Raw genomic sequence first — 72,089 nt, forward strand, 5'->3', positions numbered from 1 at the left:
AAAGGCAGGCTGTTTCTTAGGAACCTACATTCATCTAGGAGAAGGAACTATAATCTGGAAGTGCTATTTGCCCTTAGACATCCTACTCTCTCAGAAAACTGGAGGACCAATTATAATCTATTAGGTATTGCCTATCTAAAAAAAAAAAATTCTTTACAGTTAAGGACTTGTAAAAACATCTTTGAAAAGTAGGAAAGAATACAAAGGTGCTATGGAAAAAAATCCAGGCTGCCTTCTTCTCTTGCATAGTTTTACTTATTCAAAGTTTCTCCCATAAATTCAACCAAAATAGGATGACTGTAAATTACAAGAGATCTATGAAGGCTTCTGCTGATGTTGATGAGATTTATGTTGTGTCCTTAAAATGAGCCTGAGGAGCTGTCCACAGCCTTGAGATCTCCTGCCTTAACATTTGTTTCGATAGAGCACAGTAGACTGGAACAAGATTGGGACTATTCAGCCTGGAGAGTAGAAGTCTCTGGGGAGACCTTTTAGCAGCATTACAGTACTTGAAGGAGCTGCAAGAAAGCTGGGGAGGGACCTTTTGCATGTTTCAAAGATGCAGAGATGTGATGCTGAGGGCCATGGTTTAGCATCAGACTTGCTAGAATTAGATAATGGTTTGACTTGATAATTTTAAAGGTCTTCTCCAACCAAAATGATTCTGTGATTCAGGGGGAAGAATAGAAAGCTGGACTGACACAGTACTAAATAGACAAGATCCAGACACTGCAGCAGTGGGGAGCACTTGGAGTCTTCTTGCAGAGAACAGGGAAGTCTTTGCAACTCAAAAGTACACCTGCAAAGAACAGGCAATGGCTCCATAAAAGCCCAGTGGACTGGCTGTGGGACCATGTTTAACAGGGTCCTATGTTCCTCCCTGAGATTGCCATGTACCTCTGGTGTCCTCCCTGGTCTGGGGAGAGATGGGAGAGATCTGTTCCTGCTGATAGTCAGAAATTCCTCTTCTCTTTGAGGCAGGGGAATTCATAGCTCCGTGAGACACGCTAAGGTGGAGCCCTCAGTCACTTATAAATGATTTCTGCCTCCTGAGGCCTGTGCTTCCCAGACCTCAATAATTTTTTTATTCCATCTGAGCAGGAGCTTTGTCTTGTTAAATTCAGGGAGTGCCACTGATGGTAGCAAGCTTTAATCCAGTCCTTCTCATTTGCTGCCAGACCCATAATGAATTATTAATGTCAGTGTGCTGCAAAGGGTGCAGCTACCTGTTTCCTCTGCCTGTGATAAAATATATGCCATTTGATCTGGTGGTACAGTGTCTGAATTTGGATTTTTTTTTTTTTTTTTTTTTGGCCACTTCGTCTGTTATATATTGTGAAGCCACTTAAATAACTGTATTGCAACTCTGGGAAATGTCATTTTTCCCCTGTTGTCCATCTTTATTTTTAATGAACTGATTTCACTATGTTGTGAAGACAGAATCAAATCCTTCCCCAGCTTCTTGTAGGATACCTGCAAGAAAGCAGGGAAGGGACTTTTTGCAAGGGCTTGCAGTGATAGGATGAGGGGCAATGGCTTTGAGCTGGAAGAGGGCAGATTTGGACTGGAGATTAGGAAAAATTTCTTCCCAGTGAGGGTGGTGAGACACTGGAACAGGTTCCTCAGGGAGGTTGTGGATGTCCCCTTCCTGGTGGTGTTCAGGGCCAGGTTGGATGAGGCCTTGAGCAACCTGGTCTAGTGGAAGGTGTCCCTGTCCATGTTTGGAAGTTGATAATCTGTAATGTCCCTTCCAAACCAAACCATTCTATGACTGCATGATGACTCTGTCTAATGCACATCTAATGCTTGCATGCTTTTACCACCTATCCTTGCTTAGACTCAAGTTCATTGATTCTAAATAGATCTTCCACAATTCTTGATGCTTATTGCCAAAAATTAAAGCAGCAAGATCAAAGATACATCTCTGGTCTCCACCAGAATCACAGAGTCAAGAGATTGCATCGGATGGGAAGGGATTCTCCTAGTTGCTTTGCTGTCTCACACAGCGGGTGACGCGGCCTGGCCTGAAGGCATTGCTTAACAGCACTGCAACAGCGCCACCGAGAGGCCAATCTGTGCACCGCACCCTGCGCAGCTCTGGGACCAGCGCCCGCGCCCCACAGGCGGGAATGGCTCCTTCCGAGGGGCCACCTGCGAGCAGCGCCACCGACGGCTGCGCACGGAAAGGCCGCACCGCTGCCCCTTAGTTCCGACTCCCTCGGCCGCTCCACATGACCCGTACGGCTCCCTCTGCCTGCACCGCTTTGCACCATCCGCACTGCTCTGTTCCCACCCCGGTTTCTTATTTGAGTGGTGCCCGGTGACAGGACAGGGCAATGGGCATGAACTTGAACACAGGACATTCCGCCAAGATGAGAAGGAGCTTCTTTACTGTGAGAGCAGCAGAGCGCTGGAATGGGCTGCCCGGGGAAATAAATGATGGAGTCTCCATCGCTGGAATCATTCAAAACCTGCCTGTATGCTGTTGTGTGCAACCTGTTCTGGCAGGGGGTTTGAACTAGATGATCTCCAGAGGTTCTTTCCAACACCCTGCATTTTATGGTTTTGATTTACTGTACCAGACACATTTTTAACTGACTTGCTACAATGTGGTGTGTCACAGATTATCTCTTCTGATAGTTGGAGTTCAGACTTTATAAATGGCTCTGGAAATCCTAATGACTATGTAAACATAATTCTGAAGCTCACTTGAATCGTCTTACCTTGAGGAAAGGTTACAAACCCAGAGTGATCACAATTTTCATACTTGCCAACAGTACAGTGGCTTGCCAGCACGGGTTTTGTTGTTGTTGTTGTTTGTGTGGCTTTTTTTGTTTTCTTTCCTTTTCTTCTCTGGTCTTACGAAAATGGTATTTTGTAAGCTTGTGGGTTTTCAAGCCGGGAAATGTATGAGGATCTTCTTAGTAGAGGTGGTGTGAACCTTTATGTATAGCAGTTCACCTACTCTCTGTGAAATGGCATTACTGGTGCTTTGTTAGGAATGTGCAGCTGATGAATTGCTAAGCTGATGCACAGTTTTCCATTACTTGTGTTCAGAGAGTATAGATGACCTCAGTGGTATCTACTCCTTTTATGGACACCCTACCTTTGAAGTCATTAGTGCTTAATTTTCACTGCTGCTTACACTCAACAGCATTAGTAGTGGCTTCATGAATTCCTAATGTAGTGTTTAAAGGTGAAAAGTAAAGACCTCATCAAATTCTGGATATTTGCATATACATTGCAGATAATTTAGTATCTGAGAGGCAGTGCTTTTTTTTTCTTCTCTCCCCCTTTGCTGTTAGGGGTATTCAAGATGAGAGTCCATTTAATATCTTCTGCTGCTGAGGATTAACCTTTGTTTAATGCTCTCTGGTCCTATATAAGATACCATGTGCTGCATTAACCTTCATTTGCAAAGCAGCTTCTTGGGTTTTGTTGTGTTTACACTGGCAAGCTCCAAGAGGTAATTACAGAACTCCTTCATTAGAAATTAAGTGCTGCAGACAAAGTCTTTCCAACTAAATCCCAAATCACGTGTACACTTTGATGTAAGAACTCGAGGAGTCCATCTTCCCAACCCCCCCCTCCCCCCCCACCTCCTCCCAAAATTCTTCTCTATCAAATCAAAAGGTCTGCAGAGCATTGAAGTGTGCACTTGGCATTCCACTCCTGAATTCAGTAAGACACTTGTGCCTTTTCCAAGGAGGCATGACTTTAAACAAAGCACCTAAGCACCTCTTAATTAGTTACTGAGACAAGAGGTGTGGTAGATCTGCTGCTCACCTTTTTGAAGCAGGCAGTGTGCTTCTAGATTGAGTAATGGCTTTTGTCTTCTTCAACATCATTTTAATTCAGTGTAGATAGAAGTGGGAAGTGATCATGCCTCCATGCTGGGCATTGGTGAGGCTACACCTTGAATGCTGGGTTCAGTTTTGGGCCTGTCACTCAGGAAAGACATTGAGGTGCTGGACTGTGTCCAGAGATGGGCAACAAAGCTGGTGAAGCGTCTGGAGAACAGGTCTGGTGAGAAGCAGCTGAGGGAACTTGGGGGTGTTTAGTCTGGAGAAAAGGAGGCCAAGGGGAGACCTTCTGACTCTCTACAACTCCCTGAAAGGAGGTTGGAATGAGGTGGGGCTTGGTCTCTTCTCCCTAGTATCAGGTGATAGAACAAGGGGTAATAACCAGAAACTGTGCCAGGGGATTGGAGGTTGGAGATTAGGAAAACTTTTTTTTTTTTTTTTTTTTTCCTGTAAGAGTGGTCAGGAATTGGAACAGGCTGCCCAGGGAGGTGGCGGAGTCACTATTCCTGGTGATCAAGAAATATGTGGACATTGCACTTGGGGACATGCTTTGATGGCTCTGGTGGTCTTAGGTTGGAGTCGATCTTGTAAGTCTCTTCAAACTGAAAGAGTTCTATGATTCTGTGATCTTTTAAGGAGTCAAAGGTTTAAATGCCTGTTTTGCCCACTCGCCTTTGAAACCCAGCTCAGGCATAGAGTTTCTTTGAAAGAAATAATTGTGTCAGAAGCTATCTTCATCAGGAAATTGGCTTGAGTGTCACCTGCATAAACTTCAGTCAAGGATGATTTTTGTCTGTTGACAGAAAGTTTCTACATTGCCTACTCTGCAGAATCACATGCCTGCCTGTAATTTAGTGCCTTATCCAGTAGAGAGTCACAGGGATTAGCTGCTTCTGCAATGTAGAAGTGATGAGAAGATTAAAAATTCACATACAATTCCCTGACATTTTTACAGAATGCTAAAAACATCTGAAAAAAAAAGTATTGTTATAATTCTGGTAACCAGATTCTAGGTATTTTTTCTGCCTTCTCTGTAGGGTATATTTTGTCATTTCTATATTTATTTAAACTAGACTAAATTAAATTAAGCTTTGGGTTATGTATTATTTTGGGGGGTTGAAGCTGATCTTTCTGTGTTGTACTGCATCCAGTTTTGCTGCATCCAGCACAAGAAGGATATGGAACTGTTGGAGCAGGTCCAGAGGAGGCCATGAAGATGATCAGAGGGCTGGAGAGCCTGCCCTATGGGGACAGGCTGAGAGAGCTGGGGCTGTTCAGCCTGGAGAAGAGAAGATTCTGGGGGGACCTTAGAGCATCCTTTCTTTATATGAAAGGGGTACAGGAGAGCTGAGGAGGGTCTTTTGCAAGGGCTTGTAGCAACAGAAGGAGGGGCAATGGCTTCAAGCTGGAAAAGGAAAGATTTAGACTAGGGAGATTAGGAAGGAATCCCTTACAGTGGGGATGGTGAGACACTGGAACATGTTGCCCAGGGAGTTGTGGATGCCCTTTCCTGGAGGTCACTGTCACAACTGATGCTGTGGCAGGAGTCCTAGACTGGTCTCAGCAGCAAATAGGAACCAGACACAGGAGCTGGATAGATTCTGAAACTGGTTCAGGAACTCATGAATTGGGATCAAAGGCAGAATGAGCAGAGGCCTTAAACACTGGCCATTGAAAAAGAGAAAAAAGAGCTTGACCCTCGTGATTCCTCAGGTTTGTACAGTATATGACATCCATGGAATGGAATCCCTGATTGGTCAGTTTAGATTCACCTGAACAGTTCACTCTTCCCTGCAGGTGTGGCATTTCACTGCCCAGAATCAGTTCTGCTCTAGCTCAGAACAGGATCCTGTTTTGGCAGCTGTAGCATACAACCCTCTGCAGCTTTTTCTGATGATGTTCTCTGCTGTCAGTGCTTTGGGTCATGGCCAAAGGCAGCCTGTGCCCTCTATCACCAGCACTCATACATGAGGTGAAGGATAGGTCTTCCGGTTGTGCAAAGGGAAGGTGAATTAACTCAGACACTGCAGCATCTGGAATAATCATGCTGAGGGCACTTCTGTTGGTTCTAAGTCCATTAACATTTCTGTAGTGTATTAATGAATGGATTTCATGAACATGCCCAGCATGTATTTGGGACCTAAGTTTAACTCACTTGGGAGAATCATGGAGCTTTAATTTGAGAGTCTGAAAGATGTGACGTTTTAAGAGAGCTGAGTGAATTCTTCCAAGCATTTGTTGCTTTGGTGATGTGGATAGGATGGTCACCACCTGCTGTTCTCTAGTATTTATTCCTAGAGCTGATTTTGAAGCTGTGGGTGGCTTTAGCACTGGATTATTTGGCTTGTGCAGTTTATTGCTTCTGGGTGTGGATTTAGAGGTGCTGCTTTGCTGTGGCCTGTGGAATGATACATTTTTCTAATTGCATAGATTTCTGATCTCTGTAGAATGATAGGGATTTCAGGATACCCTTGGGATGCTTACCTTGATTGTTAGGCTTCTTGAATGTTTTTTCAGTTCTAGGTCTTGCTTAGAGTAAAACACTGGTGCAGAGGTGGATACTGTGTAGTTGCCACAACCCTGCAAAAGGGTCCTGAAGCGATGTCAGCCTCCATAAAAAGCTCCTCAAACCCTAGTGAAGGGTGTCAGTCCTAACCTGGGTACTCAACAACTGGCAGCATTGGTTGACTCTGTAGAGAAAATTAAACACACACATGCACAAAATAAACTAAAAAAAAAAAGGAGCAGGTACTCCAGGGACATCCCAGGCAGAAGAATTGGAGGTGACCATTTGCTCACTAAGTGATTTGTGTGATATAATTGAAGATTACAGATGTCATGAAGGTGAACAACTCATTACGTGACTGTTCTGCTGCTGGAACAATGGAGCCAGTGAAAAAGGCTAAATGTAGACATATAGTCACCATTCATGAATTCGAATCACAGAATACGCCTGGTTGGAAGAGGCCTCAAAGATCATCCAGTCCAACCCTCGACCCAGCACTGAAAGGCCAACACTAAACCATGTCCCCAGGTGCTAGGTCTACACGCTGCTTAAACACCTCCAGGGATGGCAACTCCAGCACTGCCCTGGGCACACCATTCCAATGTTTGGGAACACTTTCAGTGAAGAAATATTTCCTAACATCCACCCCTGGCAGAGTTTGAAACCATTTCCTCTGGTTCTGTCTCCTAACCTCCCTTCAGGTAGTTGTAGAGAGCAATGAGGTTTCCCCTCAGCCTCCTCTTCTCCAGACTGAACACCCCCAGCTCCCTCAGATGCTCCTCCTAGGCCATGTGCTCCAGGCCCTTCACCAGCCTCACTGCCCTTCTCTGGACATGCTCCAGCACCTCAATGTCTTTCCTAAAGTGAGGGGCCCAGAACTGGACACAATACTTGAGGTGTGGCCTCACCAGTGCTGAGTACAGGGGGATGATCACCTCCCTGTCCCTGCTGGCCACCATGTTTCTCATTCAAGTCAGGATGCCATTGGCTTTCTTGGCCACCTGGGCACTGCTGACTCATGTTCAGTCCACTGTCAACCAACACCCCCAGGTCCCTCTCCACATTGCATCTCTCTAACTACATATCCCCAAGTCTGTAGTTTTCCATAGGGATGTTGTGACCCAGGTGCAGGACCTGGCACTTGGCCTTGTGGAACTTCACACAATTAGCCTTGGCCCATGGGTCTAACATGTCCAGATCCTGCTGTAAAGCTTCCCTACCCTCTAGCAGATCAACACAGTCACCCAGCTCAGTGTCATCTGCAAACTGACTGAGAGTGCACTCACTCCCCTCATCCAGATGAGCTTCAATTAAAAACTGGTCTTCACCTGCATTTATTTGCAAGAGATGCCAGAGAGAAAATTCTCATATGTGCTTGCCTGGCTGGAGTTGTTGATATAGAGACTGAATTATGTGGTCCTGAATCCATAACAGTGAAACTCAGACTTGGTCACAGAGAAATTTAGGGGCATTGATTGCTGGTGTTGAATGGACATCATGCTTCATTTGGACATGCTGCAGCCTCTAAGTCATCTAGCTGTGACTAAACTGAGTGAGAGCTGAAGAGGTCTTGAATGTTCTTTTTTTATCTAATTAAAAAGCTAGCCTGGTAATAAAACCTGCTACCGATCTTCTCCATCCACTTGTGGAGGAATAAATGGAATGACTCTCTCTGAATGTGTTGGAGCTTACACTGTGGGTATCATGTTTCTACATGGCTGCATGTCATGACTGATAGCAAACAGATAGGAAGGTCCATTGCTCTTACAAAGATACATGGGCATTTTTGCAGTAAGGCACACAAATACCAGTGTGCATTATAGACAAAAGATACTACTAAAAGTGGTAGTTGGCTGGAAGTACTTCATACTTGGGTAGAAGTTGTCAGAACTTCATAGTTAAAGAGATGCTTGGCTGGAAATTTTCCTCCTTCCCATCTACAGAAAAGTTCTAACCGAGCATCTGGTTTGCAGCAGAAGGAATGACATTTGAATTTATCTCCTATTCATATGGGGGTGTAGGTCTGTGTTTGGCAAGACTTTCTTTTGTGGTGCATAAAAATATCAAAGTGATTCAATCCTGCAAAAAGATTAGGTGTGGGAAATAGCAGTTGGCTGTGTTTTCCTTTCACGTTCTTATATCCCCCTGGTTTGCTCTTAATTGCAGGTGCAGAGATGATCTATCACTTCTTCATAGAAGGCTGCAAGATCTCCTGTCACCACGACATCTGTGCCTCTTGCAACATCTTTGGGGAGCAAAGGTATGCCTGCATCATTTGTTCAGTATCACAGGGAAGGTGAGTGGCTGAGCAGGGCTTGAACTCATGCCAGCACTCTGTGGGAGCTGGTAGTTAAAAGTTCTGAGTGCTTTGCACTAGTGTGCAAGCTACCTTCCTGTGCACAGCACTACAAAACTTGTAGTGTGCTTGACTGGAAGGTGTGGAGGTTGTAAGCCATGAAAACAGCTGACTGTAAGCATGTGCTCAGTGATAACCATGGTGTTTAAACGTATCCTTGCACAGCAGTGAGTGGTGGCAAAACCTACCAGCTTCTGGTGTTGTGCTTAGCAGAAAGAAATTCAAATACCAAGAGGTAAAACTAGCTTCATAGAATTAGAGGATTGTTTTGGTTGGAAAAGACCTCCAAGATCAAGTCCAACTGTCAACTTAGCAGCACTATAGCCATAAAACCATGTCCCACAGTGCCCTGAGCCACACGTTTTTTGAACACCTCTATGTATGGTGACTCCACCACCTCCCTGGCCTGCCTGTTCCAATGCCTGAACACTCTCGAAGGAAAGAAATTTTTCCTAATCTCCAAGCTAAACTTCCCATGGTGCAATTTCAGGCCATTTCCTCTTGTTGTATCACCTGATACTAGACAGAAGAGACCGATCCCCATCTCACTCCAACCTCCTTTCAGGGAATCATAGAGCGCCAGAAGTCTCCTCTCAGCCTTCTTTGTTCTTGTTTGTAGATGTGGCTGTGTTGTGCTATCAGGAATGTGTTGAGAAGCTACTTTCATCAAGCTATCCAGTTCCTAGTTATACGCTTTGCTGTCATCATGAACTCAAAATTTCAGTCTCAGGAGGTTTAAGTTTGTACCTTTAACATGAAGTTCACTTAAACTTTTGTGGACAGTGGTGGATAGGGAGGAAGAGGGAAGATTTGAAGGGGATCAACAAGAAAGCTGGGGAAGGACTTTTTACAAGGGCTTGTAGTCATGGGACTAAGGGCAATGGCTGTAAGCTGGAAGAGAGGAGATATAAACTGGAGAGCCCTCCTGTTTCTAGGCTTTTGAGAGGTACCTACACATCAGCAGAATGCTACAGAGGAAGGGAAGAGTAGAGTAACTGCCCCATCAAACATCTTATCCTTGTCCCGGCCTTATCTAAACAGATTCAGGCTACTCAAAATTGCGTAACCTGTGCAAACCCTTCCAAGCCAGCCATAAAGCAACTGCTCTCTGTGCTTAACAGCCAGCAAAGGTGTGTAGGTAAGGATGTACAGAAGCAAAAGAGAGAATAAATAGGCCTCTTCTGCTGCATTCACCTTTAAGAGGAGGAGGCCAAAGAGCTTCATCTTTCTTTTTTCACAAAGATTTACCAGAACAAGTGGCACTAAGCCTTTAATCCTGTGGCTTTACATATACAATTTTTTTTTTCTGTTTTCAGTCAGATTTTTAAAATGACTGTTAAATAGCAGTCTCATTTGGGAACTATCTTTCTGAGACTTCAAGCAGTACTGATCATATCAACTGAGTACATTGATTTATGTTTTGGTTTTTTTTCCTTCCTATTTGCCCTCTATAGACAGTAAGCACAATATTTGATGTGATTTATTTTGGTTGTCTGATTAATCTCCAGTCTCAGAATTGCATTGAAACCAGCATCAGAACTTCACTGTGACAAATCTCCTCTGCTTGTTCCGTCTTAGCCTGGAGAAAAGGAAGCTGAGGGGAGACCTTCACACTCTTTACAACCTGGAAGGGGATGGGAGCAAGGTGGGGGTTGGTGTCTTCTTCCTAGGAACAAGTGATGGGAGGAGAGGAAATGGCCTCAAGTTGTACCAGGTGAGGTTTAGGCTGAATATTAGAAAAAAAATGTTGACTGAAAATGTTCTTAAAGACTGGAAGAGCCTCCCCCAGGGAGGTGGTTGAACCCCATTCCTGGGGGGGTTTCATAGAGGCAAAGAAGTGGTGCTGAGGGCCATGGATTAGCACCTTGTTTGGAGAGAATGGTTGGACTAAATCTTAAAGATCTTTTCCAACAGAAGCAATTCTAGGACAATGCAAAATCTACCACATGGAACTTAGAAGCCATTGCTAACCTCACACCTTCTCCTCTAGCCTGTGGTTGAACAATAGTTGATGATGTTCTACAAGTTCTGAGTTTTGGAGGTGAGGCACAGCCCGTGTAAGCAACTTGCCTTACCTTTTGGTACTGGCACAGGACTACAGTAGGGCAAGGAAAGTTGACCAGAGGGTGGGACAGAGCCACCCTGGGTTTGTGTTGTTGCTTTGCTGTGTGATGAGAGCAGTCACTGTAGACATAAAGTGAAGAAATCTGCTATATAATGTAATTATTAACTCTTACAGTGGTCTGCTGTGGTCTTGTTTGGTGTATGTTACTATGATCTATTGATTTTTAATCAGAAGATGGCAGCTTACGTTGTACAGATACCAGCATGATGAAACTTGAGTCTTAAAGCCAGTTTTCTAGAACTGTTACATGTCTTGCGAGGTCTGCTGAAACCCAGCAGCTTCCATCCTGACCAGAACTGCTATTTCTGACACAAGCACATCAGAACATGTTTTATTCTAGGATAGTATGCCTGACTTCTTGTCTTTTGGACTATATAAATTCAGGTTATAATTTTAATTTGCCTGTTTTTATTTGGTTTTGTTTTTTTTTTTTTAATGGGGAGAAAAAAAACACCCATGACACAAAAAAATGAATTAATTGGTCCTTCAGTGCACAGAGAGAATGATTAATCCCCCATATACAGGAGCATCTGTCTACTACTCCTGCTTGAATTCCTCTAAAGGCTAAGAGTGCTTCTAATGGTCATTTAAATAATAAATGCCTCCATGCTCATTAGGGGGGTATCAGTCGTTCTTTGTTCTGCTCTGCTGCTTGTTGTATTCTATTAATATTTATTGAACTCAAGAAAATTCATCCTGAGCTAGTGGTCTGCGTTTCTCTTCAAGGTCACCAAATATAAATATTTTATTTATCTAATTTAGAAAAATGGCATGAGATGTGATGCAGCAAACATGACAAGAGTAGGAATTAGTGGAAAGCTTCCCTTGGGAGATGTATCCAGGTAGCAGTAATGGGTAATTATAAGTCCAATACCTTTTCTCCTGTCGTAAAGATGCATAATGACAATACAAACCCCTGTATGCAGGTGGCAACAGCAGTGAGTAGCAAACAGACTATTTGCCATGAGGGCAGTGGAAGCCTGCAAATCACACTCAGGTAGCTGGAGCCCTAAGTAGGCTTATTAGAGCTTCAGCTTCAAAGTTTTTTATGGATGTGTATGTGAGCTGCATGGCAGATTTGTGGTAGCCCTTTGGGAATGAATGTAGCTAAATCTATTAGACACTAGGTGATGTGCCCTATGTAGAATCAAAGTTGCTGGCTAAAAGACACTGAGGTGCTGGAGCAGGTCCAGAGAAGGGCAACAAAGCTGGTGAAGGGTCTGGAGAACAGGTCTGGTGAGGAGCAGCTGAGGGAACTGGGGGTGTTTTGTCTGGAGAAGAGGATGCTGAGAAGAGACCTCATTGCTCTCTACAACTCCCTGAAAGGAGGTTGGAATGAGGTGAGAGTTGGTCTCTTCTCCATAGTATTAGGTGATAGGATGAGACCTGGTGGAGAACAGGTCTCTTTCACCACTTTTGTCCTTCCCTGGACACACTCTAGCATCTCAGAATCTTTGTTGTGAGACCACAAAAACTGAACCCACAACTCAAACTGTGACCTCATCAGGGCCCAGTACAAAGGGACAATCACCTCCCTGGTCCTGCTGGTCATGCTATTCCTGATACAGGCCAGGATGCTGTTGGCCTATTCATGTGTGACCCAAGTGGAGGACCCAACACCTGACTGTGTTCCATCTTGTACAGTTGGCCTGGTCCAGTCATCCAGCCTGTCTAGATCCTTCTGCAGAACCTTCCGACCCTCAAGCAGATCAACACCCCCACCCAATTTAGTGTTATCTGCAAACTTACTGAGAGTGCCTCAATCCCCTTGTTCAGATCATTGATAAAAACATTAAGGAGAACTGGCCCCAGCACTGAGCCCTGGGGAACACCACTGGTGAGTGGCCAGCTACATGAACTCCATTCCCCACCAGTCTCTGAGACTCACAATCCAGGCAGATTATTATCCAGCAAAGTGTCCACCCATCCAAGCCATGAACAGCCAGATAAAGAGAAATCCTGATGAAACGCAGTGTTCTGAATGTTCCTGTGGATTATGACTTCCATGCCTTTTTCTGCTACATAGTCAACTTCTGTGTACTTGAAGACTGCTGCCTTTACACTGCTGGAAGTGTAGAAATTCCTTTATAATTATTTAATTTTGAGCAAGCACCATTTTTTCTTTACGTTGATCCTCTCCATCTTAGACATCAGTAACTTCATCCTTGCAAGTGCTGCCTGTAAGAAAACAATGCTTTGAAAAGGAAAAAGCCAGTACATTGTATTTACCTCTTCAAAACATTCGCCCAGAAACCCAAATTGAGTTCTGAGCTGTCAAGACTCAAAAGAAAACTAATGAAGTGGCACTTAATTTAATTGAAAATGCTGCTGGTGGGGGGTTTATCTGCATTTGATTTTTAGCATATTGTGGGGTTTTTGCTGTTGCCAAGGTTGAAATTAAAATTGTTTATTGCTGTTGTCAGGAAATTCAGAGACAAAGCAGAGGCTTCTGAAGGAGTAGGTGGTGGGCAACTTGTGTCTTGGTAGCAATTCTGGTTGTAAAGAATACACACAGAGTATCTAAAGGAAGGTCTTTTGCAGGTGGCACCAAGCTTTTAGTAATATTTTTCTCATTCCTGTGCAGCCGTGGAAGGGGAATGATAAAGAAACACTGGTGGGCACCTGGCAGGCAGCCAAAGTCAGCTCCGTGCACTTGACTTACAGAACTGCAGATTCTCTGGCCCAGTCTCATTGTTTACATTGTTGGTATCAGGTTCTGATAATATGCCACTAATTGGCATATATATCCTCAGCAGCAAAACCTTGCCAAGAACAGGTATTGGGAGTTATCACTCCATCTTCTTTCTTCCAAAGCTTGCTTTGCTCTGCAGGGAGCAGGTCTTATCTGCTGGATTGTGGTAGAAACTGTATCAGATGGGGTCTGTGAAGTGAAGAGGTGGGAAAAGGCCCTTGTCAAGACACAGGAACAAGCAGAGCTCTGATAAATATAGAGCTCAGTTGCTAACATAAGTGTTAAGTGTGGAGGTTCTTATGATTCTGAGTAATCATAGAATGGTTTGGGTTGGAAGCAACCTGAAAGATCATCTAATTCCAATCCCTCTGCCATGGGCGGGGACACCTCCCACTAGACCAGGTTGCTCAAGACCCTGTCCATTCTGGCCTTGAACACCTCCAGCGGGGGGAATCTGGAACAGGGCAACCTGTTCCAGTATCTCACCACCCTCACTGTCAAGAATTTCTTCTGACTCTCCAGTCTAAATCTCCCCTCTTCCACCTTCAATCCATTTCCTCTCATCCTGTCACTACAAGCCTTTGTGAAAAGTCCCTCCACAGCTTTCTTGCAGGCGTCCTTCAGGTACTGGAAGGCCACTCTAAGGTCTTTCTGGACCCATCTCTTTTCCAGACTGAACAACCCCAACTCTTGAAGCATGCTCCCAGAGGGGAAGTTTTCCATCCCTCTGATCATCATCCATCTCCTGTGGACCTGCTCCAACAGTTCCATGTCCTTCTTGTGCTAGAGACATCAGAACTGCACATAGTACTCCAGGTGAGGTCTCAGGAGAGCAGAGTAGAGGGGCAGAATCAGCTCCCTGTCTTGCTTTTGATGCAGCCCAAAAGAAGGTTGCCTTCTGGGCTGAAAGTCACCATTGTTGGCTCATGTTGAGTTTTTCATCAACCAGCACCCTCAAGAAACTAATTAAAGTGCATAGTCTCTGGTTTTTCAATTAACACACTCAACATATAGTGATGCCTTAATTATTTTTTGTGTCTAAATATAGCATAAAGAAATCTCTGTCTGGAGGTGAACTTCACAAGGCAGATGGTTCTGTTTTTCCATAGCAGGGTGTAGGTAGATTTAACTGAAATTGAAGGGAGGTTCTCACGGAAATGTATCATGGTTTGAAAAACTGTGGTCGTGGATAACTTTGGCTCTTCCTGCCATCTTCCATTTCTCTTCACTTTAATCTCAGATGAGCCTTTTTCAAGCAGCTCCTTGTCCTTTAACTAGCCATGAGAACAACTAGTGTGCAAGACAACATGTCTGCGAGGAACCTTGAATACTGTATTCAGTTTGGAGCCTCTCCCTGCAAGAAAGACATTAAGGTGCTGGAGCTGGTCCAGTGAAGGGTCTGGGGAACAGGTCTTGTGGGAAGTGGCTGCTGGGGGAACCGGAGGGTGTTTAGTCTGGAGATGAGGAGGCTGAGGGCAGGCCTTCTTGCTCTCTACAACTTCCTGAAAGGAGGTTGAAGTGAGGTGAGTGCTAGTCTCTTCTCTCTAGTAACAGGTGAGAGTGTGAGAGTAAGTGGCCACAGGAGGTTTAGGCTGGATGTTAGGGAAAATGTCTTCACTGCAAGAGTGGTCAAGAATTGGAACAGGCTGCACAGGGAAGTGGTGGAGCCACCATCTCTGGAGGTGTTGAAGAAACGTGTAGACATGGCATTTTGGGACATAGTTTAATGGGCATGATGGTGCTGGGTTGATTGTTGGACTTGATGAGGTCTTTCCCAACCTTAATGATTCTATGATTCTATGTTGCACTTCATTGGATAGTTCTGCCAACTACCCACACAGCGACCCACACTCTCTGCTGCCAACCGTGGAGGTGGTACAGGATTTTGTTCAATCCCAGGCAGCTGCCCACCTTCTCTAGGTGATGTGGAAGAGGTTGAATAGTCCCATCACAAGATTTGTATTCGACAGTTGAGCTGAATTGCCCTCCAGAGGTGCTTGCTCTCCCTGGGGATGAACAAGGCAACTACCTTTAGCAGGTCACCTAACAATCAGCTACAAAAGGGCAAGTGGAAGTGAGGGAAAGTAGCTGCTGTCTGGACTCTCAACTACCAAATGAAAGGCTGCTGTTATCCTGTTCCCATGGCAGCACCAGTAATGACCATTTGTGTCAAAACTGCTCTTTCCAAAAATACACACCTCTACACCTCGGGGTAACAGCTTAAATCACTCAGGGCTGGGGTTTTTCTGGAGCAGTTGCCATTAGAGCTCATCAGGATCTCCTCCAATGTCTTTAATTAGAAAATGCCAGCTTACTGACATGCAGAATTTGGGGACAGAAGTCTGGGTTTCCGAAGGCAGCTGCAACATTTCCAAAACACCATTCCAGAATTAAGTTGTTTTTTCATGGCAACATGTGCTGGCTGTACAGTTCCTGTCTTCCAGCCTCAAATGATTTTTACAAGCATGTGTGACTTTCCTGATTTTTATTTTGATCACTGATCAAACTTAGAACACAACAATTGAAGCCATATGATGCATCACACTGACTTGAGCTGACAATGTGCATTTAGTTCTGAGTTGTGCTTTTGTGTTGTTGCAATTTCAGTTCTTTTGTCAACTTGACATGGGGATTTTTTTTTTTTTTCATATTTTGTTGATCCTTCTAGGCAAGTAAAATGTCCCAGCTATCTTTATTGAGTGCTGGTCTAAATCATGTGTTCCATTTTAGAAAGAGAGGGATTTCTTTATGTTTGAGGGCCAGGGGGAGAAAGCGTTAGGAAAATTCAGAAAGCTTTTGAAAAATCTTTCCTGTGTTTTGCAATTTTCCTGTATCTTGCAATGTTTTGAAGTTTTAATGCCAGGAAGCATATTTCCCTAGAAAATCACATAAACATGCAATTGTTTGGAAAAGACCTTTAAATCATCCAGTTAAACCATTCTCTAACTTTGCCAAGTCTCAGCCCTCAGCACCAAATTTCTGCAGTTTTGAAACACTTTCAAGATTCAACCATCTCGTTTGGCAGCCTGTTCCAGGCTTGGAGAACCCTTTCAGTCAACAAGTTTCTTCTTATAGCCAACGTAAACCTCTGCTGAAGCATTTTGAGGCCATTTTCTCTCATCCTATGACCTGATATGAGGAAGAAGAAACCAACCTCTGCCACTCTCCAACCTCCTTTCAGGGAGTTGTAGAAACTGAGAAGGTTACCCCTCAGCCTCCTTTTCTCTAGATGAAACACCCCCTTTTCCCTCAGCTGCTCCTCACCAGACCTGTTCATCCAAACCCTTCCCCAGCTTTGTTGTCCTTCTCTGGACATGCTTCAGCACCTCAAGGCCTTTTTTTTTTTTTTTTTTTTGTAGTGAGTAATGTTATGAAGTTGTCTTCAGTGTGAAGGGACTGGGGAAAAAAGAACACATGTCTTGGTAGATTGACATTGGTCTCCACTGGTAAGAAATGTAGGCAGCCACCAAGCCATGAAATTCAAATGTCAAGCCAAAGTAATTGGGCTGAGAATTGCTCTAGCAGTTGGCTGCTAATTCTGAACACTAATCTACCACTTGTTGTTCAGCCTGTAGGATTTAAAGACAGTTTCATGTTTGAGGCAAGAGGAATTTATTGTTCCAGATGGAGCAGAGTGTTGGAGTCTATGGGTGAAGATCATCATTCAGTAGCCTACTACTCTTAAAAAGGCAGCTTGGTGCAAGCCACAACGCTCTGAAGAGCAACCTACAACCTGTTTTCCACCTTCAGAAATTTTCTCTATTTGGAAGTCTTCACAGATGAGTTTGTCACTCTTCTTGGATTGTGCAGTTGTCACTTTTTTCCCCTGTGTGCATCATCAGATTCTAATAAGCAGCAATAATCTTATTGTTCCCCTGAGAATGTAATCAAAACCGGGTTTGATGCAAGAGGATAAATAGTGTAGTGGAGAGGGAAACGTGGAAATTCAGAGGTTATTTTGTTTGTGTGCTATTTACTGATCATCTGGAAGAGGAAAATACTGGCCATGAGAGACTTTCAGAAATCAGCAGTATGAAATAGATGAGAAGATGGGCCCTGATTACTTGGGCAGACCAGATCACATTGCTGTGATTACTTCTGCTCAGAAAAGACCTCAGCCAACCAGATAATATTTTTTGATAAGTGTATAATTTATATGACAAAAGTGCTTTCAGGAAATACTTTGCAGAAGAACACTTTGCAGGAGGAATACTTTGCAGAGAAGGGGGGTGTGGGGATACTTTGTGGTAGGGCTGGAAGAGGGCACTTGATTGTAAAGCAGTCATATGTTCAGGACCTGGAAAACTTACAAGGACAAGAGATGTAGGTTCAGTTCCTGCTCTGGCTCCACTGAGATACGGATTTAAGGTGATTGCATCCTACAGTAATGCCCCAGCCAGCAGACGTGTGCCTGATTCACTTGGGCCGTTGGACAGATTGGGGAAGTTGGATTTTATTAACCTGCTATCAGGGCATTTTGTGGGAATAGGGGGAAGTGGCCAGTGTGGTGCAGGGATGCACGTTGTCACACCAGACTTGGTGGTGTGCAGCTATGATGCAGAGGTGACGATGCACTGGAGATGATCCTCATAAGATGCAGCAGGAGCCTCTGACACATGCACTGACCAATGCTCGAGGCAGATTTGGGGATACATGGAATGGAAATGAGAAGAGAAGGCACCCTGAACTGGGTAGGGTTCAGCAAGAACTTTGCATTGCTTCTTCTCTAGCTTTGTATTGAACTTTTTTTTTCCCTGTCTTGTACTTTCAGCTACTTCTTCCATTTCCCCTCTCTCATGATTTGTTCTCCTTGGATTTAGTCATCTATTCCTTGCTTTTTCCCCTCTTTGACCCTAAAATTCTCAGGACTGTTGGATGAGGTAAATTAAATTTCAGAAAGTAAATCTCAGATTTGTCCACAGAGCCCTGTCAGGGCAGGTCATTTATTCCAGTCCAGGAGTTTTCTGGGACATGCAGTGAATTTCTGTGGTTTGTGTTCTTTGCTGTGATTTTTTTTTTTTTTTTTAAACAAACCTCTTAGGGGGTTGCATGTCTTCTTACAGCCATTCCTGCAGTACAGCCATTCCAGCAATTCAGCCATGCAAATGCTGACTATCAGCTGCTCCCCTACCAGACTTCAAGTCTCAATCCTGATACAGGATCATAGAATCATTTTGGTTGGAAGAGACCTTTAAAGTAATCTCTCACAACCATTCTCTAACTCTACCAAATTTGCTGCTAATCTGTTGCCCTCATCACCACATCTCTCCCTCTTTGAAATATCTCCAGGGATGGTAATTCAAGCACCTTCCTCGGCAGCCTGTGCCAGTCTTTGAGAACTCTCAGTCAAGAGGTTTCTTCTGATATTTTAGACCTCCCTTGGTGCAACTTGAGGCCATTTCCTTTACTTCTGTCACTTGTTACAAGGGAGAAGAGGGCAACACCCACCTAGGCTCCAACCTCCCTTCAGGAAGTTGTAAAGAGTGAGAAGGTCAGCCTCCTCTTCTGTAAAATAAACAACCCTCAGCTGCTCCTCACCAGCTTTGTTGCCCTTCTCTGGACATGCTCCAGCACCTCGATGGTTTTCCTGTAGTGAGGGTGACTGTCTGTCTCTCTTTTCCTCAGTAAGGTTTGTCTAGCAGAGTATGCTAAAGTTGGAAATCCACAGCAGTTCAGCTCAGTCCAATTACATCAAAAGCCACTTTTCATGTCTATATAGTCCTGACACCTTCCACACACCCAGTCTGTTTAGTTTGCTGAGCCAGCTGAAAAGTGAGAGCTTTTTTGGTTTGCCTTTGTGGGAATTTGATGGATTTTGGGGTTTTTCTTCAGTAAAATGAGCAGTCTGGCCACAGGATCAGATGTGAGAATTCACAGCATGGGAGGAGGGGCAATGACTTTGATCTGGAAGAGGGGAGATTGAGGCTAGAGATTAGGAAGAAATTCTGTCCAGTGAGCATGGTGAGACATTGGAACAGGTTGTCCAGGGAGCTTGTGGATGTTCCTCCCTGGAGATGTTCAAAGTCAGGGCGAGCTGGTCTGGTGGAAGTTGTCCCTGCCCGTAGCAGGGTGGTTGGAACTAGATGATCTCTGAGGTCCCTTCCAACCCAAAGTAGGCTATGATTCAAGTGCTTGAAGTTCTGCAAACAAAACGCTGGAGAGCATGACAGCATCTTGCAGTAGTATTTTATCAGGTGCTACTGCTTCACTGTGGGTGCTAGACCCTGTCCATCTCTTTCCATTGATGTGTGAGAATCAGATAATCATAACACAAACATCCGCTGAAAAAATGAGCTTGTGTGTTGCACGTGGAAGCTCATGCGTGTCCATCATAGCTCAGTTCAGCTCAGAAACTGTCAATAAGAAAAAAAAAAATCCCCAAATTTTCTTGTCTCTTCCCCCAGCTCCAGTCTTCTCTTAATTCTTCATTTACTGTAATAACACTGCAGTTCTTTCTGGTGGTAAATGTGGTTGTTTTTTTAATGCCTAACCTGATAAATATCTAAGAGTGTTTCAGGTAAATGGAAGGAAACAAATCTATTGACTTTGCACTAGAAAATCAGTAAATGCTGACCCATGCGAGTTGCCAAATGTTGAGAATTTTCTCCCAAACAGAGCTGGGTGGAAGATCTGAAAATCAGAAAACCACACCTCTGAGCTAGTAACACATAGAAGTGCTGGGATGCTACAGTTTATCCCTCAACAACAATTCTGTTGCATGCAGCAGAGCATTGGTGTGTTCCATCGTTACGTCTTTATCAATAATTCACAGCTAAGTTCACTCTGGAGATCAGAACTCTCTTAAATTCTTTAAATGGATATTATGTGCTACAGATAGTGCTCAGGGAAGGGGGCAGCTATCTCCTGGAAGGTTTGTTCCCATGGCGTGGGGAGGGGAGAATTGTGATACAGGTTCTGTGTAGGCACATTGGTGTGGTTCAAGCTTCAAAGATTTATCCACAACCTCAGAGGAATGAAATCGTAGGAGCTTCTCAAAGACTGGAATCAGGCTCCCCAGAGAGGTGGTTGAATCCCCACCCCTGGAGGGGTTTCCAAGAGGCAGAGATGTGGTGCTGAGGGCCATAGTTTAATAGCAGACTTGGTAGAGTTAGGTGGTGGTTGGACTTGATGATCTTAAAGGTCTTTTCCAACCAAAATGATTCTGTGACATCTGTAGGCTCCCCAGATATGTTTATAATCTGGCTTTTCATCCTTAACACTGCCAGAATGAGATGAGTTACTTAAGAATACTTCTTCACATTTGTTCTCCTTGATCTGACGTCCCAAAGCACTAAATTTACACCATTCCCCTGGATTGTTAGCAATATTTTAATGTCCAAAGGGCTCGATATTAATCCTGCAGCTTACCTTGGCACCAAACTGTGCTACAGTCTGTTGAATGGGTCTGTTGCTGGCTGCACTGGGGACATACAAAGTGCTAAGGACTCAAGAAAGAGTAGGTCCTAAGTTTTTGTTTCTTCTCAGTTCTGGTGAGCAGTTGTCATTTTAACCTTATTCTTTCTCTTCTTGATCTGAGGCAGATGTATCTAGGCTGGCTCTTCTTCAGTAACAGATTTTTTTCTGGCAGCAGCAAAAGATGCAAATTCTTTTCATGTGGCAGGTGTTTCAATCAAACATCCTGGGATCAAACTAATATTTATCACATACCTTGAATCACAGCTTTGTGTGTGTGGTGGGCATTGTCCATAGGGAGGTAATGCATCAACAGACAGAGAAGCTTAGAAGACAGAGAAGGAGAAAAACAAATCACAAATCAACAAACCCCATTGTATTAAACATGCTGCCCAGGGATGCTTCCCTCTGGCAAGAAAATATTCAGATGCAAACTTTAATATGATGAGTTTAAAAAATAAACCAGCTCTAGGTCATAGTTGTTTAGTAACATGAAAGCAGTGAAGATGCTGAGCTCCATTTCAAACTTCTGCTTGTCACATCTTTGGTCCTGGAAGCGATCATTATTGCTGTTCAATTGAAGTGAATTGGGTATGACAGGTTGGTACCAAATACTGGCCTCTGAGGGGGTTCTTCGTGCTCAAATTTGAATAACATGTTACTGTGAATGATGGTGTTTTAAATGAGTGAGGATACTAAAAGAAGTAAAAATAAAAAGGACGTCCAGAGATTTTCCAGTAGCTGGCATGTCTGGCCTGTGATTATTGTGCTGGGCTCATTTGAGAAGGCACAGGAGATTCGAGGAGTGTTCAGTGCAGTATCAAATACATAAAATGGATGGGAAGGAGCTTTGCAAGGTGTTTTCAAATGTCATCATCAGAAAACTCGGAGACATTCTTTTTTAACATATTACTATCTAAGGGGATGCCAAATTTGGATTCATCATAACTACAGCCAGCTGAAGATGAGTCAACTTGTGTCCAGGTGGCCAACAGCAACATATCTCCAGAACGCCAACAGCATCCTGGCTGTTGGAACAGGGTAGCCAGCAGGACCAGGGGTGTCTTTGTGGCCACGCATTCAGTGACCTGGGTTCACTTTGGGGGCTGTCACTACAAGAACATTGAGGTGCTGGAGTGTGTCCAGAGAAGGGCAGTGAAGCTATTGAAGGATGTGGAGCACAGGTCTGGTGAGGAGTGGCTGAGGGAACTGGGCTTGTTCTGTCTGGAGAAGAGGAAGCTAAGGGGAGACCTCATTGCTCTTTATAACTCCTTGAAAGGATGTTGAAGTGAGGTGGGGGTTGGTCTCTTCTCACAAATAACTAGTGATCGGAGGAGAGGAAATGGCCTGAAGTTGTTCCAGGGGATGTTTAGGTTGGATGGTAGGAAAAAAAAATATATTTCCTGCAAGAGTGGTCAGGGATTGGAACAGGCTGCCCAGGGAGGTGGTGGAGTCACCATCCCAGGAGGTGTTGAAGAAATGCATGGACATGGCAATCAGGGACTTTTTTTATTGGGCATGGTGGTGTTGTGTTAATGCTTGGACTTGATGATCTTAGAGGTCTTTTCCAATCTTAATGATTCTATATTTCTGTGCTACATTCTTTCACATGGCCTTCTAATCCCATCTAGTTTTGTGCTGGCATCAAGCTCAGCACAGCCAATTTTAAACAAAGGTGATATAGGAGACCTTGCTGGTTTTTGCTGCTCTCAAACTGAGTACCCAGCCTGCTCAATGAGGATCGATGACCAGATACCTTGGTTATTGCTATAGCTAAAAGCTCAAGCATCTAATGTGTTTAGGAAGGGAGCATCTGCAAGAGTGAGCATATCCTGGGAGCTCCTGCAGTCTGTGGGAACTTAGCAGTTCCCTGCTCTGGGCCATAAACACATCGTTCTCAGCAGCTCTATCTGGCAGTTCCAGATTTCTCACATGGAGAATAATGAATGCAGATTTCTGGTACCCATATAAAGTAACATCAGCAGTTGGGAGAAGATATGGAGATCACGTGAAAACCAACCTGCCGCTTCTCAAATGTCTGTAGAATTATAGAATGGGTTGGGTTGGAAGATAATCAAGTTCCAACCCCTCTGCCATGGGCAGGGACACCTTCCACCAGACCAGCTTGCTCAAGGCCTTGTCCAGCCTGGCCTTGAACACCTCCAGAGAGGGGACATCCACAGCCTCCCTGGGCAACCTGTTTCAGTGTCTCACCACCCTCACTGGAAAGAATTTCTTCCTGATTTCCAGTCTCAATCTCCCCTCTTCCAGCTCAAAGCCATTTTCCCTCGTCCTATCACTATAAGCCCTTGTAAACAATCCCTTCCCTAGCTTTCTTGTTGGCCCTCTTCAGGTACTGGAAGGCAGCTCTAAGGCTTCTTGGAGCCTTCTGCAGGCTGAACAGCCCCAACTCTCAGTCTGTCCCCACAGAGGTGGTGTTCCACCCAAGAGTTCCGTGTCCTTCTTGTGTTAGGGGCACCAGAACTGGATGCATTAGTCCACGTGGGCTCTAATGAGAGCAGAGCAGAGGGGCAGAATCCCCTCCCTGTCCTGCTGCTCTCACTGCTTTGGATGCAGCCCAGCACACAGCTGCCTTCTGGGCTGCCAGCAACCTTTGCTGGCTCATGGGGAGTTTGTCTGAAGCCATTACTTGCCCAGCCTGGATTTGTCTTGTGTGATTTTCACGTGTCCTTTTTATGGAGGAGAAGTTTTGTGTTGGGGTTTCTTTGTGTCACTACTCAGATGGGATAGATTTGATGCTGTTCTGACATGACATGAGAGGTTGCCCACATTTTCTTCATCCTGTTTGGTAGTTTTGTGTTCTCTTAACCTTTGTTTTCATTTATTTATGAGGTTGAAGCACTGGGATAGTTCTCTTGCTGGAAGGCCAGGAGGCATGGTTGCTAATACGTTGCACCTCAACTAGCAATCCTCTCAGTAAATCTATCATAATATAGTAGGGATTGAAAGGGACCTCTGTAGATCATTGAGTCCAACCTGCCAGCCAAAGAAGGGTCACCTAGGGCAGGCCACACAGCAACACATCCAGATGGGTCTTGAAAGTCTCCAGAGAAGGAAACTCCATGACGTCTCTGGGAGGTTAAAATCTTTGCCTTTGATGTTTTCTGGCTCTACCATTCCCCACCTTCTTAGATGGCCTTCCTTACCAGTTACATACCACAGCTTCTGTCAGTGGTAGCTTTTAGAAAATGTCTTAACTGAGCATTCTTCAGCTCTTTATTTTCTTTTTTTCATTTCTCAGCTCCTTTAGTTCTTTCTAAAAAGTAGTTTTCTCTGAAGACTTCAGGGCTTCTTAAATAAATTGGTGTTGAAGTGATCATAACATAGCTTCTCTCTCTCTCTTTTTTTTTTTTAATGCACAAAATTACCTCAATTGGCATTAAGTTCAGGGAGTCAGAAGGCCAAATGTGCCTTTATAAATCTGAAATGACTTCACTGAAGTCTGAGAATTTACAGTCTCTTAACAGAGAGTGCAGGTTGACCTCAGAGCTCACAATATTAGCTCTAATGGGAAATGCAGAATTTTCTGGTGCACTGAATTCAATGACACGTTGGTAGGATTATCTGAGGATGGAAAGCAAATGTTTGCTGTACCGAAGCATTCCCTTCTCCTCAGGATACATCTGCTCTGTTTGAATGGCAAATTACAGTGGCTGAGAATCAGGGTGATCACGTTAATCACCGAGGCTGCATTCAGAAACAGCACTTTTGCTGGAAGGAATTTATTTCTTTCCTCTTTCAAGTGGAGATGTTGGCCAGAGTTCAGGTTTATTTTGCTCTTTCAGTGTTTGTCTTCCCAAGGGCTTGTCTGTGTCCATCTGGTGGCTTCTCACCATCACAGTCGCTTCCCACAATGTTACCTCCTGCTGAGGCACTGGCTGCCCAGAGAAGCTGTCAAAGTTCTAGTCCTGGAAGTGTTGAAAGCCGAGTTGGATAGGACCTGGAACAACCCGGTCTAGTAGAAGATGTCCCTGCCCGTGGCAGGCTGAGAGAGTTTGATTTGTGAAATCTGGAGAAGGCCAGGTTTTGTGCTCAGCTATTTCATTGGGTTTTCACTTTCAGGCTGCAATTTGTTAACATGAAAGTGACTGTCTTTATGTGCTTTGGTCAGGAAGGTTTCCAGGTAAAAGTGCTTTCTTTTTACTTGTTTGCTTTTTCACAAATGGGATTCTGCATCTGCAGTGCACCACCTCTTTATTTGTTTGTTTACAGTATCAATCACATCCTTGTTTCACCTTATCCCAGGGCTGTGTGTTTGTTTGCCCTCTTCTATCAGTGATAATCAAGGATCAGGTGAAATTTGCATCTCTTTGTACTGACTTTGTGGAGCTTGATGATTAACGTGGGAGAACGCAGGAAAAAGGCTGCTCATTCAGGGAGATTTGCATGCACAAAACTGATTTAGACTCCACCCAAACATGCTTTCCTTCCAAGTTCTGCTGTTCTCTATTCATCCATTCATGCCTTTCCCAATTTTGTTTTCAGAACCCTGCTCAGAGCAATGATGGCTTTCTGGACAGGACTTGAGGAAGTAAAGACTGTAGTGTTGTCTCTGCTAGTATCCTGCTGAATCCTTTCTTCCTGGTGTGCTGGCTGGTGTGCTGGAGTTAGTCATTCCTGCCAGCTCTGTGCCATAGTTTTGTTGATGATAAGAAGACCAGATATTGTGGGCCAGTGTAGCTGATCACAGAATCCATCACAGAACCACATACTGGCAGGGGTTGGAAGGGACTTCTGAAGATATTCTAGTCTAACCACCAAGCTGATGTAGGTTTGTTTAAAACAGCTTGCACAGGAATTTATCCAGGTGGGTTTAGAATCTCTCCGAAGAAGACGACTCCACAGCCTTCCTGGGCAGCCTGGTGCAGGGCTCCAGCACCCTCACAGCAAAGATTTCCTTCGTGTCCTGGGTGCCTGAGTGCTGCCATGTCAGCAGTCTGCTCCTCTTCTGACCAGGCCTCCCAAAACCCGAGGACAGGCACTGTTTCTACACACAGCTAATCTGTAGCTGCGATGCCAGGTGTCGGAGGATGTAGTTAAGCCACAATACCATCAGCAGAACTGTCAAAGACAGCTGGTGGATAGGACATGTTGCCACCTGTCATGTACTGGACAGGCATCCATGCTAAAACATTGCAGGGCCCATATGAGGACCAAAGGCAGGCTGAGGTCAAGTCCTGCTTTCTTCAATGTCCTGAACAGAATTTGACCCCAACCAAATGAAATATAAATCTTGACTACTACAGAGCAACCTCACACATGGTAGGGTAAATACCTCCTGCATGATACAAACATCCATCCAGCCCCTCTGGCAATAGCATTCATGTCACCACTAGGGTGAGAACCAGGCTGTAGTAATCTGCAAATATTTAAATTGCACATGATTGCCTTGTCAGTTTTGTCTCATGTGTTTATATGCAAACAGACCTTGTGACTAGGTCACTAGGAATGTGCCAGAGCTTGAAGGCTCAGCAGGTTTAGTTGGTTAGGTCTGACTTGAATGTTAATAATGCTTTTCCTTGGATGAGTGTAAGATCTCCTCTGCTTCTGGAGACCAACATCAAAATCCAAACATTTAATTTGCTCATTGACATTTATTAAAATAGCTTCATCCTTGAATATCAAGTTAAGGCAATGATAGCTAATTTTGTTAGTCTAGATGACGTTGGAGGTAAATTTAAATCTGATTGAGAAGCATTTAATACTCACTAAGAAAAGGAAGGAAAGGAAAGGTCAATGTTATAAAATGTTGACATCATCAAACCCAGTGGAATTTAAGGGTCTGTTCTTTGAAGTCTGAATGAAGCCTCCAAAATAGGGATGTTTCACAACAGGGATGTTTCACAACAGAGATGTTAAGAGCCTTCTAGTGCTTCCCAAAATAGGTCTCAGTATCCTAACAAGGCAGAGGCCTCTTGCCTAGAGATGAAGAAAGGGTTGTTTGAAACATTTCAGACCATTTATGTTTAAGGCTTTTCAGCCTGAAAATTCTTGTTTTAGGAGGTTAGATGTGGACACAGTAGAAATGAATGAGTCCTGTGAGCCTTTCACTCTACCAGAAAAGATCAAGTCTCTAATTCAAAGGTTGCCATTTAAGTGGTGAAATACATACGTATATATATTATACACCCATATCTTGTAGAAAGGCCTTGTTTTGAATGTTATTAAGTATATAGAAACATAGAATCATAGAATGGTTTGGACTGGAAGGGACTTTAAAGATCATCTAGTTCCAACGCCCTCACCATGAACAGGGACACCTTCCACTAGACCAGGTTGCTCAAGGCCTCATCCACCTGGGCTTGAACACCCCCAGGGAGGGAACATCCATAACCTGCCTGGGCAACCTGTTCCAGGGTCTCAGCATCATCACTGCAAAGAATTTCTTCCTAATCTCCAGTTTAAATCTCCCCTCTTCCGGCTCAAAGTCGTTGCCCCTTGTCCTATCACTACAAGTCCTTGTCAAAAGTCCCTCTCCAGCTTTCTTGTACCTTTCAGGTACTGGATATGTACTCTAAGGTCTCCCTGAAGCTTTCTCTTCTCCAGGCTGAACAGCCTCAACTCTCATAGTCTGTCCTCAAAGGGGAGGCCATAAAGTCTTCTAACTTAAAGGACAAGGAAAGGCATTTAGAAACACAGATGTGAAGGAAAGGCTATGTTTTTCAGATCAGTTGAAAATAGGAGAAAAATGGACAAGAACACTTGTTGGCCCCTCTAAGTCACTGGCCTCTTCAAGTGACCACCTCAAATCACTGTCCAATCTCATATTAATAACTGATTTCTTAGGAATAGTTCTAGTTTCACACCACTTTGCTTGCACAATTGGAACACTAAATTGTGAATTTATTGTAAATTCCTGTTGTCTGTGATCTGTGCAGCTGTAATTGAGAGAAATGCATTTAATCTTCTAGGGGTTGGGAGCAACAAGGGACATGTAAGTACAAAGAATTAGGGTTTTTTTGCTTTTTAAGGAAAGCTTCTGTATGTTTATAGGTCAGTAGATGGGCACATGTTTATTCAGTAAACAAGAACGGGCTGGTTCTTTCTGCAAACAGTCTGAGGCTTGTGTTGAGGACTTGGTCCTGTTTCATCATGTTTCTTCTGAGACACTGCTTTTGGACCCCTCTGAGGGGGTTTTGCTGTTTCCTTAACCTTGGCTTCATGCCGAGCTAAGAATGACCTAGAGAGGAGGTTATTACTAGATGAAACTTCCCTATCTTAAAATACAGCTATCTGCCAGTGTGCACAGAGATCTAGTGACTAACACCAGTGGGAGTAAAAGCAGCAGTTTACCGAGGAGATATCTGATTTTCATTGGCATGTCCTACAGAAAAGCCTGAAAATTCATCAGACTTCTCAAAGTGAGTCTGTTAATTAACCCCATCTGGGATTTCACACTGGAAGTTCATCTTGGGCACTCTGCTTCAAGAATGCATGAAGGGTAGTATCTGGTCATATTGAAGAATGCAGGGGAACATCTTTGAAAAGTGGGAAATACAAAGGTGATATGGAAAAAATCCAGGCTGCCTTCTTCTCTTACATAGTTTTGCTTATTCAAAGTTTCTCCCATAAATCCAACCAAAATAGGATGACTGTAAATTACAAGAGATCTATGAAGGCTTCCGCTGATGTTGATGAGATTCATGTTGTGTCCTTAAAATGAGCCTGAGGAGCTGTCCACAGCCTTGAGGTCTCCTGCCTTAATATTTCATAGAATCATAGAATCAAGAAGGCTGGAAGAGACCTCAAAGATCATCGAGTCCAACCTGTCACCCTACACCTCATGACTATCTAAACCATGGCACCAAGTGCCACGTCCAATCCCCTCTTGAACACCTGTTTCAATCGAGCACAGTAGACTGGAACAAGATTGGGACTGTTCAGCCTGGAGAGTAGAAGTCTCTGGGGAGACCTTTTAGCAGCATTACAGCACCTGAAGGGGCTGCAAGAAAGCTGGGGAGGCACCTTTTACAAGGACTTGTAGTGATAGGATGAGGGGCAATGGCTTTGAGTTGGAAGAGGGGAGATTTGGACAGGAGATTAGGAAGAAATTCTTTGGTGTGAGGGTTTTGAGATGCTTGCCCAGGGAAGCTGTGGATGCCCCCTCCCTGGAAGTATTCAAGGTCAGGTTGGAAAGGGCCTTGAACAACCTTTTCTGTTGTAAGGTGTCCCTGCCCATGGCAGGGGGTTGAAACTGAATGATCCTTCAGGTCCCTCCCAGCCCAAAACCATTCTATGATGATATGGTAAATAGGAAGAGATTGCTGACCCTGGAGGTGTTTTAAAGACTCAGGGATGTGGTACTGAGGGCCGTGGTTCAACACTAGCCTTGGTAGACTTAGAGAATGGTTGGACTGGATGATCTTTCATACAAAATGGGTTCTGTGACAATTAGTTTGTGAAATGCCCACCCCAGGAAAAAAACGATCATAACTAATATAGCATGACCCGTTGTGACAGGACAAGGGGTGATGGCTTAAAACTAGAAGAAGGAGATTTAGACCAGATAGAAGGAAGAAATTTTTTGATGCTGAAATTGCTGAGGCACTGGCCCAGGTTGCCCAGAGAGGTGGGGGATGCCCCATCCCTGGTAAACATTCAGTGTGAGGTTAATCAGGGTTAGTTGCAGATGTCTCTGCTTGACTGCAGGGGGTTTAGACTTGGCAACCTTTAAGGGTCCCTTGCAATCCTGGAGCATCATGTGAATGGCATCTGCTTGGGTTTTGTCAGACATGGGTTTTATTGGAGAACTTGGTATTCTGTATAGTAAGTTTGGGATCAGAAAGAACTTCTGTTGATAGCATTGGTTTGAAAAAGATGCCTTGACACTCTTTAAACAACTTTATAGATTATTATGACTTCCCAGAAAGTAATTTTGTTCACTTATTTGATTTACAATTGTGTGACAAAGTACAGTGATGCTTCATTGTCTGTCTCTTTACTCTCGGCTTAGTTGCAAGAACGCAGAACGTTTATTAAGGCATCTAGGTTCTCAGCTTTTAAATTAATACTGAAAGGCAATGACAGAGTATTCATGGTCTCAGTCATTCAAGATGAGGCATTTGGACCAACAGCAAGCTGCTCTCCAAGCAGTTTCCTACTGCTCCAGTACTCAGCATCTCTGAGCAGTGATGCTCACTGCTAATTTACAGAATACCTCTAGCAGCAGATGAGCAACTCCCCATGTGCTATCTGAGGAACTTGCTTTGCTGCAATCTGGAAAGACCATATGTGGGAGAAAGCTGAGTCGCTCTACTCTTGTAATCTTTGAAGTGAGTCAAAGCAGAGCCAGGCATCCTGGGCATTTTGTGCTGAGAAGGCTGCTCTTCACCATGAGAAGAGAACTGAAAGTAAACTGCTTGGTCATAGCATCACACTCTCTGAGATGGATGCATTATGGGCTGTATTTAGAAGACTGGGTCAAGAAAAGTTCTCCCCCTCTACTCTGCCCTGGTGAGACCACACCTGGAGAATTGTGTCCAGCTCTGGACTCCCCCTCTCAAGAGGCAGGGAACTACTGGAGAGAGTACAGTGGAGAGCCACAAAGATGATGAAGACTTAGAGGAGAGGCTGGGAGAGTTGGGCCTGCTTAACCTGGAGAAGAACAGACTGAGAGGGGATCTTCTCAGTGCTCAGCAAGAGCTAGAGGATAGGGGTCAAGAGGATGAGGCTGAGCTCTTTAGCAAACTGACAAGAGAACTCTTTTGTTTACAGCAAGTCTCTGTCCTAGCAGTAGAGGGTGCATGAATAATTAGTGTCAGTTTTTGTAGATAACATACTTTCTCTAGTCATGAAGGGCAAAGTGGTCCCCCTGAGGAAACAGCAGCCCCTTGAGGACTTGTCCCTTGACAGCATTTCACTCAGAAGATATATTGAGTGAAAAGCCACTGGAATCAAGTCAAAAGAAGAAAGATTTGACTTGCATTGTTAAATATATAAGGTGTTTTGAGCCTAAGTGGAGTGATCACAGTATACCAGAGGTTGGAAGGGACCTCAGAGATCATCAGGTCCAACCCCCCTGCCAGAGCAGGATCACTTAAGGTAGTCTGCACAGGAATGCATCCAGGTGGGTTTTGAAAGTCTCCAGAGAAGGAGACTCCACAGCCCCCCTGGGCAACCTGTTCCAGTTCTCTGTCACCCTCACTGTAAAGAAGTTTCTCCTCATGTTGAGGTGAAATCTTCTATGTTCTAGTTTGAACCCATTGTTCCTTGGCTTATCACTGTGAACCACTGAAAAGAGCCTGGCCCCCTCCACTTGACACCCACCCCTCAGATATTTATAGACATTGATCAGATTCCCTCTCAGTCTTCTCTTCTCAATACTAAGTAGCCCCAGGGGTCTCAGTCTCTCTTCATAGGGGAGATGCTCAAGTCCCCTAATCGTCCTTTGTGATGAAGCCTACACACTTTACTTCCAAACACAAGAGCAAAAATCTACTCATTTCCTCACAAATTGCTCACCCTTACCTGTCTGAGGACATAGCAGGAGGGTTGGAACTAGCTGATCTTTATGGTCCCTTCCAACTCAAACTGTTCTGTGATTGCATGATTTGCTGTAGGAAGGTGTTGGCTCCAACAGCTTTTCTTGCATGAAGGTAGGGGTGTTGTTTTCATCCTCTGCAGACAAAAGGGTTCATCAATAAAGAGCTCAGAAAGCAGCTCCTGGTGATCTTGAGATCAGGCAGATGTAAAGGGACAGTCAAACATGCTAGCTGGTGATACATAGTAAATGCAAGCCTTTGAAAGCTGTTTCTGGCTCCTCCTTTTGTCCTGCTTCCTTGTCCAATCTCCAGCCATGTCCAGGCTTAGATTTATCCAGTCTTTCCCCATCCAAATACTTGCATTTCGCAAGGACTGGCCCAGCTAGGAGCTAATGTTGTTTGTATTTGAGATAATAGAGATACAGAGCTGAAAGACCTGACATTTCTGCCAGCTGGGTCTAAGCCTTGTCACTATCTGTCTTTGCAGCTGTATATAGATGCCAGAGTGGATAGGGAAGGAGATTTGCTCATTTTTCTGGTGCATTGTTGTATGTTTATCAGCTATTGCAAGAGGAGGAAAATTCACTGGAACAGAGCACTTCTATGAGCACTACAGAAAGTCTTGGCATCACAGTCTATTTTTTCTCCACTGTTAATTAAATTCTCATTATTGTGACCAAGCTCTTTTGCCTTTGGGGATAGCATTGAAGATTGTGTAGGCTTGAGCACGAGCTAAATCCTGCTTATAAACCACCTGAGAACCACAGGGCCATAAAAAGTGTGTTATATGGCTATTAAGAGAAATTCTTAGTAGTTGAGTTCCTGCCCTTCCATAGGGTGTCTGCTTTATTAGAATAAGCAATGGTTTAAATTGTGGAATCACCAAATGGTGGGGACCTCTAAAGATCATCTATTCCAACCCCCTTGCTAAAGCAGGGGCACCGAGAGCAGGTTGCACAAGACCACAACCTCTCTGGGCATCCTGGTCCAGTGTTCTGGCAAAGAAGTTTCTCCTTACGTTTACGTGAAACCTCCTGTGTTCCAGTTGGTGCCCATTGCCCCTTGTCCTGTCGCTGGCCACCACTGAGGAGAGCCTGGGGCAATTGTCTTGACCACCACCCTTTAGCTGTTAATGAATACTGAGAAGATCATTTCTGAGTTTGCTTTCCTCCAGGCTAAACAGCCTCAGCTCTCTCAGCCTCTCCTCATAACAGAGATGCTCCAGAGCCCTCATCATCTTCATAGCATAGCCAGCAGGTTGAGGGAGGTGATTCTGCCCCTCACTCTACTCTAGTGAGACCCCACCTGGAGTACTGCATCCAGTTCTGGAGCCCCTATTACAGGAAAGATCTGGAGGTGCTGGAGCATGTCCAGAGAAAGGCCATGAGGATGATCAGAGGGCTGGAGCACCTCTCCTATGAGGACAGACTGAGAGAGTTGGGACTATTCAGTCTGGAGAAGAGAAGGCTCTGAGGAGACCTTCTTGTGGCCTTCCAGTATCATAAAGGAGCCTGCAAGAAAGATGATGAGGGACTTTTTAGGGTGTCAGGTAGTGATAGGACTAGGGGGAATGGAAAAAGAATAGAAATGGGTAGATTGAGATTGGATGTTAGGAAGAAGTTTTTCACCATGAAGGTGGTGAGACTCTGGAACAGGTTGCCTAGGGGGGTGGTGGAAGCCTCATCCCTGGAGGCTTTTAAAGCCAGGCTGGATGTGGCTCTGGGCAACCTGATCTAGTGTGAGGTATCCCTGTCCATGTCAGGGGGGTTGGAACTGGATGATCCTTGAGGTCCCTTTCAACCCTAACGATTCAATGGTTCTATGATTCATGGCCCTCTATTGGACTCTCTCCGGTAATTCCCTGTCCCTCCCCCTGGGAGCCCAGAGCTGTACACAATAATCCAGGTGTGGCCTCAAGAGGGCAGAGTAGAGGGGGAGAAGAAATGTTTTTTAGTTCCAGGATGGGCAGGTCAGGCACCAGATACTTAGCTAGCCTCTTTATTCTCAAATCCTTAACTATGCCATTGGGATCTCTGTCCTTGGACTGGTGTCTGCCAGTCAGAATATCTACTGGGTTATCCCAACGTCCAGATGCAGCTCGAGTGGATTGTCCCAGCTGAATCTAAGGTATTGCAGGTACCTCCATAACTGTGAAGAGATTGTGGTGGTTTGGGGGGGAGAAACTGAATTGCATACACTTAATTTTTATTCTTGCAGTAGCTGTTCTCTGCCAATTATGCTATAAATAAGCTGGTGTGTAGGAAGGTGAAATGTACTATCCTGGGCTGCATCCAAAGCAATGTGACCAGCAGGATGAGGGAGGGGACTCTCCCCCTCTCTGCTCAAAAGACCCCACCTGGAGTACTGCATATAGTTCTGGTGCCCCTAACACAAGGACATGGACAGGAAACAAGGATACAGAACTGTTGGAGCAGGTCCAGAGGAGGCCACAAAGATGATCAGAAGTCTGGAGCACCCCTGCCTTGGGGACAGGCTGTGAGAGCTGGGGTTGTTCAGCCTGGGGAAGAGAAGGCTCTGGGAGACCTTCTATCAGCCTTCCAGTAAATCAAGGGGGCTACAGGAGAGCTGAAGGGGGACTTTACAAGGGATTGTAGTGACAAGACAAGAAGGAGGGCAGATTAGACTGGAGATTAGGAAGAAATTCTTGACAGTGAGGGTGGTGAGACACTGGAATAGGTTGCCCAGGGAGGTTGTGGATGCCCCCTCCCTGGAGGTTGTTGAAGGCCAGGTTGAACAGGGCCTTGGTCTGGTGGGAGGTGTCCCTGCTCATGGCAGGGGGTTGGAACTAGATGATCTTTAAAGTCCCTTCCAACCCAATCTTTTTATGATTCTATGGCTGTGCTCCTGGCTGCCCTCTTTGTAATGGGGATCAGGTAGGTACCGTGTCAGTGGTTCAGTCTTACAAAGCTGGTCCTGGGAAATAATTGCCATACCTGCATGCTGGCAGCACTCTGAGTATGCACCAGGAGAGGAGATTTCATGGCTTTAAAGCCAACTGCTGTGTTTTGGAAACTCCTCAGTGTCTCTTCAATTTTTGCAAATGGGTACAAGCAAGGACCTGATGGATTGTTTAACTAGGAGCCAGCTGTCAGATATTGGCATGTCAGATGCTTTTCAGCCTCTTTAAACCCCTGCTTTCAACCAGCACACACGAAACATAATCAAATCCAACAAACATAATCAAATCCAACCAGAGTTTGCTGGGTAGATTCATCTCTCTGACTATTTTGGAGACTATTTGTCTATTTCAAAGTCTGTTTGACTCCATGATAAGAGTTTATAATTTTCAGACTCACTTCTGCTAGGAAAGTCTGGAAGAAAATATTTGTAATTAAAAGGTGCAGATGAATGGCTGAAGGGATATATAGAAGATGCAGAAGTGGGTGAGATGCTTTGGAAAATCCTGGCAGATTCGCAGTCACATTGTGTCCAGTTCTGGACTCCTCAGTTCAATAGGGACAGAAAACTACTGGAGAACATCCAACAGAGGGCCACAGAGATGCTGAGGGGCCTGAAGCATCTCTGTGAAGAGGAAAGACTGAGACCTGGAGCTGTTTAGCCTGGCAAAGAGCAGCCTGAGAGGGGATCTGATCAATGCTTATTAATAGCTAAAGAGTAGGCATCAAGAGGATGGGGTTGAGCTCTTTTCAGTGGTGTCTAGCACAGGACAAAGGACAATGAACACAAACTAGAGCAAAGCAGGCTTCACTTGAACTTCAGGAAAAGCTTTAGTTTAATGGTGCTGGAGCACTGGACCAGGCTGCCCAGAGAGTTTGTGGAGTCTCCTTCTCTGGAGAGAGAACTTGTCCATTACCCACCTGAACAAGTTCCTGTGCAATCTGTTTTAGGTGGACATGCTTTAGCAGGGAAGGGTGAACTAGATGTTCTCAGGAGGTTCTGTTCTATGATTCTGTATTTCCACACTAGCCCACAGCCCATATTTCAAACACTACCTGAAATTAAAAAAGCAAATTTTAAAATATATTCTTAAGCCAAATTTGGACTTGATGATCTTTTGAGGTCCCTTCCAAACCCTCCCGTTCCGTGATTCTGTGTGAACAGCAAAGCCACAGTGGGTGACATGGTTAGATGGAGTTACACCACCAAATGAGTTACTGGGTTGTTTGTCATTACAAAGGTCATCACGCATGAGATGCACTTGCCTTGGGCTCCAGGAGAAACTCATGACTCCAGTTACTCTAGCAATTTCATAAGGGGCTACCAAGATGCACCAACTCCTTTCCACTGGCATAACAGCAAGCCTTGATGTCCACTTAGGAGACACTTTCCTTCAGGCTAGAGAGAAACTCCATCAGGCTAAAGATAAGTTTTGTGGATGTGGGATTTAGCCAGTGTAATCTAACAGCAGTTGTCTTAGTGAGGAGGCTTCATTCATGCGTCTGGATACTTTACAATTTGTTTGGATGTAACTAACAGAGTTCTCTACAAAACAGCTGCCTTAATGAAGTGTGGTTTGTGATGCCACCATGTTCTGTGTACCTTAGCTTACTGTTTTTCTTATTCAGTGGAGCGTAACCTTGCTTTAGATTCATTGATAGGTTTTTCAACTGCTGTTCAAAGCAAGTTGTGCCACCACCTTGAAACCTTACACCTTCTTCTTTATGAAGGTCTATTCCTAGAATCATTAATAATTTATGTACTTTGTAATTTCAATATTAAAATCCTGAAGACACCTGAGAACATCTTTACGTTAATAAGGGAAAGCTAGATGAATATGATTCTCTGTTTTACACCTGCAGTGCTCTTTATGGAAATGCCTTGAGAACATGTTGTAGTTCCCACTTGGAAGAATCAGTGTGGGCATTTTAAAAGAAGAGAATTGTTAAATTAAGAAGGATATTAATGGTTAGGTCTGTTGGATATCAAAGTTGCCAGCACCTTTTGGCAGATAGTGTGGAAAACACCCTTAAAAAAAAAGGATGGGAGGGGGGCAAAAAATAGAATCAAAGAACTGTTCCTGTTAGAAAAGACCTCTAAAATCATTGAGTCAGCCTAACACCATGGCCATCAAACCATACTCCAATGTGTTGTGTCCACATATTTGTTGAACACCTCCAGGGATAGTGACTCCCTGGGCAGCCTGTTCCAATGCCTGACTGCTCTTGCAACAAAGAAATTTTTCCCAATACTTAGCCTAAACCTGCCCTGGCACAACTTGAGGCCATTTCCTCGCCCCCTATCACTTGATGTTAGGGAGAAGAGACTGAACCCCACCTCAGTTCAACATCATTTCAGGAAGTTGTAGAAAGCAATGAGGTCTCCTCTCAGCCTTCTTTTCTCCAGACTAAACAACTCCAGGTCCCTCATAAGACTTATTCTCTAGACTCTTCACCAGCTTCATTTCCCTTTTCAAAGACTGTTGTAGAATGAAATACTTCCCAGTGCTGGATTTTTTTGTCTTTTTTTTTTTTTTTTTTCCCTGGAAAATGACAATTCAAATCCTTCCACCAGCTTGGGAAGTGATGTCAGACCTTACACTGACCACTCCTCAGTGATGAAAGAACCTCATGCCTGAAGTACAGCACTTCTTTTGCACTTTGACTTAGAGAACTGTGCTAATGAGCATTCAGAAAGAAATTCTGTTCCCCAGGGCATTCATCACAGACTTCACAGCCTTATCCTCACCTGCTGTTTGCTGAGGCACAGGAGAAGAGTGCTGGTAGGATCAGAGCTCAGCGAGTAGCACTGCAGGGCTTGAGCTTAGCCCTTCTGTTGCTCCAGGCTCTCTTTTGTTGAAGAACAGCAGGTAGTTCTGAAGTTGCTGGTATGAGTTGAGCATATGACAGATTCTGTAAGCAATTGGAGTCATTCTGGAGGGGTTCTCCAGTGGTTTTGGGCAGTCTAACTAGAAAGATGCCACACCAGGCAAAACTGGAAAGAACCCCAACATATAGGGAACTGCCTGGGAGTTGGGGCAGCTGGTGTTTAAGAGCTTTCCCAGGGTTTTTACATTGCATGGCATGGAAGGATCATCTCAGCTAACTTTACATGCTTCAAAAAGAAGGAGCTAACCCCTTACAGGGCACATGACCCTACATGTTGACACACATCTCCTTTCTAACATGCTTTTCTCTGAGGGTGACATGCCTCTGTCCTGGTCTGAGCCAGAGCAGAACTGATTCTGGTCAGTGCTGTGATTTCCCAGCTCGGTCTCTGCTCAGTCCCTTTCTGCAGCTCAGGGAATGTTCTCTGATACTGTCTGCTTCTAGCAGTGAGAATGCTGATGGATAGAGTTAGTACCAAGGGTTCAGGTGCAGACCAAGGGCACTGCTACGTCTTGTGTGCTATGTGGGGGTGCAGAGCAAAAGGCTACACCTGGAGAGAGAAGTGGACAGTTCAGGTGACCCTAACCTGACCAGCAAGGGATTCCATTCCATAAACATCATACTTGATGTAAAGCTGAGGGATCTCCAGGTGAACTTCTTCCTCTTGTTCAATGACTAGTGGCCAAGCAGAGCTCTGTCCATTCTGCTTTTGATCCCGATCTGTGTGTTCTTGAGTCCAGTTCCAGAATCAAGCTCCTGGATCTGTTTTTCATCTGCCACTGAGTCCAGTCTGGGACTTCTGCCACAGCATCAGCGGTGATGGTGACCAATTGCTTTCAGCAATGGTTGGGTTTGACATTAGTTTGTGTATATCTGTATCTATTTCGTTTTGTTGTCATTGTTTTCACTAAAGCAGGTTTAGTTTCTTTCCCAATCCATAAGTCTCTCTCCCTTGTTCTCTTTCTCTTCCCTTTGGGAAAGGACAGGGCCTGGTCGAGAGCCTCTGACACGCTTGGTTAGTGGCCAGCCCAGCCCTGACTCTGGACACCTGGGAAGTGCAATGTCCATGGGCTCTCTAAAGCCAGTACCTGGGGTATTTAGTATGAAAAGCACAGCAGAGCCAATGTTCTTTGGAATGTGCACAACAGCATTCAGCTCCTTAAGCTCTTACCTATCTCATACCAGCATGTGTTCTCCTGGCTAGTGTCACCAAACTGGAAGCACAGTAATGTCATCCTACTTACGTCTCCTAGGTTTTAACTATGACTGTTATTGCCAGGCTGTTAGGGAGTAGAAATAAGCCAAGGGATAAAGGAGACATGCTCAGAATTCCAGTGGAGTCATGGGGAAAGCTGTGGAATGAAGCAACAAACACATCCTACCCCTTCTATAAATCCCTCATTATAAGAGCAGTATCACCTCCCACAGTCATAAAACTTCCCTGAAGGCAACTGGTTCTTTCAGAAGTTGAAAAGTCCTGCTAAACGTGGGTCTTACTTCAGAAAGTAATAAAAGAAAGTGTCCATTTAAATGAGGAAAAAAGCTCCTGAGATCTTTGCTGAGGGATATTTTGGCTGTCAACTCACCACAAAAAGAGCTACAATTCTAGGATTTGTGTGTGAGGATTCTGAAGAAGGGTACCATGGCCATGTCCTTTCTGATGGCTGGCTGCACACCTCTACAACATGGCAGAGGTTCCTCTCTCAGTCATATCCATCAGCGATGGTGACAACAGTGTTTCTTGAAAAGGGAAGAGACAGAGAAGCTGCTGCCTGTTGGATGCTTTACACCTTGTTTGTAGATACCTAACCAGGACTGGAGCTCCCTAAAAACTTTTTCTGGTGTGTGGTGAATGTGTGATGTCTGGCTTTCAGCTCCACAACATCCTAACCCAAGGCAGATGCTTTACCGCATTGTCTGTAAGCTGGTGTTTACAAAAATCCAGCATGGAGCAATGTTTTCCATACCTATGACTGAAAAAGCATTGCTTCAAGGTACTGTTAGGCATCATGTGTGGCTCCACCTTGAGTATCTGCTCCAGTTCTTGAGCCTTCTGTGGACGAAGGACATAGAGCAGGTCCAGAGGAGGGCCATGAGGATGATCAGATGGCTGGTGCACCTCTCCGATGAGAACAGGCTGAGAGAGTTGCAGCTGTTCAGTCTGCAGAAGAAAAAGCTCCAGGGAGACCTTTAAGTAGCCTTCCAGTATTTGAAGGGGCCTCCAGGAGTGCTGAACAAAGCTGGATTTAGATTAGACATTAGGAAGAAATTCTTCTTCATGAGGGTGATGAAGCACTGGAGCAGGTTGCCCAGAGAAGCTGTGGGGGCTCCAAGCCTGGATGTGCTGAAAGCCAGGTTGGATGGGGCCTAGGGCAAGCTGGTCTAGTAGGAGGTGTCCCTGCCAATGGCAGGACTTTGGAACTAGATGATCTTAAAAGTCCCTTCCAACCCAAACCATTCTGTGACTTTATGATTACCTCTTTAAAATCTTAAGCCTGATTCAATAGACAGTTCCTTATCTTGGACTAAAACTTTCATTGTTGATTAGAATGTTAATTTAGTAAATCAAGGTCAGAACTTTTTTAAGGCTTTACATATTGCATAAGAAAACTTAATCTCAAGGCTGTAAACAGTGTTGGTGTTAAACAGATAGAAAACACTTCCAGCTGGAGTCTCTGAAATGCAAATGAGGCTGTTTTATCCCTTGATCTTCACAAACCTCTCACCATGTTGCCACTACAGAAGAGAAAAATAATTCCAGTATCACTTCCAAAGAGACCATACGTTCACACGGAGCAGCCTGCAGCTAAGCACTGGCATGCTCTTCACTGCAGTTTGTAGTGTGACTCTTGCTATAGATTCACCACAAATGGTGGCTTGCAGCAGAACCTGGCTTTGTACTGACTCAGATGGAATCATCATGGGACTTTTTACAAGGGCTTTTTACTTTTTATGTAGTGATAGAATGAGGGGAAATGGCTTTGATCTGGAAGAGGGGAGATTGAGACTGGAAATTCGGGAGAAATTATTTCCAGTGAGGGTGGTAAGACACTGGAATAGGTTGTCCAGGGAGGTTGTGGATGCCCCCTCCTGGGAGATGTTCAAGGCCAGGGTAGAAGAGGCTTTGAGCAAGCTGGTCTATTGGAAAGTGTCCCTGCCCATGGCAGAGAGGTTTGAACTAGATGATCTTTAAGGTCCCTTCCAACCCAACCCTGAGCTGCTATTTGTACAGGGATCCTTCACAGTGGAGTGAACATGACTGGTAAATGTCCACCTAAGAAGGGATCCAGTGCTATTATCATGTATTTAGGTACTGAGTAATCAAAATGCAGCTCTGAACTTGTGAATGTGTAGAGCAAACCAAGGAAACAGCTGAGCTGTCCTGATGGATGCCACAAAGTCTTGCAGATCCTCAGTAGGAATATACTGCTTCATAGAATCATTTTAGTTGGAAAAAATGTGTAACATCTTTGAGTCTAACCAACACATCACATCTTTATAAACATGAAGGAAGTCAAGAATGAGGCAAGAAGTTTCTTCTGACAGCCAATCTAAAGCTCCTCTAGTGCAACTTGTGGCCACTTCTTCTCATGCTATCTCTTGTTATTAGGAAGGTGAGACCAAACCACCATCTTGCTTCAACTTCTTTCAGGTGGTTGTGGAGAGCAAGAAGTTTCTCATAACATTCTTTGATTTAGAGCTTACTTCCTGTGCAGATCCCTTAGTTGTGTTGCAAGGCTGTAGAGCAGAGCAGAATATGACACTTTGTGAGCAGATCAGTGACAAGGAACAATCTGAGATGGGCTGTGCTGTGTGGAATTAAGAGGAAAACCAGAAGGGTTGAGTAAGCCTGTTGGTTTTACAGAATAGGTGAGGAGTCTGCAGAAAGCCTGGACCTACTTGGATTTCAGAGGCTTGGGAGTACAAGGAGCCAGTAAGGGATGTAGAGAAGACGTCTCAAGGAATCATGAGAAGCTAGGGGTCTTTTGGGGAAGGGTCCTGGTTTAAGCTTCCAGGGCAAAAATCCACAGGACAGAATGCAGGTGATTCCCTCTCTCTCCCCCTCCCCCCTAGAGAAAAGATAAACAGGAAAAGGTAAAGGGGTAAACAAAAGGACTTGAACTGAATTGGAAGTTAAAAAGTAATTTTAACAAAAAATAAAAGATATTAAGGCAAAAGGGATGTACAGAGAAATCAGGGAAGGGAGTAGATACAGATATATACACACATCCAGAACTGGCAATGGATTACGCCCCAGTACATGGCAAACAGCTCCCAGCCATCAAGAAGCTCCCCACCCCACAGGAAAGTGAAGAGGGCTCACCCAGAGTTCCTGCCGCATAAAGAGAGGGCAGGCAGACAGGAAAGGGAAGGGAATAACACAATCCAGTGCCTCCCCCTGGGTGGGGTTCTCCACCCACCTGGGTTGAGTTCCACCTTAGAGTCCATCAGTAAACCTGTAACCTACAACAGGAAGGAGAAGCACAGGCATTCTTTCCTGTCTCCCACTAGAAGGTACCATCTCCTGTGATTTGGAGAAGTTGCAAGACTGCTGTCTCACAAACCCTCTTAGATATCTCCACATTTGGAAGCTAAATAACCCTCCACCCTTTTCACCTGCTGGTTTTACAGCTGGGAGTTGGAGTGAAAACTGAGTTGCAGCTTCACTGAGAGAGACTGTAGCTGCTGTGTGATAATCAAATTTGGTTTGCTTGACACATAATGGGATTATTGATTAGACGCCCGCAGCTTGCCATTTCCAATCACATCTCCTCTTCGTTTCCAAGGGATGATGGACATACCCTAACATGCTCAGCATCATTAAATGGAAACAGTTATTTACAGTGTTGCATCCAAATTTATCACTAATTCCCAGATCTGACAGAAAAGAATCACTCTATGCACAGGGCACTTTTATCTTGACATTAAAAAGTGCATCAAAAGCTCAAAGATAAGAACTGAAGCTGAAATTTCTCTATCCAGATGATCTCACCTGCAGAACTGAAACAGGAGATGTGTTAAGCACAGTTCCTGATCTTTCAGTAACTTCTGATGCATTGTGCGGGTGGACGACAATTTCACCATGAGCCAGCAAATGTGCCCCCATGGCGAAGGCTAATAGTATTCTGGAGTCCATTAAAGACAGTGTGGCCAGCAGGTTGAAGGAGGTTCTTCCCTTCTACTCTGCCCTGATCAGCCCACATCTGGGTTATCAAGTCCAGTTCTGGGCTTTCAAGTTCAAGAGTTGCTGTAGTGTGGTGGAGGCCCATGTTGATACTGAGGGGACTGGAGCAGACATGGGGCTGTTTGACTTGGAGGGCAGAAGACTGAAAGGGGATCTTCTCAATGCTTCTCAATATCTAAAGGGTGGAGATCAGGAATACAGGGCTGGGCTCTTTTCTGTGATCCCCAGTGATAGGCCAAGGGGCAGTGGGTAGAAACTGGAACGCAAAAGATTCTACTTGAACTTAAGGAGAAAGTTCTTTGCTGCGAGCGTATTGGGGCCCTGGAGCTGTCTGCTCAGAAAGGTTGTGGAGTCTCCTTCTCTGGAGACTTTCAAAACCCACCTGGCCATTGTCATCCTGGGCAACTTGGTGTGGGTGACCCTGCTTTAGCAGGGAACTTAGACTGGATGACCTCCAGAGGACCCTTCCAACCCCACCATTCTGATACTCTGTGATTCCGTGCCTGCTCCAGATACGAATCTAAGGTTGGAGCAGCCTTTTGCTGAAAGTAATTTTTGTGAAGTTCTCTTAAGCCTTGTTTTCCCTACCCACCACTAGATACCAGCAACATCAACCACAGGCAGACTTTTGGGGCCAGATGATGTGTGATGTGGCAGTGTTAATGTAGGAATTCTTTAGGCATTGCTTCTATCCTGGTATTTACCAAGAATGGGTTTAATGTGCTTTTATTACCTACTCCTTTTCCTGAGGAGAAAGGTGCACAACACTCAGAATAGTAAAGGCTTCTCTGCTCTTTCTACTGACCCAAAGATTTCGGATTTTATTTATTTACTTATTTATTTAAAACCTAAATCTTAACCATTTCTCCTTCAAAATCTCCCTCTGATAATTTGGAAGAACTGAACTGGAATCCTGCCAGTCAGAATGATTTTACTTTAAATTAGTTGCACATGAAATTATTTTGTTCACCCTGCTCTCTTGTAGATGTTTGGGCCATCTTCTGCCAAAGGAGCTAAACAGATCTCTGGGTAAAAGTATATTTGATATTTTCTATGAAGAGCCTCCTTGACTTTGACAGTACCTTTGTCTTCTTCTAAAGAAGTTCTTTACTATGGGGCTGGTGGAACATCTATTCCAACTCTCTCCTGATGTGTCTTTCAGTATTGAAGGAGACCACAACAACTCAACAGCAGATAAAAGAGACATACATCAGCTGGATGTGCCTATATGCCCAGAAAATATGGCCCACAGGGTACCTTGTCTTCAGGCACTAACTCCAGGTGTCCTATGTTCCTGCATGCCTTGGCTTCCTTGGGAAAGAAAATCCTTGCCCATCCACAGGGATGAGAGAATATGAATGGTTTTGGTAAGGCTCCAGTGGAGAGAGCTGGGGCCTTCAACATAAGGACATGGAACTGTGAGAGAGGATCCAGAGATAGGCCATGATGATCAGAGGGCTGGAGCACCTCTGTTCCACATTGAGAGAGTTGGTGGTGTTCAGCCTGCAGAAGGCTCCAGGGTCACCTTATATATAGCAGCCTTCTTGTGCCCGAAAGGGGGCTTGCAGGAAAGCTGGGGAGAGACTTTTTACAAGGGCTTGTAAGTGATAGGGCATGGGGCAATGGTTTTAAACTAGTGAAGGGCAGATAATTGAGATTGGACATTAGGAAGAAGTTGTTTTCTATGAGGCTGGTGGAACACCTGGAACAGGTTGCCCAATGAGGTGGTTGAGGCCCCATCCCTTGAGACATTCAAGGTCAGGCTTGATGGGTCTCTGCACAACCTGATCTAGTTGGGGATGTCCCTTCTGACTTCAGGGGATGTTGGACTAGATGACCTCTAGAAGTCCCTTCCAACCCAGTACATGCTATGGTTCTATGATTTACGTATGTGAGCCACCACCAGCCCCACATTTGGACTGGTCTGGAAAACCTCTGTGACAAATTCTCATGCTAGGTTTCACACTTGCAGAAGTGCTGTGAGGTTGGAGCATGTTGAAAAGAAAACATACATGGTTAAATGGACTGGAAAAATGTGCATTATAGAGAGAGACTCCAGGAGCTCTCTGTGTTTGTCTCATCAAAGCAAAGATAAATGAGCAACTTCCTCCTAGCCTATAATTACCTCTGAGGGGAACAAAAACATGGATAATTGACAGCTTTGAGATTGACCCCAGGAAAGAACAAAATCCACTAGTTGGAAATTGAAATTTGGAGTAGAAATCAGATATGAAAAATTAACCCTGTGGTTAACTACTGGAGTTATGATGCTGTGTGAGCAGTGATTTTAAATTTTCATTGTGTGTCTGCTCCTCACCAGACCTGTTCTCCAGGCCCTTCACCAGCTTCCTTGTCCTTCTGTGCACTGGCTACAGCACCTCAATGCCTTGCTTGTAGTGAGGGGCTCAAAACTGAACTCGAGACTTGAGGTGTGGCCTCACCAGTGCTGAATGCAGGAGGCAATTGCTTCCCTGGTCCTGTTGGTCATACTATCACTGATTCAGGCCAGGATGCCTTTGGTGTTCTTCAACACCTGGGCACAAATTGTGGCTGATCTTCAGCCAGCTGAGGATCAAGACCCCCAGGTCTTTTTCTGCTAGGCAAGTTTCCAGCTACTCTTCACAGAGCTGGAAGGGGTTGGAAGAGACCTCTGGAGATCATCTAGTTCAGCTGCCCAAAACCTGAGGTCTTTGTGGGATTCTTGTGGCCCATGTACATCACGCAGCACTTGGCCTCGTTGAATCCCATGGAAATTGGCCTTGGCTCATTGATCAAACCTATCTTGTCCCACTGTAGAGCCTTGATCCCTCTGTGGAGCCTTATTTAACAGGCTTCCTTCTTTCTCTATCGCATAAACCTAAAGTAGGACCATGGATATGCAGTAGAACCGAGACAGTCTCTTGGTTAATGTGGTGGTTTGAAACTGTCTTTTTAATTTTTCCTTGCAAAGTTCAAAACAGAGAAAGTGAAAGAATGTAAATAAGTCACTATTGGGTGTAAGAAAGCAAAATAACGATTGTTCTAAACACTTCCATTGGATAGATAGAAATGTTTAAGAACTATTACCCAAAACAAAGTAGGCACTCTGCACATTCTGCGTTCGGCAGTGGGGGCAGTTGCTGGGCTGTCTGGCTGCTGTTTCTTCTTCTCTTCTGGCTGAAGATAACACACTGACCTTGGCAGCTAAGTTAACAACTTTCTGCTTAACTAACTCTGCTTCTCTGTCCAGGGGGGTCTGGGGGGGGAAGCTCCTGGGAGAGGGAGGCCCCTTTGGGAGGGTCCCCTTGGGGGGAAGCAAAGGGAGATCGATTGTGCTTTTTCTGTTGATTGTATATATTTGTGAATGTTGTGAATTTTGTATATTTGTACATATTCATTGCATTTCATTGTAGATTTTAGACTTTGCTTGTAAATACAGCTTTTCATTTGCTTCCAGACTGGGCTAGCCTGGTTATTGTCGGTGGGGGGGGAATTTCAGCTCACACCGACACACTTTTTATTTTTGGCGCTCCAACTCGGGGCTCGATTGCTTGTTTGATTTATTTCTGCTCAGATTAGGAAGCAAAATGAAGCTGTTTTGGATTCTGAGTCATTCTATTTCATCTATTATCAGTGTGATTGTTTACAGATGGGCCATTTCCTGCATGATAGACAAGATTGTGAGATATGTGGCATATAAGTCGTTTCTTTGGGTTAAGAACAAGTTACTGAATGTTGGTGAATTCTGTTATGGTCTTATTGGGCTAAGAAGCTATGGTAACTCAACTATGGATCTGCTAGCAGACACATATGAGTTTGTTACTCCTCTTACAACTACAGAGGGTCCTTGGAACCAGTGGTACCCTAGATATCTTGTACTAGCCTTAATATTAATTTTGTTGCTTCTTGGAATAATCATATGGCTACTGATAGCACTGTATCAAGAAAGACATAAGGCTACTTGCTCTTCCAACTCTGCTGTGAATGTGAAAACCAAGCCAGTAAATTTGGTGGCCACTGTAACCAGAAAGCGTAAAGGAGATGCAGATGCTGCAGGAGATGGTGCAGATGGAGATGAGGGTCCTTCTACTCAGGGTCCCTCTGTTAAGAAAGATCCTTCTGATGAGGAAGAGAGGGTTAGCCTTAAAACTCTGGTAGACCTCTTGAGACCCCACATGGATGATGGAGATGTAGGTCAGGATGTAGACCCTGGTAGATTAGCAACTGCTGGTAGTGCCTCTGAACTCAAAGAAATTCAACGGAGGATTAAAATAGGATTATGGGGACAGCGACCTCAGGATGATGATGATGATGATGATGATGATGAGGATGACATACAGTCAGCTAATGCACCCAGACAGGAAATTAGACATGTGAGGAAGGATTATATCAGAGGAGATAATGAGCCAGTCCTGTCTTGGCTAGCCAGGTGTTTTGATATGGGAGCCCCAGCATTGGTGGTAGGTGACAAGTCGGCCTCTCAGTTGGGGATGCTCTCAAAGGATACAGGCATAGACAGGCACCTAGGCAAGTGCATTGGTAAAGTTTCTCTGTGGGCACGCCTCCTACTGGCAGTCTCGCTGAGGTACCCCAGCAGAGATGATTTACCATGGAACCCTAAGCCTTGGACCACAATAGCTGAGGGAATCAAGCGTCTGAGAGAGTTTGCTGTGAGAGAAGTAATGTATGGAGATCATAAGACCCTGAATCCTGATGAAATTCCTGTTGGAACAGGCCTTGCCAAAAAGCTCATTAAGCTTGCTCCTCCTAATTATGCTACTATTCTGGCAAGCAGGATTGTGGCAAGAAATTATGGTGGAGCACCTCCTACTGTTGGCCATTTCACTGACCAAATGAGGCAGTTGGAGGATAGTCTTGCACGTACTTCTTTGGTTTCAGCCATTGAAACTTTGTCTGGAGAAATGAAGAATTGCATGAAAGAGCTGAAGGAGGAACTTAAAACCTCCATATCCAACTTGATGAAGGGGGATGATTCTGATTCCTCTTCCTCCAGATGGATACAAGTTTCAGCTGTTAGGAACAGACGTGCTCCAAGAAGGCCATTCCAGAATAGGTCAAACCAAAACAGACAGCAGAGGCAATCACGTGGCAGTATCTGGATAACTCTGCGTGATCAGTTTGGTGAGAACATGAACAGATGGGATGGTCAACCAACTTCTGATCTTTTCAAGAGGTTACGGGAGCTGCAGAGGGGCAGATCCCGAGGTAGCAATACCAGGAGGGTAGCTGTCACTTCCTCAGTTTCCCAGAACAACTCTGATAGCTCCAACAGTGATCCTAATTCTGGTGCTGGACATTGTGCCGGCTGTACATGTGGAGGTAATCCCCACCATTAGGGGTGCCCTGCCTTCCGCCAGGGGGAGGTAAGGGATAATGGAGATAACAGAATCTATTGGGATGTGTACATCCAGTGGCCTGGCACTTCAAAATTTCAGAAGTACAGGGCCTTGGTTGACACAGGAGCTCAGTGCACCATAATACCATCAAATTATCAAGGGGGAGAATCTATAACTATTCAGGGAGTCACTGGTGGATCTCAAGAGTTGTTTAAGATAGAGGTTGATATAAGTTTAACTGGGAAGCAGTGGAAGAAACATACTATTGTAACAGGTCCTAATGCACCTTGTATTTTGGGAATTGACTTTCTGAGAGAAGGGCGTTTTAAAGACCCTAAGGGTTACAAATGGGCTTTTGGAATAGCAACTGTAGAAATTGATGGAGGAAAATTGAAGTTGTCCATTAGACCTGAGCTTTCAGATGAATCTGCAGTTGTGGGACAACATGAGATAGAGGATGTAAAGCTGCCGGTTGCTTCTCAAACTGTGCATCACAGACAATACAGAACCAACCGTGACTCTTTGGTGCCCATTCAAAACTTGATTCGTCAGTTGGAGAGTCAGAAGGTCATCAGCAAAACTCATTCACCTTTCAACAGTCCAATCTGGCCTGTGAGAAAGCAGAATGGAGAGTGGCGTCTGACAGTTGATTTCCGTGCCTTGAATGAAGTAACTCCACCCATGAGTGCAGCTGTACCAGACATGATGGAACTCCAATATGAGCTGGAATCCAAGCAGGCCAAATGGTATGCTACCATAGACATTGCTAATGCTTTCTTCTCTATTCCCATAGCAGAGGAATGCAGGCCTCAGTTTGCTTTCACCTGGAGAGGCATTCAGTACACATTCAATCGTTTGCCCCAGGGGTGGATTCACAGTTCAACCATCTGCCATGCAGTGATCCATGATGCTTTGGAGAAAGGTGGAGCTCCAGAACACATTCAGTTCATCGATGACATCATCGTCTGGGGTGAGACTGCTGAAGAAGTCTTCGAGAAAGGTAACAAAATCCTTGACATTCTCTTGCAAGCTGGTTTCGCTATCAAGCGAGACAAGGTGAAAGGACCTGCCAGAGAAATCCAGTTTCTGGGAGTGCGGTGGCAAGATGGTCGCCGTCACATCCCAATGGATGTGATAAACAGAGTCTCCACCATGGCAAATCCCATCAACAAGAAAGAAACTCTGCGTTTCTTAGGCATAGTGGGATTTTGGAGACTGCACATTCCTGGATACAGTCAGATTGTGAAACCTCTCTATGATGTGACTCGAAAGAGAAACAGTTTCCAATGGGGTCCTGAGCAACAAGCAGCCTTTGACCAGATCAAGCGAGAGGTAGTCCAAGCGATGGGTCTGGGACCTGTCCGAACTGGTCCAGACATTAAGAACATTCTGTACACGGCCGCGAGTGACAATGGTCCAACCTGGTGCTTATGGCAAAGAGCTCCAGGGGAGACACGAGGACGTCCTCTTGGTTTCTGGGGTCGTGGCTACAGAGGCTCAGAGGCAAACTACACTCCAACAGAGAAAGAGATTTTAGCTGCTTATGAAGGAGTGAAAGCTGCTTCTGAAGTGATTGGAACTGAGTCACAACTTCTTCTAGCTCCTAGATTGCCAGTTCTGAATTGGATGTTCAAAGGCAAAGGTTCTTCACCACATCATGCAACAGATGCTACCTGGTCTAAGTGGATGGCTCTGATAACACAGAGAGCTCGAATGGGAAATCTCGAAAGGCCTGGTTTGGTGGAGGTGATCACAAACTGGCCAGAAGGCACAAGCTGTGCAAAACCTCCAGAGGAGAGAGTAACTCGTGCTGAGGAAGCTCCTCCTTACAGTGATCTGTCTGATGATGAAAAGAGATATGCTTTGTTCACAGACGGTTCCTGTCGTCTTGTTGGGAACAAGCGGAGATGGAAATCTGCAGTGTGGAGCCCAACGCGCAGAGTTGCAGAAGCGAGAGATGGAGAAGGAGAATCCAGTCAATTTGCAGAGGTAAAAGCTGTCCAGCTAGCTCTTAACATAGCTGAACGTGAGAGATGGCCAAAGCTTTATCTCTACACCGACTCGTGGATGGTAGCCAATGCCTTGTGGGGTTGGCTGAAAGACTGGAAGAAGAATGGCTGGCAGAGGAAAGGAAAGCCAATCTGGGCTGCAGATCTGTGGCAAGACATTGCTGCTCGCATTGAGAGAATCCCAGTGAAAGTGAGACACATCGATGCTCACATTCCTAAGAGCAAAGCTACTGAGGAACAACAACACAACCATCAGGCAGATCTAGCTGCAAGAGTTTCCCAGGTGGACACAAACTCTGATCCTGATCCTGATCTTGACTGGAAACACCGAGGTGAGCTGTTCTTAGCTCGGTGGGCCCATGACTCGTCAGGACATCAAGGCAGAGATGCAACCTACCGATGGGCTCGTGACAGATCCATTGACATTTCCATGGATGCTATCACACAAGTCATCCATGACTGTGACATTTGTGCTGCTATTAAGCAGGCAAAGCGGATCAAGCCCTTGTGGTACGGTGACCGATGGTCCAAGTACAAGTATGGTGAAGCCTGGCAGATTGACTACATCACTCTACCTCGTTCTCGATCTGGTAAGCAGTATGTGCTGACTATGGTAGAGGCGAGCACTGGATGGCTGGAAACTTATCCAGTTCCTCATGCAACTGCACGTAACACCATTCTTGGTCTGGAGAGACAAATCCTGTGGAGACACGGAACTCCAGAGAGGATTGAGTCAGACAACGGAACTCATTTCAAGAACAATCTTGTAAAAAACTGGGCCAAAGAGCACGGCATCGAGTGGATATTCCACATTCCCTACTATGCACCAGCTGCAGGGAAGATCGAACGCTACAACGGTTTGCTGAAAACCACTCTCAAAGCCATGGGGGGTGGATCTTTGAAAAACTGGGAGAAACATTTAGCACAAGCAACCTGGTTGGTGAATAGTAGAGGTTCAGTGAATCGAGCTGGACCTGCCCAATCAGATTTGTTGCGAAAGGAAGAAGGTGATAGAGTTCCTGTTATCAGAGAAAAGAATCTGTTAGGCAAAACTGTTTGGGTATTTTCTCCTTCAGGAGAGGCCAAACCTGTCCGAGGGGTGGTTTCTGCTGAAGGTCCTGGTCACACCTATTGGGTGATGCAAGAAAATGGTGAAATTCAGTGTATTCCACAAAGAAATCTAACTTTGGCTGAGAGAGGTTAAATTCAGAGTGTTGCGCAGATACAGCATCGCGCCCAAGAGGAGAGTTCATGAGATCTACGGTGCACGAACCCTGAGAGCCCTGAGTCACCTGAGAGTCCCTGTTCCTTTCTTCGCTCCATCTGCGAGGAAACAAGCTGTTTGCTGTTTTTCCTGTGATTTGACTCTTTTGAATCATCTACATCTGAGATAGCCGGAATGGACTATGGTCTTTATTCACCTATTGTTGTAGATATTATTTTAGATTAGATAAATGATAGTAGCAGCCAATGGAATTGTTTAGAAGGGGTGGACTGTGATGGTTTGAAACTGTCTTTTTAATTTTTCCTTGCAAAGTTCAGAACAGAGAAAGTGAAAGAATGTAAATAAGTCACTATTGGGTGTAAGAAAGCAAAATAACGATTGTTCTAAACACTTCCATTGGATAGATAGAAATGTTTAAGAACTATTACCCAAAACAAAGTAGGCACTCTGCACATTCTGCGTTCGGCAGTGGGGGCAGTTGCTGGGCTGTCTGGCTGCTGTTTCTTCTTCTCTTCTGGCTGAAGATAACACACTGACCTTGGCAGCTAAGTTAACAACTTTCTGCTTAACTAACTCTGCTTCTCTGTCCAGGGGGGTCTGGGGGGGAAGCTCCTGGGAGAGGGAGGCCCCTTTGGGAGGGTCCCCTTGGGGGGAAGCAAAGGGAGATCGATTGTGCTTTTTCTGTTGATTGTATATATTTGTGAATGTTGTGAATTTTGTATATTTGTACATATTCATTGCATTTCATTGTAGATTTTAGACTCTGCTTGTAAATACAGCTTTTCATTTGCTTCCAGACTGGGCTAGCCTGGTTATTGTCGGTGGGGGGGGAATTTCAGCTCACACCGACACAGTTAACCAACACAAAGGATTTCTTTAGACTGTCCTATTTTTCAGATGCTGCCTCAGGATCCCAGCCAAATAAGAATCAGAACTGGTGCAGCTGGGCTTTCACTATCCATGCTCACTTGTTACTTTTCCTTTCTTTGTGAATCCAAAGCCTCTCTGTGAGAATTACAATTTCTTACCAATATTTATGTTAACTGTCAAATTTTAATCCCTTTGTATCCACTTTTTACCTAATACAGAGTGTGAGAAAATCTCCTGCACATACCTCAGGCTCAAATTTAAATCTCCTGTCATAAAAAACATCTGCATAATTTGTGGCAAACTGAACATTTTGTGACAAAGTTAAAAGAATTATTTTTGTTTGAAACAGAAATGCCCCTCTCACCTAAACTGTGATATGAGTTAAAGTGGAATCTCTGAAATCTCTGGAGATAGATGAAGTGTGTGACTGAAATCAAACCCTAAGTTTGTTTTGAGGGAAATAGGGAAAATTTCAATCCCTTAAACAATGAATTCTGGTTTATTTATTGAAAATAAATTTTGCTCTCTTCTGTAGGTGATCTTGTTTTGTGATAGAAACTGATTTAAAATGATCATCTAGTTCCTTGAGGGAAAAAAAATTAAAAGCATTTAAAATTTTCCACTTAGGCTTTAAAAGCAGAGGAGGAAAGCATAGTTTGAAATTAGAGAGAGGAGCAGATTTAGATTGGATGTTAGGAAAAGGTTCTTTACAATGAGGATGCTCTGGGGACATCTAATAACAATCATCCAGTACCTGAAGGGACCTACAAGAAGGCTGGAGAGGGTCTGTTTACAAAGGCCTGCAGTGATAGAATGAGGGGCAATGGCTTCAAACTAGAGAAGAGGAGATTTAGATTGGATGTTAGGAACAAGTTCTTTATTATGAGGGTGGTGGAACACTGGAACAGGTTGCCCGGGGAGGTGGTTGGGGCCCCACCCCTGGAGATATTCAAGGTGAGGCTTGACAGGGCTCTGTGTAACCTGATCTAGTTGAGGATGCCCCTGCTGACTGCAGAGGGGGCTGGACTAGATGACTAGAGATCCCTTCCAACCTGGATGATTCTGTGATCATATGATTCTCTGTTGCAGACAGGTTGTGACAACCAAAATCCCCAATTTTACAGGCTTTAGTTGTTGAAAATAATTGGAGAAAAATGCCCAGTTTGGGGTAAGGGGATGGGGAAGATGGGAAGAATCAAAGAAGAGATTTATTACAGTTCCAATGAAATGTTGCAGAATGGTGGGGGTTGGAAGGGATCTCCAGACACCATCTAGTCCAATGGCCCTGCTAGAGCAGGGTCACTTACAGCAGCTTGCACAGTAATGTGTCCAGGTGGGTTTTGAAAGTCTTCAGAGAAGGAGATGCCACAGCCTCTCTGGGCAGCCTGGTCCAGTGCTCTGGCACCCTCACAGAAAAGTTTTTACTTAAGTACAAGTGAAGCCTCCTGTGTTCTAGTTTGTGCCTATGCCCATTGTCCTATCACTGGGCATCACTGAAAAGAGCCCAACCCCATCCTCATGACCTTTAGTTATCAAAGAGCATTGAGAAGATCCCCTCTCAGGCTGCTCTTTTCCAGGCTAAACAGTCCCAAGTCTCTCAGCCTTTCCTTCTCAGAGTGATATTGTAGCCCTCCATTGGACTCTTTTCAGTAGTCCAATAGAGTCTAGTAGAACCAGCAATCCCATGTTCTTCTTCCTGGAGCTTCTTCCCAGCAGCTCACCCCTCACCTGTACTGTTGCAGAGGGTTATTCCTCCCCAGGTGCAGGACCCTATGCTTGCCCTTGTTGAACTTCCCCTTTTAGGGGCTCCCAACCAGTCTGATTATCACAGCTCTGCTGAATTTCTAAGTATAAAGTTTACTCAGCTGTGCCCTGTCCTGCCCCATAGCTGGAGCCTCTATAGTTTTTCAGGTAATTCTTATCTCTTATACTGTTCTTAATAACTTGGTGTCATCATTGGAGATGAGAGGAGTAGTTACTACACCACTGACTTGGTCCAGTGTTGTTACAATAAGAAATACACAATAGATGAAAAGCCGGATGTCATCAGAGTTGAACTGGCCAAAACTTGCAAGGTCCTGCACCTGGGTTGGGGTAATTCCAAACACAAATATAGGTTGGGCAGGGAGTGGCTTGAAAGCAGTCTGGAGGAGAAGGACTTAGGGTTGTCAGTTGATGACAAACTCAACGTGAGCCAGCAATGGTTGCTGGCAGTTCAGAAGGCAGCTGTGTGCTGGGCTGCACCCAAAGCAGTGAGAGCAGCAGGACAGGGAGGGGATTTAGACTGGATGTTAGGGAAAGATTTGTTAGAGTGAGCGTGGTGAGACACTGGAACAGGTTGCCCAGGGAGGCTGTGGATGCCCCCTCCCCGGAGGTGTTCAAGACCAGACTGGACAGGGCCTTGAGCAAGCTGGTCTAGTGGAAGGTGTCCCTGCCCATGGCAGAGGGCTTGGAACTAGATGATCTTTAAGGTCCCTTCCATTCTATGACTCTATGATTCTTCGATAAAGGCTCAGCCTGGAATCAGTGAATTTGACAGCAAGGCTTCCTCTGAGAATGCTGGGTTTCATTCTGGACTGTACATTGTGTCCCAGCCAAACGGGGCTTTTCTTCAGCACTCCATAGGAGGGATTCAAAAAGTGTTTTGTGATGCATCACCATCCCTTGGCTTCCCAGACCAGTCTCAGCTTATCCTTGTCTGCTTCTGCTCAGAAGCAAGGTTGTCGCCTGTCATCCGAAGTGAAAGATGCCCTTTTGAATGACTTCTGAGTGATGTAGGTGAAACCTAAATGCCATTTTGCCACTCTGCTCGTGCAGCATGGCCTTCTCAGAATGTGAAGACAGGGTGTGCTCATCAGTTCTTGCAGAGAGCTCTTCCTTCCAGCTTTTTGTATAGCTGTTTAGCCACAGTAAATAACACCCCAGCCAAGGTGTCATGGTTTAACCCTAGCCAGCAACCACACCACTGCTCACTCCCCCTTGGTAGGATGAGGGAGAGAATCAGAAGGGTCAAAGTGAGAAAACTCATGGGTTTGAGGTAAAGGCAGTTTAATGGGTAAAGCCAAAGCCATGCACACAAGCAACAAGGAATTCATTCCCCACTTCCCATCTGCAGGCAGGTGCTCAGCCATCTCCAGGAGAGCAGGGCTCCATTGCATGTAGTGGTTACTTGGGAAGACAAACACCATCACTCCAAATATGCCCCTCCTTCCTTTTTCTTCCCCCTGCTTTATATGCTGAGCATGACATCACACAGTCTGGAATACATCCTTTGGTCAGTTGGGGTCAGCTGTCCCAGCTGTGTCCCCTCCTAGCATCTCGTGCACCCCCAGTCTGCTCGCTGGTGGGATGAGCAGAGAAGCCTTGACTCTGTAACAGGCACTGTTCAGCAGGAACTAAAGCATCCCTGTGTTATCAACATTATTTCCAGCACAAATCCAAAATACAGCTCCATATCAGCTGCTGTGAAGGAAATTAACTCTATCCAAGCCCAAACCAGCACACAAGGGTGAGTAGTATATTAGTATTTTACACTCTGAAACTTATTTTGTAAGGATACCAAACAGGTTGGCATTGTAACCAGTCAGAGGTGAAGGCCTCTTTTGTCTGTGGAGAGGTTTAATGGGACTTTTTTTGCCTTTCACTTGGCTTTCTTAAACTACAAACTTCTGTCTTTGATCTTGTTGGATGCCTTTATTTTCAAAGGGCCATACAACAGCTGTGACATGCAAAAAACATCTCCAAGAAATCCAACTGCCTTCCTAGACAACCTTGGCCATGAGATCCATTGAGTGAGACCACCTCCACTGCAAAGAGTTTTGTTCGGTGTTGCCTACCTGCAGCTTTTCTGGGCCAGAGACATTGGTTATTTGGCTCCATCTTCTGGGAAAAGGCAGAAGGACCAGAAGCCACTTGAGCTGACATTTTGCAAGTCCTGTCACTCATCTCATTGTTTTTTTTATTATTCTTCATTAATTCTTCCATGCAAACTCGCAATAGATACAAACTCAGTGGGAAACCTTTTGCTTCTCTGGAGGCTTTTTAATGGTAGCAAGAAGTCAGCACACACACAGACACACACACACAAAGTGCTGAAATCAATAGGGGTTTGTGGGGTTTTTGGTGGGTTGTGGTTGTTTTGGTGGTTTTTTTTTTTTTTGGTGTTTTGTTGTTGTTTTTTTTTCCAAGGCTAAGCAAGGATGGTTAGGGAATGTTTGACTTGCATTTTAATAGTGATGGAAAAAAACAGAGCTCAAGTAAATGGCTTTTTGATTCCTGTACAGTTTTGTAGAATTAGCTGTGAATGGTTCAGGCTGCACACTGTTTGTTCTCTGTTGCTGGAGCTTTGAAGGAGAAAAGGGGATATGGCATTATTACTATAGCAACCTTCAAGTGTGTGATGTAGATGGCTGAGACACGTTCTTTTGGGGGAGGTAGAGCTTTTGACCATCACAGTCTTTCTATGTAGCCTGCAGAAGTGTGAGTCAGCTAGCCAAGCTGTATTCACATTTAATTATTTGGGAGAATAGATTCAGTTTTCCGGTTAGTCTTTTGAGTTTCTCCACCATTGCAAAATTAACAAAGCCTAAAAGTCTCTTTAGCCAGATTTTTTAAGACATTCATCTCTGAAGACTTTTGTGGGACTCCTGCTATTGCTTGGATAGCCTGGCATTAGGAGCCAGCAGGATGGGGCACGGCTTCCCTGCACTCTACTCTGGCTTAGGCAAAAGCAGCAGATGGACTGCAGCCATTCACTGCATCTGTTGCCTTGTTTTGCTGTACTTGCTCCTGGTGCTCAAGAAGTTGCTGAAGAGTGCCTGCTGTGTCTGTTGGGTGGTAGAAGAGTGTGGCCAGAAGGTCAAGGGCAGTTGTCCTCCCTCTCTATTCTGCCCTAGTGAAGCCACATCTGGAGTACTTTGTCCAGTTTCTGGACTCCTGAGTTCAAGAGACACAGGGAAGCACTGGAGAGCCTGCAGTGGAGGGCCGTGAAGGTGATGAGGGGACTGGAGCATCTCTCTTACAAGGCAAGGCTGAGAAACTTGGGGTTGTTAGCCTGGAGAAGAGCAGTCTGAGAGGGGATCTGATCAGTGCTGATCAATAGCTAAAGGGTGGAGGTCATGAGGATGGGGTCAGACTCTTTTCAGTGCTTGGCTTTTCGGAATACTGGAGAAGCAAATCTCTGTTAACAGTGAACTCCCAGAGGAGAGGTCTGCTCAGGAAAATTTTCTTTCCTGTGAGGTGGGCAGAGTCCTGAAATAGGCTGCCCAGAGAGGTTGTGGAGTCTCCTTTTCTGGAGGCTTTCAAAACCTCCCAGGACACTGCATTCCTGTGCAACCTGCTGTATGTGACATTACTTTAGCAGAGGAATTGGAATGGATAATCTCCAAAGGTCCCTTCCTGCCCACCACTCTGTGATTCTGTGATACCCAACTAGTTCAGAACTGTGGGTGAAGTGGATTTGTCCACAGGGCACTGCGTGCAGGTGAAATAGCTCTCTGCTTTCTCTGAATCCTTTGACTAACCTTAAACAAATTTCAGCTGATACTTTGAAAATAAAGATGAAGAGTGAAAGCACTACTCCTAAAAAAAAAAAAAAACAAACCAAAACAAACAAACAAAAACCTGGGGAACAAGCCCCACACATATATCTTGCTTTAAACAACTATGTGTGCAGAAAGGCAAACGATCTGCTGCTGCAAATCCCAGTACAATGCAGAAAGGCATAGGCAAGCTTTGTTATTTTCTGTGCACAGACATAAACCTCTGGATGCTGGAAGGAAGGTGGACAGCACTGCTGTGCATGTGCAAGCACTTGAATGAAGCCATCTAAAAGCTCTGACCGGGCTCAGCTTCCCCTGCAGTCGTGCTCTGGAAAGGCAGGGTGCACACTGCTATTTCTACAGGGTCCTTTTGGTCCCTGGCCCATCCACGACATGCCTGACTGAACTTGTGCCATAATATGTGTATTTTGCCCCAAGGTGATTTTACTTAGAACCTTAGAATCATAGAATATACTGGGTTGAGAGGGATATCTTTAGAAGTCATCTAGTCCAAGCCCCCTGCCATAAGCAGGGACACCCCCAACTAGAGCATGTTGCACAAAGTCCCATTAAGCCTGACCTTGAATGTCTCAAGGGATGGGACCTTCGCTACCTCAATGAGCAGCCTGCTCCAGTGTTCCACCACCCTCACGGTAAAGAACTTCCTAATGTCCAATCTGAATTTTCCCTGCTCTAGTTTAAAACCATTGTCCCTTGTCCTGTCACTACAAGCTGTTGTAAAACGTCCCTCCCCAGCTTTCTTGCAGGCACCCTTCAGGTATGGGAAGGCTGCTCCAAGGTCTTCCCGGAGCCTTCTCTTCTCCAGGCTGAACAGCCCCAACTCTAGCAGCCTGTCTTTAGAGCAGAGTGCTCCAGCCCTCTGATCATCTTCATGACCTACTCTGGACTCACTCTCACAGTTCCATGCCTTGTGTTGAGGACCCCAGCTCTCTGCACTTGGGCCTTACCAAAGCCATTTGTGATTCTTTCATCCTTGTGGATGGTCAAGAATTTTCCTTCCCAAGGTATGCAGGAACATGGAACACCTGGAGTAAGAGCCTGAAGACAAGGTACTTTGTAGGCCATATTTGCTGTGCATATAGGCACAGCCAGCTGATGTGTGTCATTTAGTTCTCTTTTACCTGCTGTTGAGTTGTTGTGGTCTCCTTCAATACTGAAAGACACATCAAGAGAGAGTTGGAATAGGTGGACTTCGCTTTTCTCAAATACTCTGTGTCTCTTAACAGGAAATAGAAGAGAAGGCAAATTGTCAGTGGCAGTCAAATACCTAGCCCTGGTGTGAGCTGAAGGAGATGGGACAGCAGCTGAGCCCTCTCTGACTGTTCCCATTGCACTGTGTGGACACATCAAATCAGACAAAGCTCACCAGCAGTGAGCACTTGACGTGCTTCGTTTGCCTTGGCAACCTTACAGTAATCGCTGCTAGGTGGCTTCGTATGCAGCATTTCCAATTCCCAGTTTAAGCTCCTTATCAATGTTTCAGTCTGTGATGAGATAATAAAATGGTTTGGTTTGCTGCAGATAGTTAAAAATAAAGGTAAGAGGTTGGGGAAAAAATGGATAGAGTTTCTGATCAGATGTAGTGAGAAAATTTATTTGCTCCTCCAGATGGCATTTAGAAAGGCACAGAATGTCACAGGCTGGATTCTTAAATTGAATAGCACATGAGGCACAAGTTATTTTGCAGCTGCTTCAATATCTGATTTGTAAAGTGTTTGCTAGCTAATCATAAATAATAGTTGTTATGATTAGAACTAAGTTATCAGTAATTATGGAACTCTAGAAGACTAATGAAGGGAGTAGAAAAAAACTTATCAACTGAACTCAGTAGCACTCTTTATTAGCTGATGAATATTAATGAATTATCAATTAACTAGTTGTCTGATATAAATTATTTACAACTGGAGCCTAAATAGGATTCTGTGACTAGGAATATCTGTATGTCCAGTCACCAAAGATCTGAACAACAAGCTGCTTTTAATCCTGTTGGCTTCTTAAGTTTTTTGTTAATGCAGTCTGCAGGGCTTTGCTGGTTTCACTGAGTGCCACTTTCCATGGGAGCATAAAAATGACCTAACCAAATTAAACAACACCTCTGACAGTGACATGTGCCTGAAGGAACTACAAGTGCTGGAGGAGTTGGTGGTACTTCCCATTGGATGTGATTTCTAGCAGCCTGTAAGTTACAAGAGGCTGTTTGAAGCCAAGGTGAAACTCTTATTTAATGGGTTTTAATACATCAACCTATAGAAATGTTTAACTGCTCTTTGAACCTGAGTAAAATTGTTTGCATTCTCACTTTTCTATTCACCCTTATCATTCTGGATGATTTTAAGAACTGAAGTGTTACCAAATATCACTCCATATCTGTAGATCTGGGGAAAAAAAAGAAAAGCAAATGTGGTTTTTAACTATACAGCACAATCCCACACCAAACCAAGTGACCTGCTGTGATGGTGCAGTTTGTTTTTTTTGTTGGTTTTTCTTCCCCTATGGCTTTGTTGTTTTGGAATATTTTGTATCTGCATGCCTGTAATTCATGATTTCTGCTCTGCAAAGCCATTAAAAATGCCCCTGTTCATGTCACAAGAGTTGGAAGTAGATGAGCTTTAAGGTCCCTTCAACACAAACCATTCTATGATTCTAAGACTTGCTCTCAAAATTGTTGGAGTGTTGTAAAGGGGAAAGAAAGAGGAGAATTAGAATATCACCTACTGTCTGGGTGGGGTTAAAGCAGTGACAGGTAATGGTTAGAAGAAACTGCCATGCTTGATTCGAGGGCTCAGACTTAGTTCCTTGTAAGTCCAAGTGCAGGTCTCTGTAGAGCTGGACACTGTGACCTAAGCCTTGACCTGTTCCAATTGCTGGAAGGGAAGGGGGAGATGCCCTTAGCTGCACATGTGCAATAACAGTGTGCTGATGTTGCTACTGGGGTAAAGTGTGTAGCATTGCCTGACCTAAATGAAAGCATGCACTGAGTGAAATACTACTCTGCTTCTCTCAGTAGTGCTACCTAGTGCAGAGGTCCTTCCCTCTGATTGTTCAGGTTAGAGGGAGCAATCTTAATGAGGTATCCCCAAGCTCTTTGGGGTCAAAGGCTACATCCAGTGCTCCCCCATGGGTTTGTAATAGAATCTCATCTTATAAGTGACCGTAAATTTTGATAGTGAAGGTCTCTGCAACACATCTGAAAAACTCGTTGTTCCCTTATCTGAGCCTGCAGCTCCAGTCCTTGCTCATCGTGAGCAGCACCTGCTGGAGGAGGCCAGCTGTAGTCATAAGGATTATTGATGTGAAATATGCCTCTTCCCCAAAGACTGCATAGCCAAGTCCTGTGTGTGCAAGCACTCACAAATTTCTGCCTGGAGCTCTGAAATGTGGCAGCATTTGTTATTCAGTGTCTTCCTTGGGATTGCATGATGCAGTCCAGTGCCCTTGTGTACCAAAGTCGTGGGGACAGGATGAGAATCTAAAGAGCATTGAAGAGATTTGCTGGTTATTTTCTGTTGGCATCAAGCTTCAGTGCTCCTCACTCCAGCTGTGGATTGCTCATTTCCAAACCATTCCTTATACTCTGGTGCAATAGAGGGTCAGGCTTTTAGTTTTTCAAGTTAATTTAAAAGTTTCTGTGAGGGAAATCAAGTAAGTGAAGAAGGATGGAAATAGGATGGTGACATTTTGAACTGATGATTAACTCTGCAGAAATACAGTTGGCCAGCTGACATTTTCTTACAGTGCTATTTGGGAGACCTGCCAGTGTGGAATTATATTGCTCAATCTGTGAACTGACAAGATACGTGGTGTGGTGTTTGCAAGAGAGAACAAGGTTTAGATTGTAGATAGAACCTTTTTATCACCTAATTGCAATGTGAATGAAAAGATAGATGGAAGGCCTTTCATAAAGACCAACGGGGTTTCTACCAACTCACTCAGGAGCTATTGCCATAAGCTTCACAGAAGAGATGATGCCATTATGAGCATGGAGTGTATCTCCATGTGTTTGAATATATGATAACCAATTACTCCAATGTGAGTATTTGGGTCTCTGACTAATAACCAGCTACTACAACATGAGTGTTTTGGTCCCTGACCGATAACTAGTTACTCTGACGTGAGTATTTGGGTCTCTGACTGATAACTAAATATTCCAGCATGACTATTTGGGTCTCTGACTGATAACCAATTGCTCCAACATGAGTATTCGCATCTCTGACTGATAACTAAACATTCCAGTCTGAGTATTTCAGTCTTTGACTGATAACCAGTTACTCCAGTGGAAGTATTTGGGTCCCTGACAGATAATCAGTTACTCCAATGGGAATATTTGAGTCTCCAACTGATAAACAGTTGCTCCAATGTGAGTATTTGGGTCTCTGATGGATAACTAAATACTCCAGCATAAATATTTGGGTGTCTGACTGGTAAGTCAGTTGCTGCCACATGAGTGTTTGAGTCACTGACTGAAAACCAGTTACTCCAATGTGAGTATTTGGGTCTCTGACTGATAACCAATTACTCCAATGTGAGTATTTGGGTCTCTGACTGATAACCAATTACTCCAATGTGAGTATTTGGGTCTCTGACTGATAACCAACCACTCCAATGTATTGGAATATCAGTTTTCTAGGAACCAAGTTATTAATAGCAGATGGTTGTGAGAATCTGATCCTGGAAGGATCACAAATGCTGAGATGTCAGAGATGTTAGGTGTTCATGAAAAGGAAAGCATCTGATCCTCACCTAGTTGAAATGAGTAGTTCTGTGACAGCATTGTCTAAGAATATAGAAATCCCAGAAGCATGAAGTAAAAATGATGTGATCTAAAAATAATAGAACCTGGAGGGCCGACAAACTTCTCAGCAATTTTGTGTTGCATGCAGCAAGAGCAAAGTGGTCCGAATACTGACCCAGAGCAAGAGCTAAATGAGAGAAATTGCTGGAGAAAAATTGGTTCTTGGTGGGATCATGTCCTTTTTTGGATAATAAAAAGCACTGTGCAGCTTCAAAATATGAACTGAAATTGCAGTGAGAGTTATGAGAGGTGCAGATTAGCAGGGCATGACTGAAATGCCTGAAATCTCTGTATTTTCTGCAGTTCCTATTCCAAAGCTTGGAACAAGAAGGACGCTATTTCAAGTAGTTTTTAATTTACCTCTTGAAATAATCTCATACTTTATTTTACTAACTAGGAGCATATTGCCTCTCCATATTTGTATTTTGAAGTTCTCAGCAGCCAGAGAAGCAGGGATGGGGAAAGCTGTTGTTACTGAAGCTGACACTGCCTTACTTCTGCCTGCAGAGAGAAGTGCTCTGAAAGTGCTATGTAGAATGAGAAAGCTGCAAGTGAGATCTGACAGTCCATCAGCATTCAATAGGCAGTGGGTTGGAGAGGTATGGACTTCTGTAAAGATGATTTTCCAAAGGTATTCTCATATGTGAAACCTGAATAAAACTGTGAAATGTAAGCTGGGGAAATGACAGCTTAGAATGAGTTGAATGTCTGTGGACATGGCACTTCAGGTGTTGATAGTTGGACTCAATGATCTTGGAGATCTTCTCTAACTGAAACAACTCTGATCCTGTGAATGGTAAATAGCTGTGGATGTGCAGACATGCAAATAGGCTGGAAAGTGGGGTATATTACCAGGCAGGATAGAAACAACTGCATTGTTTTCTCTCTTCTTTTGCTGCTTTTCATGGAACAGTCTGAGTTTCCTCTCTTTGTGTTCTCAGAACAGAAATGTTTCAGGTTTGGACTTTGAGAAATTAGTTCTTGATTTTTCTTTCTGTGGTTACAATGTTGTTTCTTTTCCTTCTGAGAATGTCTGTGATTTCATAAAGAGAAGTGATTTATTTGTGTCCTATAGCTGATTTATGTTCAGTAGTACTTATGTTGAAGTAGGTAGCTCATAATTGCTAGTCAGTCACAACTGCAGAACATCCAAGGTTGGGGAGGACTCCTAGGGTTTTGTCTGTTGGGTTTTGAATATCTCCTGGAATGGAGACTCAGTAAGTTCTTCGGGTAGCCAGTTCCGGTGTTTGATCACTCTGACAATAAAAAAAGTTTTCTTTGGTTTCAGTGGGACTTCCATTTGTGTCCATTGCATCTTGTGTGGTCATTGGGTACTACTGAGAAGAGTCTGGCTCTGTCTCATTTTCTAGCTTCCATCATATACCACATGGGCACAGATCTCCCCTTCTCTTCTCTGGCTCTCTCAGTGTATTTCAGATGCTCCTGTCCCTTAACCACCTTTGCGCCCCTTTGCTGGACATGCAGATCTGTCTTACAAGACAGCTTTAAACCCAGTCTTTAGCCTGTGAAAGGAATGACAAAAACTGTAGACCTCCAGAGGCAGGCTTTGTAGCTACTCACCCCGGGGTTGTCAGATAGATGTCAAAACTGGAGTTAAGAGAGTACATTGGTTAATCATTATAAATCAATAGCTCACTGCCTGCTCTAAATGCCACTGCACAGATGGAAATCTCTTATCCCTTTCACTGACATTATTCCTATGTGATACATGAACAGTTTCTCAAAGGGGGGAGAATCTTTGATTTGAAAAGACCTTTAAGATCATCGAGTCCAACCAGGAATGGAAAAAGCATTAAAAAGCCCAAACCTGACCCCAAACTATTTTCATGAATGTGTTATCTTAATTATCCATTATTGCATTACTGAAAGAGTGGTACAGAGCCCCCAGAGTCCTTGCTGTGCTATATTTAGGATCAAAGAATTTGGACTGCTAGATCTCTTTTTTTCCCCTGGTAACAAGTCATAGGAGGAGAGGAAATGGCCTTCGGTTGCGCCAGGGGAGGTTTGGGTTGGATATCAGAAGAAACTTCTTGACTGAAAGGTTTCTCAAAGACTGGAACAGGCTGCCCAGGACAGAAGTTGAATCCCCACCCCTGGAGGTGTTTCAAAGACACAGATATGTAGTGCTGAGGAACATGGTTTAGCACCACGCCTGTTAGAGTTAGGTAGTGATTGAACCATTTCTGTTGAGAGAGACCTTAAAGATCATTATTTTTAAGGTCTCTCTCAACAGAAATGGTTCTGTGACTCCATAACATTACCAGAGCTAAGAAGCTGATGATATGTTCACTTGAGGAAAGTGCTGTTGCTGCCTATACACGTGAGCAGTAGCAATATTGAAACAAGGCAGCTGAAGACTGGATCCTGAGAAGTGAGCAGCTTCCAGTGATTGCCATCAACAAAGCCATTTAGAAAAAGGCAGCTTTTGGAAGCAGGGAAATGGGAGCTGAGCAGTATAGAAAATCTATTCTGGGTGAGTTCACTATTGGAAAAGAAAATAAAAGCTATTAGTGATTTTAGAGTAACTAAACAGTATAAGCAAAATATAAATATTTGGATAACTTTTGAACACAAAATTCCTTTGATTTTCTCCAAGAGCTGAAGGGAAGTCACAGAATCATAGAAGCATTTTTGGTTAGAAAAGACCCTTAAGATCATCAAGTGAAATCTTCATCTAACTCTACCAAGTTTGGTGCTTATCCCTCGGCATCACATCCCTGCCATTTTGAAACAACTCCATGGATGGGCATTCAGCCACCATCCTGGGGAGCCTGTTCCAGTGTTTGAGAGCCCTTTCAGCCAACAAATTTCTTCTCATAGCCAACCTAAATCTCCCCTGGTGCAATTTCCTCTCCTCCTATCTCTTGTTACTAGGGAGAAGACAGCAACCCACACTTGGCTCCAATCGCCTTTCAGGGAGTTGTAGAGAGCAGTGAGGTCTCCCCTCAGCTTTCTCTTCTCCATACTAAACAGCCTCAGTTCCCTCAGCTGCTCCTCACCAGACCCTTTCACCAGCTTCACTGCTGGACACACTTAATGTCTTTCTTGTAGCGAGGGCCCCAAAACTAATGCCAGGATTCAAGGGGTGGCCTCCCCAGTGCTGAGTCCAGGGGCACAATCGCTCTGGGGAAGTGCTGTTAGAACAGAACAGTAAAGAGTTGCCAGCAAACATGGCAGAGGGAAGGCAGTGTGTGAGCTGCAGCTGGTTCTGTTCTGAGAAGAATAACTTGGCATGTGTGGTTCAAAGGCTTTCTTTGTGGCAAAGTGAGGGAAGAAAATGAAGTTGGTGGTTATGGCCTAAGAGAACCTTATCCTTATAGTGTGTGGTATGAGAGATTATTTGCACATTTCTAAGCTGAAAAAATAAGTACAGTTCCCAGAGTTGAAGAACCCCCTGTGCTATAGCTCAAGGTAGGACTACTGTTGTCACTGATGCTGAGATACTGCCACCTTAACAGCATGTTGGGGTCTTTTTGCACATGAAATCCCCAAATATTCATGAACTCAGCAGAGTGTCTTGAAAACCCTTTTGTAAAGTGTTCTCCATCTATGATGTCTGGTTCCTTGAGATACAAAGCTCCCTCTTTCACCATGTACCTTCCCTTTCCAAAGGGTTTTGTGCTTTGAATCTTGTTTTCCTTCATACATCTGCTCACAGAATACACAGAAGCAGCTGCTCAAACCTGTGATCCACCAAATGAACCAAGACAGTGTGTGGGTCCTTCCTCCCACACTGGAAAGTATATCCAGAAAATTATCTGAGGGGGAAGAAACGGGTGGGGGAGGTACAACTTGTGATGAGCTGATTAGCTGGAGCGGAGCCAGCTCAAGCCCAGGAGGAGCAGGTTCTGCTGTTATGTTTGTAGAGGGCTTGCTTGAAGGCAGCATAAAAAGGAGTTTGCTACACCTTAGGGAAAGTAGTCATATTTTGACGATGGTCATGAGATTAATTTGAACTGATACAGAGGGTCTGCAGCAGAATGGAGTGTGGACAGTGGGCTTGAGGCACCCTCAGCAGGCTTGCTGATGGAACAAGGCTGAGTGGTGAGGTTGACACACTAGAGAGAAGAGATGCTGTCCAGGCTTGAGAGGTGAGCCCAATGCCAGCCTCATGAAGTGCAAGGTCCTGCCCCTGGGTCAAGGCAATCCCAAGTACAGATAACAAGCTGGGCAAAGAACGATTAGTGACACAGACCTGTGGTGCTGAGGGCCATGGTTTAGCATCAAACTTGATAGAATTAGAGAATGGTTGCACTAGATGATCTTGAGAGTGTTTTCCAACTGAAATAATTCTGTGATTGCATGAAAGCAGAGAGGGTGTCCAAGCCTTGCTTGCTCAGAAGCAGACAGAGCTCAGTGGAATGATTGAGATGAAACGGGAATGGAGTTCCTGGTTTATCTTCCACAAGCAGAATGTCTTCAGCTCCAAAGAGCAGCACATCTTTTTGACTTTTACCCCATCCTGTGGTGGCAAGTGGAGAAGGCAGATCTGCCCTTAATGCTATCTCTAGTAGTGCTGCTCCAAAGGGAGTTAAACAATCCCTTTTCCTCAGCATCTGGAAAGCCTTTTGCTGTCAAGGAGTGTGTTAAGTAGTAGTAGTTTGGCTCTCAGATGAGATGGCACCTCTAGGTGGAAATGAATAACATAGCTTTCAGCTGGAACATGGTGCTGCAACCTAAGTGGTGGACTTAAATATATTTAAACCATTCAATATTTTAGAATTTTTTTATTAATTTTTTTTTTTTTTTTTTTTTTTTTTTGCTGCCTGAGACATGCAAAGCCCTGAACAATGTGTTGCCACAGCAACAGGAGTCCAGTGCTTTTTGGGATTCAGCTGACAATGTTTTGAGTACTATTTTCAGCTAAGTGCATGTAAAATAACTGCAATTTGTAAAAGCTGTAATAACGACTTTAAATGCATTTATGCCTGAAGAGAGGGCTTCTTTTACACAGATGTATTCCTTTACACTGATCCAAGGAGTTAAGGAAATTGTCTTAAAATGCTCATTACCAACGTGTAGAGACTATTTCAATGGTTAAAAAATGTATCACAATAATCTTTTGGCAGCCTTCAGTTTTATTGGTCACGTACTTAAAGTAATCTTTGTTCCTTTTTAACTCCTGATGAAAAGTACAAAAAATGAGACTGGTTAAACATCTGCCATGAAAAGCACTTTCTAAATCTCACTTCAGTCAGAGGGAAGAGAATAAATGGTATGCCATTTCCACACTGCAATTTGGCACTCACATCCACCATGGAAGGAGAAGTAGGTCGAGATTACCACATCCTCATTGCTAATCAAACTATTTATTTGGACGTATTATTTCACTGCAGAGCTGATGATTTTCCTCGTGGTTTTCACAACTGCAGCCTGTTCCAAATAGCCTGAATGCCTTTTAAGCTGCAATAAAAATGTCTCTTTCCAGAGAGTGTAAAAAAGACTAATTTTTAATATTCTGGTATTAGCTAAACCTGTGTTTCTTCAGTGTACTCAAAGGTTTGTTTTATTTTAGCTTTCTGTTTAACTGAGCAAGGAGTGAAATTCAATAATGTGCAGTGTTAGCTTAAGGTCTGAGGACCTCTGAGTCCTTGAACATCCAGTGGAAGCATGCAAAGGAGATGAATAAGGTGAAATCACTTGGCAAATCTTAAGCAGAGCAGAACCTACCTGGTCTGGACAGTATTTTTGGGTTCATCTTCTGGTTTGTTTCATCCTGGCACTTTAGTGTCAAAGTGGGATTGGGGCAGAGAGAGGCTGACCTTATGTGTATTTATGCTTAGGAGATTATGCTTAGGAGATTTATGCTTAGGAGATTCTAGCACTGAATTTAACAGCAATTTTGAAAACAGCAATTTTGAAAACCCATATTTATTGAGATAATTAGAAGGTAGAACCCCAGTCAACCACAGGTGGGTAGCTGAAGGCCAAGCTATGCTCTGCAGTCAAGGTAGACGTTTCATGTGGTACAAGCCCATGAAATGCTACAGGCTTGAGGCAGAGTGGCTGGAAAACTGCCCAGTAGAGAAAGACCTGGGGGTGTTGGTTGACAGAGGGATGAGGGTGAGCCAGTGTATGCCTAGGTGGCCAAGAAGGCCAACAGGATCCTGGTGTGGATCAGGAACAGTGTGAGCAGATCCATGGAAGGGATTGTTCCCCTGAACTTGGCATGGTGAGGCCAAACCTCAAGTTCTGTGTTCAGTTTTGGGGTCCTCACTACAAGAAAGACATTGAGGTGCTGGAGCGTGTCAAGAGATGGGCAGCAAAGCTGGTGAAGGGTGAGAAGAACATGTCTGGTGAGGAGTGGCTGCGGGAGCTGTGGTTGTTTAGCCTGGAGAAAAGGAGGCTGAGGGAAGACCTCATTGCTTTCTATAACTCTCTGAAAGAAGGCTGGAATGAGGTGGGGGTTGGTCTTTTCTCCCTAGTGACACCATAAGAAGAAATGGCCTCAAGCTGCACCAGAGGAGGTTTAACTTGGCTATTAGAAGAAATTTTTTGACTGAAAAGGTTCTCAAAAACTGGAGCAGGCTCTCCAGGGAGGTGGTTGAATCCCCATCCCTGGTGGTATTTCGAGGAGGCAGAGATGTGTTGCTGAGGGACATGGCACATCACCACGCATGGTAGAGTTAGATAATGGTTGCACTCAAGGATCTTGAAGGTCTTTTCCAACTAAAATATGTCTGGATTTCTGTGTGAGCATCTGTCTGTATCAGATTACAAAGTTAAGGTTTTCTGTAGACATGCAGATGTTCAGTTCTGGTTTATGTCTTGCTGCTGGCATGAATCCATCTGTGGTAAAAATGATTAGTAGGCAGGTATTGCAGGCACAAAAATAATCTAGTCTGGATACCAGTGACAGCCATACTGAAACTTCTCAGAGTCCAGCACAGACTAAATTCTCATTATTGGATTCATTTTGTCGCTGTGTTGAGCCAAGACTAAAGTGTAGCTTACTGTGAGCTGTTTTTGATTGATTTGGCTTACTCAAGTCATGTTCTTGCAGCAGACCATTACTATGGAAGCTACAAAAGTCACTTCTTTAGAATCATAGAGTTGTTTTGATTGGAAAAGACTTCCAAGGTCATTGAGTCCATCCATCAACCCAACAGTAACCACCATGGCCAGTGAACCATGTTCCCAAGTGCCATGTCTACATGGTTTTTTAACGCCTCCAGGGATGGCGACTCTACCACTGCCCTGGACAGCCTATTCCAATGCTTGACCACTCTTTCAGTAACAGAATTTTCACTAATTTTCAATCATAACCTCCCCTGGCACAACTTGAGGCTATTTCCTCTCCTCCTGTCACATGATATTAGTGAGAAGCGACCAACACACACCTCATGACAACCTCCTTTAATGGAGCTGTAAGAAGCAACAAGGTCTCCCCTCAGTGTCTTCTTCTTCACACTAAACCACCACAGTTCCCTCAGCCATTCCTTACAAGACCTGTTCTTCAGACCCTTCACCAGCTTTGCTGCTTTATCTTTGGATCTGCTCCAGTACCTCAATGTCTTTGTTGTAGTGAAAGCCCCAAAACTGGATACAGAAGTCAAGGTGTGGCCTCACCAGTGCTGAGTCCAGGGGGACAACCACTTCCCTGGTCCTGCTGGCCACACTATTCAGATCCAGACCAGGATGCTGTTGACCTTGATCACCTAGGCACATGCTGTCTCATCTTCATCCAACTGTCAACCAACATCCCCAACTGTTTCTCTGCTGAGCCATTTTCCAGCTGTTCTGCCCCAAGCCTGTAGCATTTCATGGCCCAGGATGCTGTTTGCTTTCAAGGATATGGCTTGAATAAAAACAATTAGTGGAGGGAATAACAGACCATATTTCCTTGTAAGAAATCTCTCTTTCATCAGAACTGTTCCTGGAGAAAACCTGGCAGAAAAGAATGTCTGTAGAAAGGGAATTAAAGTAAATTGATTTAATTTCTTTTCTTAGGGTGACTGCATGGGAGCCCTTTGGGTAAAGCATCCTCTGAGCTCCACAGTGCCTTGTGACGTGCATCACTGCAAGGCACTGGTGCTCTTACCCAAGGAGGTTGGTATTTAAGCTGCAGGAGTAGTTGAGGCTCTGAGCAATCACATCTTATTCCTGAAATATGACAACACTAAGCAGCAGTCTAACATGTTGTCAGCACTAAGTGAATACCAAGGGCAAAATTCTGTTCAAGTTGGAACAGGACAATTTGGTGGATTTTTGGTGTTGTGTTGGTTTGTATTGGTTTTTGTTTTTTTTTTCCTTTTGTGTCTTTCTGAAAACGTGATTTGCTTTTCCTCTGTCAGTTAGCTTGCTCAGAAGTTCAGAGGCAGAGCCTTTCGTTGGAATGACTTGCTATGAATAATTGAGGGTGAAGTTTGTTTTGTGATGATCTTGATGTTGAAATGTCTGCAGGTTGATGTTGTGCTGATGTCAAGACACATGGAATTGGCATATGCCAAATGGTCCTTGTAGGTTCATAAATCCATGTTTGTCCCAAAGGTGGCCCTTTATAATAGTTACCATTTTCTTTCCTGATCCTTGCACTATTCTCTGGCTTTTAAACAATTGTCTATCGAGAATAAAGCCAAAATAAATAATATCTCTTTAAGGAAGCCACCCTTCCAAAGGATAGGAGCTTTTCTGAGGGTTTTTTGAGGAAGAAAATGCCCAATTGAAACTTCAAAGGGACAACTGCACAGAACTGATTGAGTTCCTAATGCTTGAAAACACATCAAAGACCAGTGAATGTGTAATCTTCATATTTTATTCATGAGCCGCTTGGAAGGAAAGAAGTCAGCATCAGTGAGTTTACAAACAAGGCACAGAGGAGGAGCTTTTAGAAAGGAAGCCTCATTTAATGAGGGATAGGGAAACCTACTATGAGAAACCTAATCAGTTATGAGGTAGGGAGAGGAGCAGAGTGCCTGCTTAGATTAGGAAGTAGTTAGCCTTTAACTGCTGGGTCTTTACAATCCAGGCCTAATGAACCTGTATACCCATGGCCCTGTAATGAGTCAGCTGACTCAGAGTCAGGCTTCACAGGATGGTGGGAGTTGGAAGAGACTTTTGGAGATGATCTTTTCCAACCCCCTTGTTAAAGCAGGGTGACCTAGGGCAGGTTGCACAGGAATACATCCAGATGGGGTTTGAAAGTCTCCTGAGAGAAGGAGACTCCACCACCTCTCTGGGCAGCCTGCTCCAGGGCTCCAGCCCCCTCACAGCAAAGAAGTTTTTCCTTAAATTCAAGTGATACCTTCTGTGTTGTGGTTTGTACCCATTGCCCCTTGTCCTGTCACTAGGCACCACTGAAAGGAGCTTGGACCCATCCTCATGACCTATAGGTCATAGGTTGGACTTGATGATCTCTGAGGTCTTTTCCAACCTGGTTGATTCTGTGACCTCCACCCTTTAGATATTGATCAGCATTGAGAAGATCTCCTTTTAGGCTGCTTTTCTCCAGGCTCAGCAATTCTAGGTCTCCCATCCTCTCCTTATAAGAGTGATGCTTCAGTCTCTTCAGCATCTTTGTGGCCCTCCTTTGGACTCTCTCCAGTTCCCTATTCCTCTTGAACTGAGGAGCCCAGAACTGGACTCAGTACTCCAGATGTGGTCTCACCAGTGCAGAGAAAAAGCAAAAGCCAAAGGCCAGAGGAAGAAATAGTTTAATGCATGGTGCATCCCATGTGTTCATTCTGAAGCTACAGGAGTATGATTTCCTGTGGGTTCCTGCAGACAGGATTGGGAATGTGGCAGAGAGCAGTGCGTAACTCAGAGTGGTGATGTGTCTGGAAGCTAGGTCCTTCCACAGCTGACCCAGATTACTTCAAGGCTACTCCAGTGGAGAATTGCATTCCCTTCAAGTACACCTTTTTGTTTTACACTATCTACTTGAATT

This window comes from Indicator indicator, chromosome 8 (assembly GCF_027791375.1).
Source record: "Indicator indicator isolate 239-I01 chromosome 8, UM_Iind_1.1, whole genome shotgun sequence".
In the NCBI taxonomy this organism is placed as follows: Eukaryota; Metazoa; Chordata; class Aves; order Piciformes; family Indicatoridae; genus Indicator; species Indicator indicator.